The sequence below is a fragment of the Capsicum annuum genome, chromosome 1, assembly GCF_002878395.1.
Source record: "Capsicum annuum cultivar UCD-10X-F1 chromosome 1, UCD10Xv1.1, whole genome shotgun sequence".
Lineage (NCBI taxonomy): Eukaryota > Viridiplantae > Streptophyta > Magnoliopsida > Solanales > Solanaceae > Capsicum > Capsicum annuum.
In genome coordinates this window covers 222,302,363-222,374,451 of record NC_061111.1, presented here as the reverse complement: position 1 = coordinate 222,374,451, position 72,089 = coordinate 222,302,363, and the positions used below count along the sequence as shown (strand labels likewise).

The window sequence follows — 72,089 nt, the reverse complement described above, 5'->3', positions numbered from 1 at the left end:
CCATGGATTAGGTTTTGATATAATACTAGGTGTTTAACGGATTCAAAGAGTAGTACATCTTGAAATTCTGTTATTTTAACTAAAATCTAGTGGTTGCAAATATTAGGTTATGCCTTAGGTTTTATTTGCTTCTAACGGAGAAATAGACTAGAGGACGTGAATCATCAACAGGGACTCGGAAGCTACCAACCTTCTGTTTAATGATTAATGTCGTAACTAGATTAATCTACCTGAGATAACATCCTATTGGAAATAGATAAGTTATCTAAGTTCGAGATAATTAGATAATAAAAATTCTGGTGAGATCAAGAGATAAGTTAGATAGTATAATCGTTAGGGATATTCTGTTGTTCTACTCATTCCGAGAATCACTAGCATTACCTAGTATCTTTCAATTTTTGAAACCCTTGGTGAACATAGCTATGGTTTCCCATTTATCTTGATTACAAACACTGAAGTATTAAAAGTGATATTTAACACACCGTGAACTTAAACCCCCATCTTTTGGAAACAATAAACTACTAGTAAAATCTTTCGTAAACAAATCAAAGTTCACACCCTATTCCCTGTGGGATTCGACCCTAACCTAGTTTGGTTATATATTGACAATGATCGCTTACACCCATTCAAGAGTGTAATTTGAGTGTTATCAGGAAGTGTGTTACCATACACGTAAAACTTAAATTACCTGGACAAGGAATTGTGTCTCCTAAGGGCATAGGATAATGAGTTTTCACCATGATTGTGATTACTAAACATGTGTAGCAATATTGCCTCTTGTATTTGCAAAAGTGCAGAATTGCATCTTTCTGATATCTAAGCTTTAAAGCATTTAATTTGAAGTCATCGTTCATCTCTGTTTCATTTAATGAAAACTTATGAGTTTTAAAAACACGGTGATTGATTTGTGGCATTTGGAAATTGAGGTAGCCATTCTTGCACCTGTGATGCTCAGCTATATTGTAAATTATTGATAAGTATTTGTTGACTTGTCGTACTTCTGACCCCGAATTCTACCTACTGAAACTCTTAACTCAAATCATATTTCTCTTGCATGATGCCTCTGGGTTTAACTTCTAATACACCTTTAATCTTTCCATGAGTCCAAAAACTGTCAGGTCACAAGAATTCCTAAGTACCCTACTTTATTTTGAAATATGTTATCTTTGTGCGTCAGCCCTTTATTTTTCTTTGTATGATTGAAGGAGTTGGTAGCAAGTTTTGAAGTTCTTTCTCACTTGACTTGACGTGAATTTGACTCAAGAAATATGTAAAAGATGATAATGATTTTTCATTTGACAACAAAGATACAAAAATTAAAAATAATAAAAAGAAAAGGAAAAGACAATAGGCATCTTTTTTTCAAAACGACAAAAAGAAAAAAAAAATTGGATATGGTAGCCAATTGCAGCGATTATGACGTGCATTTTGAAATAAACAACCTAATCTACCCACACTAATCATTACAAGTTTTGCCCACTTAGTAAGTTTGAAATGGAGCCATTCTTTAACATGCTCCCTCTAGATCACAATCCTCCTTCGGCTAAAGGCATATCAATGGATTTTCACCAATGAGCCTATCTCATTTTCATTTTTTTCTCAACTCATCGTCGTCTTATGGTGCCCTTTATGGTTTTCACCAATAAGAGTCTCTCACCATTTTTGCTTGAAGGAAAACGATGCCCAAAGTATGAAAAATCATATACCCATAACATGTTTAGCCTTGACACTCTCAAAGATCAATCTGAAAGTCTTTCTTTAGTTGTAACTTGGCTTTTGGAAAAGGTTAGAAAGAAAGGTAGGCATGAGGCTCAAAAATATACGTGACATTAAGTGAAGCATATAGTTTTTGGAATCTACTTTTAAGGAAAATAATTTTTTTTCGTAGTTTTATCTCATACTGGGTAACTTGAATTTTCACTTGGTTGGACCGAACCCTAGAGTAGGGCTTCCTACGTATCTTGTCATTGCAAGAATCAGGTCAAACGTAGTTTAGACATATTATTCTTTTTCTTGATTTTTTTTTCTTCGACATTTCTCATTTTGAGATTTTTTTTCTGACTCCATTTCTCTTTCTTAACACTTTTTTTTTTAATTTTTTCAAACATTATTTTGATTTCAAAAGAGGGGTACTAAAGAAATAAAACTAAAGCTTAAAAGAGGTAACAAAGGATGACACAACATTTGTATAGCAGAATGAAATGCCTTCGTCATATCAATCCTTAAAAATGCAAGAACATAACATGCAATCTGAGAGTGGAATATGAAGATCGTATGCATCTTTTCAACATTGATCGTGACTAAGTACATGCACGTGTGTCACTTCTTTCGTGCTTGTAAAACATACACGCTTACTTGTATTGTACTTTCCTCATAATAGTCCTTTTTTAAGCTAATTTTCGTTTGCTTCTCCGGAAAGTGAAAACTATATATCCTTTGATTGATCTCATTCAAAATACTTGAGATGGTTCTTCTCATTAAGGATCAAGTCATTTTTATTCGCAAAGTAATTGTCTCAATATATTTAGGTGAGTTTGTAACTAGGTCCCAAAATACCTGATCACTTTACTTATTTTCTTATATGCTTTTTTATTTTAGTTTAAATTCTTGGCTCAATGTTTTAGGATTAGATTAGGTTTAAAGATCAGTCTGTGAATTTAACATGCATATCACATCACTAAAATCACCATAGAAAGAGCTCTCTAAAGAAAAGAAAGTCAATCAAACAATATATATTGAAAAATAAAAATAAAAATAAAAGGGACACATATTTGTTCACAAAAAGATAGAAGAGTTTGAACAGAATTGATAATAAAATAAGACAAGATAGATTCCGACTACAACCCTAAAATAATTAGGGTAGCAAGAAAAAAAATAGACTACCAAAACTCCTTCCTTATAGGGAGCGGAGTGACTTCCAAATTGTTGAACTTAATATTTTAGCCACTGATTTGCACAGCGGCTTTAATGGAGTCTCCACAATCTTGCTACATCATATGTTTTTTTCTCTTTTTGTCCCCAACCATTTTGAATTTATAACAGTCAAACTCTCTCCAAAGTAAGTCGACAGCAGTTTTTCTTTCCCCTACTCATCTTAATTGATTACAAAACCTTTTCAGATGATCCAAAAGATCACCATGACCCTCGTACATGTCGCACTTTGGTATTTTGGACTCTAGAGACAAGTGAACATTGTGAAACATGTACAAATCCTTTGAAGGAACTCTTTTTTTCTGTCCCAGTATTTGCATGTTTCTCATATTTTGCCTCAAATTTCTCACTTTCCAGGCTATTTCTTCTTATTCCTCATTTCTAACAGTCTTCACCAACTCATCTCAGATCTTATACCATTTTTTGTGGGTCATCTTACCTGTTCTTTGGACCTGGTATTGTATGGATAAGATGTCATCTTAACTATAAACCAACCACCTTAGTACTATTTTGACTTTAGAAATAAGGAATGTGTCTGGATTTCACACTTTCAAAACTTTTTTCTTTAAGAATATCACCGAACCCGCTAAAGGTTACCTACGTATCTCATCACAATAAGAAACAGGTGTGCGTAGTTCGTGAAACTGGAGATATTAAGAAACACACACTCTTTTTATTATTATTATTATTTTAAAATTTTAATAATGAGGATTTTTTTAACCACAAACCAACCACCAACTACTTTATCTTTTCTGTACCAACTTGAAAATGGGTGAGCATTGCATATTTAACATATTAAAAAGACATGTTGTATGTTATGCCTCTATATGTATTTCTCATCCTATCATGGAAGGCTTTGGTGTTTTATCCCGGCTTTTCTAGGTGCACTTCTCCTTATTTTATTTTTTTTGAAAAGTTTTAATTGAACCCTTTGGAGGGTTTCCTATGTATCATGCTAGGGCATGAATCATATCTTGGTGTAATTTGGGAAAAACTTAATAAAATATGTTTTTTTTAAGAAAATAAATAGAGTAAATGAAGTAAAACATATCTAATATATAGAGAAATAAATGGCCAACTTCATTATATTCAGTAATTTTTAAATACAAGTACGATAGAACAAATGACATGACTTCTAAAAGGAGACCTACTAACTGACATCTGAAAATTAAACTTAAGCAAACATGATTGACTAAAAGACATAAAATCTATAAAAGAAGTTCTAAGACTGAAACTAAAATACTGTAATAAAAGAAAATAAATATCCATCCCTACAACTAAACTCTAGTGTCTTAAAGTCTTCAACCAATTTCCACAACCTCAACATGCTCGATCAAGGAGATTTTGGCTTTATGTTGCCTCCCAAACCCAAGTATATGTTTTCCAACGAAGTGATGAGACGTTGGGCGAACATTGGTACTTGTGTCATAAATTGTTCATGATTCAACTTTTGGTAGTCCAACTCCATTTTGGCAGTATCCTATGCCACACGACGGACCTTCCCTCAAAGGGAACTCAAGGCCTAATCCCATCCTTAGCTTGCCGATTATGGGAATCAATCATCTATTTCACACGTTCCTCTCGAACGGAAGCTGCCTCTAGCTGTTCTTATAGGATTCCTCTTTCACGTATCCACTGAGATCTCTCTTGATTGAATTCTTCTTGCATCTTTTTTTTTTCAAATTACTGCAACTTTTGGCAGTGAGATATGGTAAGTTCTGCAATATATGACCCCCTAGTTTTGTCCAACTTGATTTTTTCTTGAAGTACAACCTCAATGTCTACCGACTTAGCTTTTTACTTAGCAAATTCCCTCTGTTGTTCTTCTATTCTTTCCCTAGCTTGTTCTAAATCTGCATTTAGCACCTGAATAGTGGACTAATAATCCCTTTTTACCTCCAACTATGCTTGCTTAACTCTCACCTCATTCTCTGCATCCTTATCTGTTTGTTGTTGAGTCAAGCCTGCCCTAGCATACTCCAATTCCACTCTCAAATATTGATTGATATCTTAATATTCTTGTATGGCCATCTCATTCCCTATCCTTATTATAGTCTCTTGATCTATAGGTCCCTTAACTAATATTTCTGGTCTGGCTAGTGGAGGTGGTTGTTTCTCAAACCATTCATAGTATCCTGGGTGTACTTCTCATTTCTCATATTCTATGACCATTATTTCAATCCCTATGAGCAATAACCATCCTAAATTTGTTGTGTCAATCCCTCTAGAAGGGGAATCTCTAGTCTGATCTCAAACACAAACTCTTTCATAGTTTCTATCATGGGAATTATTTGACGTCTGCTTAACTGACATAGAACCCACAACGGTACATATGGTTGAACACCTCTAATACCCATCAATGACAAAAAAGGTCGAATAACAAAACTACGTATGACCTACCTCCAAGGGAACCAAGGGAGATTCCAAGTGATCTTATCTGCCGTCAGTGAGCAAAAAAGCTTATCCCAATCACCAACTCCTTCTGGACACTTAAATTTCTCCATTCTTTCTTCATAATATTTGATGTGATTGAATCGTTCAGTAACAAATCTCGTCACCGTAGGATGCTGATAAAGATGCTCTACAATCCACATTTGTAGCAAGATGTTACATCATTAGAAAAAACCTTTTCCCTTTTGACAAACGGTTAGAGCACGATAAATGTCAGCCAAAATCATTGGTACCATAGTGTAATCCTCTCTATTAATCAATACATGTACCACTCTAGATAATGAATATTAATTTTTTTCTGTCATCGGGAAGACCACAGTTCCAAAAAAGGCTACCATAAATGCAAATTGTCTATGAACTTTCCAAGCCTCAAAACTCCCCTTGTTACAAAGTTGTTTATCGAACTCCTCAACCCCTCTTGTCTCTTGTATCTTTCAAACAAAAATTGTAAGGAGACCCAACCATGTTCAAGAGCTTACAAAATCTGTTTATCGAGATGATTCTTAGGGTTACGAATTTTTTCCAGTGCATATCCCCAAATCCAATATAAGCAGTTATTTTCTCTAAAGGTGGAGTCAACTCAAAATTTGAGAAGAGAAATACATTGTTCATCGAATTCCAGAAGGTCAGTAATGCAACAACCACCTCGGGTCTAGGGTTGATTGTCATGATGCTTGTCAAAAAAACCCAAAAACTTATATATCTTACCATAATCAAATGAATCCATATCGTTCCACCATGTCCAGAGCTGCTCAGGGGTACAGTCTACAACCTGTAATGGTACATTCCCATCTCTTTTCCCTTTTTGACACTTTCCACGAATTAGAGGAGACATGTTATACCTATTGATAGAAACACAAGTTAGACTCTTGGCAGAACTTAATTCACTAATTTTTAAACTTTTTAACTTGACTCGTGAGAGTTAATGCAATCATTAAATTGACTCAGATGCAAAACATGATTTTATTCAAAATAAGAAGTGAGAGAAATACAAACGTTAACATTTCTTTTAAGGGTGACACTTATCTAAACCAAACTCTATTGGGAATTTTGCAACGACAGACTCCTATACAATTTCACTATGAGTTTGACAGAAAATACAACTAAGTACACTAGAAAAATAAAAATAAATAAAAATAATAATAACTTAGAAAGAAAGAAAGAAAAGAAAATAAAAATGATTATTTTGTATACGATGTTGTGCAAAACTCAGCCTCACAACCCCTAAAGGTTCAGGGCTATTAAAATATGTATTAAAATTAAATTTGATGGTAAAAAGAAAAAGGAAAAGAAGAAAGGGGAAAATAAGATAAAATAATAATACTAATGAAAATAGTCATGTTTTCATTTATTTTATTTTATTTTATTTTAAAAAATATCCTTCAATAAACTTGTGAATAATAATTTTTTAAAAGACAGGGTCGTATCCCACTAAGGATTTCTTACGTATCTCACTAAAGAGTGAGAATCAGATCCTCGTAGTTCATGAAGATCTTAAAAATTATATATATTTTTAATTTCTTTGAAAAATGATTCGTTAAATTTGAGGACAAAAATTCTCTTACGTTTCACCAAGTTGCCTAAAGCCGGTCAACAATTAAATGACCTTCCAAATAAATGTCAAAGAGCATGTAAGATGCACATGTTGTTCATTATAAAGAGGAACACCTGTCCTAGACAGACCCGGATCCTGTGCCGAGTCCCGCTAAGTCAAATGCATATGATGCAAATAAAACGAAACCTAATAGGGATAACCAAATTTTGAGTTTCAATTCTATTAAGTTTAGCCTAACAGGGATAGGTGTCTAGACTGTCTTAACCAAACAAACACTCGAGTCGAGGAGGAGCAACCTGTTCGGTAGCAGTGCTACTCCGACTTCGTTGTGGATCCAAACCCCGCCTAACCTATGCGACTAATAATCCTTCACCAAGTGCCTTGACACTCCGTCTATCTCAAAAAGAAGGTAGGATGCATACTCTACATTCCTTCTATCCTATTTTCAGATACTCGAAGGGGTTGGGCAAGAGAAGACAGTTTATAATGCAATTTGACAATATAAAAGTAATAAATAAGGAACAAGTAGCATATTAGCCAAACAAACACAATATCAAAATAATTAAAGAAATTAAAGTTAATATCAAAAGCTCAAATTCAGGTTAGTCCCCAGTAAAGTCGCCAGAGATGTCACACCCTTTTTCGTCTAATGGTCGGAGTCGAAGAGTTTTTTCAATTTAAGTGACGATTTTGAATAAGGATTAATTTATTTACAAAGTCGGCACTTGAAATTGAGTTATGGTATTCAAAGTCACCTTACTGAATTTATAATCAAAAGGAATGACTCTTTATTGATTTGCAAAAATAGAAGATCGAGTAAGAAACTGTTGACCGAGGGGAAGGTGTGAGGCACCCCTCGAGTCCCGTGATTACAGCACGGTCACTTTCACTGACTTATCTTGACTTATACTATTTTGATAAATTATGATAATGCCTAAAATTGCTCATTTCTATTATACTAAAACTTTTTTATTATCTTATATTAAATAAATCGGTGAAATTTAATTTTAGAAAAATATTTGTCAATGTACATTATTGCATCCTTGAACTTCTCAAAAAGATTCGTATATCGTATTCTTAATTGAGACAAAAATTTTAAACGTGTCTAAAATTTGCCTAGCGTTAAAGGCGTTGGTTTGCCACTTATAAATTCGAGCCAATTTTATCTTATTCATTTTATCCTACTCTAATTAATAATAATAGAAAAAAAATTGGATCCATTAACTTCAAACCTAAGCCTAAAACATTTCGATAGTTTAATCAGAGACTCAAATGTCATAACCAAATAAATTTAGTACCATAATCAAATTATTAATAAATATGATCCCACACGTGACGACCAGTTAAACACCATACGTTCACTTAAGTGAGAAAAATAAAACAAGCACAAATACCTTAGCAATATTCTAAATAATCACACGTATTGATCAATACTTTAAATAACAAAATAGTTTATTTGGTTTGTATGCATAGCTAATTAAACTAAAATGCAATTTAACAAAACTATTTGGTCTGCTTTATGAGGAGGTTTGGAAACTACTTCGTTGGAAACAGAGAAAACAATTGAGTTTCATGTGATAGTAGTGGTTTTCCGATGAGATTTCACTGAAAAAATCAGGGACGAAGGGGTTTGATCAATTTTCTGACGACTATTCAACCGGAGTAATGTCGAATAACTAAAATTTGGCCAAATCTAGCCCCCATAGTGCGGCAATGGTGAGGAAGGGGAAGGAAGGGATTGTGGCGGCGTTGGTTAGCCAGAATTCGCAAATAAAATGGAGCAGCGGCGCGTGGTGGCTCCATTGAAAGCCCACCAACCATCAATTCTGGCGAGGCAATGGAAGAAAAAGGCAGCGAAGGGGAGAGGGTTGGTTTTTCGAAGGTATTTCAAAACTTTGGTGGCAAAATCCGATGAGATCTAGCCAATTCCGGCAAAAAATTCTCACCGAAGAAACTAAAATGTGGTCGTGGGTGCTGGATCTTGGCCGAACCTTGCCGATTTTCACTGTTCACACTAATTTTCCTCTCTATCTCATCTATTGTGTCTTTCTCAACTGTTTGCCCCTATCCCCCTTCACTGATTTTCTCCTCTTTTCATTACTGTTCTCCTCTCCCCTTTCAATATCAGTGTATGTGCGTCTGTATAATTAAAAAAATAAAGTATATGTTGTTGTGAATTTGTATGTGTCTGTGAAAAAAAATGAAGCACTGTGTAGTATTTTGTGCATATTTATATCATATTACGAGGAATGATTTTTAGTGAATGATTTTTAGTGTATGTTATTGTGTAAGCATTTTCATTCCGTTTTCGCCATTCACAAATGAAAAACTAGATGTTTTACTATGTACTATCAATTTTCTTTTCACGGTTAACAGTATGCATATTATAGTTATAGGATGATAGTCATCGATTTAAATAATCATAAAAATGAAAATAACATTGAAGCAACCACATATACTAAACAATTCATGAATTAGCCAAAACAATTTTATTGGTGATTCAATTCACAACAAAACTTATAAAAATACAGGATTGAATAAGAACTTGTGATGAAAATAAATCCAGAAAGCGTCAACTGAAACTTAAAACGAAAATATGAAACTCGATTCAACACCTTTTCTCTTCTTTGTTTTCTTCTCCCAAATTTCTAGGTGTTTTCTTTGTTTCTTCTTTTTGTTCTGTCTGTGTTTTCTTTCTCTATTTAATTTTTTTCTCTGATTTTCAATGTACGTCTCCTCTTTTTTTGGGGGGGGGAAGGGAGGGAAGGGGGGAGTTGGGGAGTTACCCCTTAAAAGGGGAATGTGGGAGGGAACTGAAAGTGGGATTCAGATAGAGGTGGAGGCAATTGATTCATTTAAGAAAATATTTATTTATTTTTTAAATTTTTTTTATTTTAAAAAATATATAAAACAAATAATAATAACAATAATAATAAAAGAATATTAATTAACTTTTATATTTAATAAAAATATAATGAAAGTTTATAAATAGCCTAAACTAATATAATTAAGACTAAACTAGTAACTTATTTATAAAATTTAAAAGGGAATATATTTTTAATTTTTTGTATTATTTTTAAAAAATAAAAATGCAAATAAAAATAAAAATATCATAAAATGTGAATTTATTTATTTATTTATTTATTTTCAAACAAAACTTATTAAAAAATGAAATAAGAGCTAAAATAAATATTGGACAAAATATAAATATATAATACCGAAAAATAGGTTAAAACTCAGGGAAGGTCAAAAATCATGTGTCTACAAACCATAATCATTTATAATAGATTAGACTATATTAGAGTCTTCTTCTAATCTATATTTCATTTTATTATTCCTTTTATGCATGAAAAAATTACCAGTTTTAATTTCATATTGTACAAAAATTATTAATTATAAAAATGTAAGTAAATAATACTTAGCCAATATCTTTATTTATATTTTCCAAGTAATACAGAATCATAAATTAAATAAATAGCCAGTATCTTTATTTATATTTTATATTAATATGAAATTATTATTTAAAATAAAATATAATAGATAAATCTAACAATGAAAAAATCATGGGCAGTGAATAGAAAAAATCATGGGCAATGAATAGAAAAAATGGAAAAATTATGGGTAACGAATTCCTTTTATTACTGTAATACCCGGAAGTTTCCTAACTAATTTTGTCTAAAGAATGTCTAGTATAATCTTCTAAATTGAATAATGTTTAATCCAAGAGGAATTTTTAAGATTTTCACTTTTTGTCTTGTGGGAAATTCAATAAGCTTTCCATCGATATAAGATTCGCCCAAATCCGATAACCGGGTAAAAAGTTATGACTATTTCAAATTTTCGTCGCAAAACAGTGCCATATTAGTCAGTGGCGCGCCGCGCCATAAGAGAAAATGGCAATTGTCAAATTCCAGTAGGGGTCCGCGATAGTGGCGCGTCGCGCCAAACTTTCATGTCGCAAATGAAGTGCAATGCAATGGCTCCGCGTCGTGCCATCCCTCAATTTACCAATCGTCAAATTCCAGTGACACGGCACGATAGCGCTGCATCGCACCTGGGGTCCAGCTCAGGAATTTTTCACTGAAATTAAAAGATGCATCCAAGGTTAATAGGGTCAATTTTCCACCCCTATTTAAGCCCTTTAACAGGAGATTCAGCTATTTGGAACCCAAAATATACTTGTTTCTCTCAATTTTCACTCAAGAACAAGCTAGGGTTTCAATTAGGGATTCAATTTCAAGAAAGTCTCTCCGTCAATCTTCGCTAAACCAAGAACTAAGGTATACATTGTGTTGATTTATGGATTCTTTTCATCCATAAAGCTCAAGAACCCTATTTTAAATTATGAATCATGGTATTTATGTTGTGGATTGATTGTAACCATGTTTATCTTGTAATATGATTCCCAAGTTGGAATATTTATGTTTTTTTCATGTAACTACATTAGCAAATGAGTGAAATACATAAATTAAGTTATTTATAATGTGTCAATTTGATGATTAAGCCTATGCCCTATGGGTGCATGCAAGGTGTTTGATAAAATGCCTAGGAAGATAGAAATTATGTACAATAGCTAAATTATTATCCAAAATAATTTTCATGTTATTCTTATGTATTGAAATTTGTTTGTTGGATTGCTCATGAGTTAGCCTTATGAAATTATGCTATGTACACATGCTATCTTATTCACGTACCAAGCTATGATAATCAAATGCCCATGAAATATCTCCAATTATTGTATTATGGATTGTTGATGATTGGTCATGCAGTCAAGAATGTCATGCCTTGTCAGTTTCCTTCCATCGAGTCCTGGGGTACTTCTACCCAAAAAATATATTTGTATGCCTAGAGTTAGTGACATGTTTCACGATATCTTCAATCAAGCCCTGATCTATACAACTCAATCAGTCATGTGACTCAGGAAATCTCAGTACTATTTCGTCAGTCAAAGGAATTCAGTTAATTTAGTCCAGTTTAGTCCAGTAATCCATGTTTAGTGTCTATTCAGATTGGAGTAGGAATTAGCACCGAGTGAACCCAAAGATGGGAACTCACTTGTTATATGAGGGTGTGATTATTAGAAGCAATCCTTACATTCCTAAACTATGTATCCAGCGTAGGTTGAGACATTATAGCCTGCTATATGAGGGTAGATGAGGTGGCTTAACCTGTTATATGAGGGTTCCTACTATTCTCACTAGAGTTACCTGTTATATGAGGGTTACTCACAAATTATCCTTCCCAGTGGCATGGTATTGACACCCTTCTAATTGGGGTTATAGATTAGACCCCAACTCAGCTGTAATGGCCTATTACGGGCATGTCGGTTAGATAACTACTTCCCACAGTTTCAGCATCAGTATCAGTAAAAAAACTCAAATACTTCTTCAGATTTTAGGACTATCAGATACAGTACGAAACTCATCTAGTTTCATCAGATTCAAGACTGTTAGATACATTCACTCATGTCATCAGTTATATCAGTTATCAGAACTCAGTCATTAGTCATGTTAGTTATCAGTAAATTCATGTTATCACGATCTTAGATATAGTTACTATGTATTCTTGCATGTAATCTCACGTTCATGATATCCAGCCAGTTAGTATAGTTCATGTATGTAAACCCTTTGGATTCAGCCTACCTTCTATGCATACCAGTACATTCAAAGTACTCACATATTTGCGCTATGGTGTTTTATACCATAGGTTTAGAAGCACGAGCTCCAGATCCTCAGTAGCATTTCAGTCTCATTAGTCAGAGTTAGCAGTGATTCCTCACCTTTCGAGGACATGATGATTACTTTATTATCTCATTAATTAATTTATTAGTTGGAGTTAGTTAGAGACATGTCCCATCCACTTCTTATTCATACAGTTCAGTCAATTAGAGGCTTTTTAGACTATCACGTTTTAGACAGTTTATTCCAGTTATTTTGGGTATTTCATACCCCATCCATATATTATGATTTATCAGATTTTATGTTACAGTTTTGAATCTTATGGCCTTTCAGTTCATGTTTTCTCATTATACAGTATATTATGTAGTATACAGGTATAAATATCGGTCATGAGTTAGCTTGTGGTCCTTTGGGGTCATGAGCACCGTGTGGTATTCTGAGTACCAGATTCAGGGTATTACAAACTTGGTATCAGAGCCTAAGGTTTAATAGTGTCCTAGGAGGTCTTAAAGTCGCATCTAGTAGAGTCTTATACATAGATGTGTTGCGCGCCACATTTAGGTATAGGAGGCTACGAGATGTTTTAGGAATAGTTTCCCTTCTTTCAGTATTCATGTCATTCCAGTGAGCATAGCTCAAGTCAATCTCTTAGTCTAATTCATTTCTCCCTTTCTTCTACAGAATATGCCTCCTAAAAGAAGAAATGGGAATCATTCAGCCCCTCAACCCGAAGATTTTTTGGGCGAACATGTTTCTCATACAGAGTTTAGAGTTGCATTCACTACTCTTGCTCAGTTGATACTGCTCAGAATGAATGACTAGCTATTGTTCCAGCCAACCCAGTGGCCAATTCAGCTGCATCCAGGATTCAGGACTTTATCCAAATGAATCCTCTATCCTTTATTGGGTCTAAGTTAGATGAGGACCCTTAGGAATTCATCGATCAAGTTCAGAAGGTTATAGACATTATGGGGGTTAATTCTTGTGAGAGTGCTAAGCTAGTTGTATACCAGTTGTAGGATGTTGCTCACACTTGGTACAAGTAGTGGAAGCCAGAAAGGCCAGATGAGGCAGGGCATATAGAGTGGGAGGAGTTTGTCACCACATTCTTAGATAGATTATTTCCCCAAGAGTTGACAGAGGCTAAGGTGTTAGAATTCAACAACCTCAGGTAGGTCAACATGATGGTGAAAGAGTATTCTCTTAAGTTTACTCAATTAGCCAGATATGGCCCTCATGTGGTTACAGATAGCAGGGCCAAGATGAGTAAGTTTGTTTCTGGGGTGAATGATAGTGTGGTCAATGAGTGTTGATCTGCGATGTTGAATAGTGACATGACTTTAGCCAGACTTATGACTCATGCTTAGCAGATAGAAGAGCAGAAGATTAAGATGGTGGAGAAGCAGAATAAGAGAGCAAAGACAGATAGTTTTAACTTTGCTCAACCCAAATCAAAAGGAGGTAATCGTTCTCAGTTTTGTCCTAAGTCATCAGTTCCAGCTCCTTCTTCAGCTAGTTCTCCAACTCCTAGATTCAGAGACGGTAGCATAGATAGAGCGCCAAGCTCTAAGTCTCAGGGAAGTATTAGCAATGCCCGCACCTATCTTTTTTGCCAGACTTATGGTAAGCACCATCAGGGTATTTGCAGAGCTGGCACTGATATTTGTTTCTGAGGTGGCAAGCCAGGACACCAAGTCAGAGACTTTCCTTAGCCAGGTCCTCAGGGTCAGCAGAATGACTAATGTTGATGTCATTCTCGGCATGGATTAGATTCATTCCTGCTATGCCACAATCAACTGCAGAAATAGAATAGTCCAGTTTCAGTTTTCGAATGAACCCATCCTAAATTGGAAGTGTAGTGTATCTGCTTTCAGAGGTCAGCTTATTTCCTACCTTTGGGCTAAGAGAATTATATCTAAAGGATATGTCTATCATCTTGTTCGAGTTAAGGACACTAGTTCTGAAACTCCTAGCCTTGAATCAGTCCCAATAGTAAATGAATATTCAAATATTTTTCTCAAAGATTTTCCAAGGATTTCTTTCAAAAGGGAAATATCGGCATTGATCGTCTTCCAAATACTCAGCCTATATCTATTCCGCTATATAAAATGGCACCAGTAGAACTCAAAGAACTGAAAGAACAGTTGAAGGATCTCTTAGATAAGGGATTCATCAAGCCCAGTATTTCCCTATGGGGTGCACCAGTCTTATTCGTGCGCAAGAAAGACGGTTCTCTTAGAATGTGCATTGATTACTGTTAGCTCAATAAAGTCATGGTCAAGAACAAGTATCCTCTTCCCAAAATTAATGATTTGTTTGACCAACTTAAGGGTGCTAGCAATTTCTCTAAGATAAAACTCAGACCAGGCTACCATCATCTCAGAGTTAGAGAATGTGACATTCTGAAGATAGCCTTTCATACTTGGTATGGTCATTTTGAATTCTTAGTCATGTCCTTTGGTCTTACCAATGCCCCAGCAGCTTTCATGGACTTGATGAACCGTGTGTTCAAGCAGTACTTAGACATGCTTGTCATAGTCTTCAGAGATGATATTCTGGTCAATTCCCGCAGTGAGCGTGATCATGCAGACCATCTCAAAATTGTACTTCAGACCCTCAGAGATCATCAGTTGTTCACCAAATTCAGTAAGTGCAAATTTTGGCTAAGGTCATTATCATTCCTTGGTCATATCATTTTTGGTGATGGCATTAGACTAGATCCTCAAAAGACTGAAGCAGTAAGAAACTAGTCCATACCCGTCTCTCCATCAGATATCAGGAGTTTTTTGGGTTTTGTTGGCTATTACAGACAGTTTGTTGAGGGATTTTCTTCTATTGCATTTTCTATGTCCAGATTGACTCAGAAAAAAGTAAAGTTTCAGTGGTCAAATCCTTGCAAGAAGAGTTTTCAGGAGTTGAAGACTCGACTCACCTCAGCCCCAGTCTTAGCTCTTCCAAATGGTTCAGATAGGTTCGTAGTGTATTGTGATGCAACTAGAGTAGGTTTAGGTTGTGTCCTCATGCAGCATGGTAAGGTGATAGCCTACGCATCCAGATATCTTAAACCCCATAAGAAGAATTATCATACTCATGATCTTGAGTTAGCATTCGTAGTCTTTGCCTTGAAAATTTAGAGGCATTATCTATGCGGTATTCATATAGATGTGTTCATAGATCATAAGAGCCTTCAGTATGTCTTTTCTCAGAAAGATCTCAATCTTCGTCAGAGAAAGTGGTTAGAGATCTTGAAAGATTACGACATGAGTGTCCTTTATCATTCAAGCAAGGACAACGTAGTGGCCGACGCTCTCAGTAGACTGTCTATGGGTAGTATTGCTCATGTTGAGGACAGTAAGTAGAAGTTAGCTCAGGAACTCTATCAGCTTACCACACTAGGTGTTCACTTAGCCGATACAGAGGAGGTTGATGTATAGATTCAGAGTAGTTCAGAATCATCTCTAGTTTCTGAGGTAAAAGAAAAGCAATATAGAGATCCCAGTCTAGTCAAGTTGAAAGAGTCAGTCAAGGATCAGAAAGTAGAGGTTTTCTCCCAAGGGGGAGATGGTGTATTGCACTATCAGGGGCACCTGTGTGTTCCAGGTGTAGATGATTTGAGGTAGTGAATTATTGCAGAAGAGCATGGTGCGCGCTACTCTATTCATCCAGGGGCCATAAATATGTACCGTGACTTGTGAGAAATCTATTGATGGAGTAGGATGAAGAGAGATATTGTAGAGTTTGTGGCTAAGTGCTCTACATGTCAGCAAGTTAAGATAGAGCATCAAAAGCCTAGTAGGTCTATACAGGAGTTCAGTATTCCTACTTGGAAGTGGGAAGAAGTGAACATGGACTTTGTGATGGGTTTGCCTCGAACTCATCATCAGCATGATTCAGTTTGGGTCATTGTAGATAGGATGACCAAATCAACTTATTTTCTTCTAGTCCATACCTCTTATTTAGCCGAGGATTACGCTAAAATCTACATCAGAAAGTTGGTCAGATTGCACAGTGTTCTGTTATTTATTGTCTCATACAGAGGTACCTAGTTTACCTCTCATTTCTAGAAAGCATTCCAAAAGGTTCTTGGTACCCAAGTTCATCTCAGTACACCCTTCCATCCTCAGACAGATAGTCAAGCAGAAAGGACCATTTGGACTCTAGAAGATATTCTACGAGCATGTGTAATTGATTTCAAGGGTAGTTAGGATGACCACTTGCCTTTGATTGAGTTTACATACAACTATAACTATTATTCCAGTATTAAGATGGCTCTGTTCGAAGCTCTCTATGGTAGGAGATGCAGATCTCCAGTCAGTTAGTTTGAAGTTAGTGAGGCCTCATTCATAGGGCCTGACTTAGTATTCGATGCTTTAGAAAAAGACCAGTTGATCAGAGAAAGACTCCGGGCTACTCAGAGCTGATAGTAGTCTTATGCAGGTGTGCGTAGGAAGGATCTTAAGTTTGAGATTGGTGACTATGTCTATCTAAAGATCTCTCCCATGAAAGGAGTGAAGAGATTTGGCAAGAAGAAAAAGCTCACTCCTTGATATATCGGTCCTTTCAAAATCCTCAGTTGCTTTGGCAAGGTAGCTTATGAGCTCGAATTGCCTTCAGATCTAGCCTCAGTTCATCCAGTTCTCCATGTATCTTTGCTCAAGAAGTGTATAAGTGACCCAGCAGTTGTAGTCTCTATTCAGAGCATAGATGTTCAGAATAGCCTCTCTTATGAGGAGACTTCAGTCGAAATCCTAGACTATCGACTCATAGACCGAGGAACAAAAAAGTCCCTCTAGTCAAAGTTCTTTGGCGGAATCAACCTGTTGAGGGAGCTACTTGGGAAGCAGAAGCAGACATACGTACCAAGTATCCTCACTTCTTCTCTGCTAACTCAGATTTAGATCAAGGTAATAGTTCTCCTTAAGCTTTTTAGTTTTCATGTCCAGATTTTAGTAACAACTTGGTATCAATCTGATGTTTAGAATTTTATTATAAACTTGGTCCTAAGTACCATTGCATATTCATTCATATATTTATGCATCAGATTAGTCATGTGTTCATGCATCAGATATGCATTCTCCTAGTGAGAAACTTAGTTATCAGAAATCACAGTCATGTGTTCATGAGACAGTTAAGTCATGAAATCATGCATCAGATATGCATACTCAATATAGATCTCAGAAATGTCAGTCATGTTTCAGTGTTCATGTTCAGTATATACTTTGGCTTATCTTTTCTCCCCTCTCAGTCAGTCTCATTCGAGGATGAATGTTCCCAAGGGGGAGATATTATAATACCTCGAAGTTTCCTAACTAATTTTGTCTCAAGAATGTCTAGTATTATATTCTAAATTGAATGGTGTTTATTTCATGAGGAATTTTTAAGATTTTCACTTTTTGTCATGTAGGAAATTCAACAAACTTTTCATCGATATAAGATTCGCCCAAATCCGATAACCAGGTAAAAAGTTATGACTATTTCAAGTTCCCATCGCAAAACAGCACCATATTAGTCAATGGCGCGCTGCGCCACAAGAGAAAATGTCAATTATCAAATTCAAGTAGGGGTACACAATAGTGGCGCGTCATGCCAAACTTCCATGTCGTAAATAAAGTGGCAACGCGATGGCTCCGCGTCGCGCCATCCCTCAATTTCCCAGTCGTCAAATTCCAGTGACGCAGCCCAATAGCATCGCGTCGCGCCGGGGCCCAGCTTAGGAAATTTTCACTAAAATTAAAAGACGCGTCCAGGGTTAAATAAGTTAATTTTCCACCCCTATTTAAGCCCTTTAACACGAGATTTAGCTATTTGGAACCCAAAATATACTAGTTTCTCTCAATTTTCTCTCAAGAACAAGCTAAGGTTTCAATTAGGGATTTAATTTCAAGAAAGTCTCTCCGTCAATCTTTGGTAAACCAAGAAATAAGGTATGCTTTGTGTTGACTTATGGATTCCTTTTATCCTTAAAGCTCAAGAACCCTATTTTAAATTATGAATCATGATATTTATGTTGTAGGTTGATTGTAACCATGTTTATCTTGTCATATGATACCCAAGTTGGAATATTAATGTGTTTTTCATGAAACTACATTAGAAAGTGAGTAAAATCCATAAATTAAGTTATTTATAATGTGTCAATTTGGTGGTTAAGCCTATGCCCTATAGGTGCATGCAAGGTGTTTGATAAAATACCTAGGACGATAGAAATTATGCACTATATCTAAATTGTGATCCAAAATAACTTCCATGTTATTCTTATGTATTGAAATTTGTTTGTTGGATTGCTCATGAGTTAGCCTTATGAAATTATGCTATGTATACATGCTATCTTATTCACATACCAAGCTATGATAATCAAATGCCTATGAAATATCTCCAATTATTGTATTATGAATTGTTGATGATTGGTCATGCATTCAAGAATGTCATGCCTTGTCAGTTTCCTTCCATCGAGTCCTGAAGGTACTTGTACCCAAAAAATATAGCCGTGTGCCTAGAGTCAGTGACATGTTTCACGATATCTTCAGTCCAGCCCTGATCTATACAACTCAGTCAGTCATGTGACTCAGGAAATCTTAGTAATCTCAGTACTATTCCGTCAATTAATGAAATTCAGTTAATTCAGTCCAGTTTAGTCCAGTTATCCATGTTCAATGTCTATTAAGATAGGAGTAGGAATTAGCACCGAGTGAACCCAAGGATGGGAACTCACCTATTATATGAGGGTGTGATTCTTTGAAGCAATCCTTGCGTTCTTGAACTATATAGCCAGCATAGGTTGAGATATCATAGCCTGCTATATGAGGGTAGATAGGGAGGCTTAACCTGTTATATGAGGGTTCCCACCGTTCTCACCATAGTTACCTATTATATGAGGGTTACTCACAGATTGTCCTTACCAGTGGCGCGGTATTGACACCCTTCTAATTGGGGTTACAGATTGGACCCCAACTCAGCCATAATGGCGTATTAGGGGCATGTCTGTTAGATAACTACTTCCCACAGTTTCAGTATCAGTATCAGTAAAAGAACTCAGATAGTTCTTCAAATTTTAGGACTGTCAGATACAGTCAACTCAAATACAGTACGAAACTCTGCTAGTTCCATCAGATTCAGGACTGTCAGATACAATCAGTCATGTCATCAGTTATATCAGTTATTAGAACTCAGTCATTAGTCATGTTAGTTATCAGTAAATTCATGTTATCACGATCTCAGATATAATTACTATGTATTCATGCATGTAATCTCACATTCATGATATCCAGCCAGTTAGTATAGTTTATGCATGTAAACCCTTTGCATTCAGCCTACCTTCCATGCATACCAGTACAGTCAAAATACTGACGCATTTGCGCTATAGTGTTTTATACCATAGGTTTAGAAGCACGAGCTCTAGCTCCTCAGTAGCATTCCAGTCTCAGCAGTCAGAGTTAGTAGTGAGTCCTCATCCTTTGAGGACATGATCATTACTTTATTATCTCATTAATTAATTTATTAGTTGGAGTTAGTTGGGGACATATCCCATCAACTCCTTATTCATACAGTTCAGTCAGTTAGAGGCTTTTCAGACTATCACGTTTCAGATAGTTTATTTCAGTTGTTTTGGGTATTTCATACCCCATCCATATATTATGATTTATCAGATTTTATGTTACAGTTTTGAACCTTATGGCCTTTCAGTTCATGTTTTAGGATTATACGGTATATTATGCAGTATATAGGTACAGATATTAGTCTTGGGTTAGCTTGTGGTCCTTCTGGTTCATGAGCACCGTGTGACATTCTGAGTACCAGATTCGGGGTGTTACAATTACTTAGAATAGTTTGCAATTTTTTCTGAATTTGAGTAAAAAAATACTAAAATTAAATATGAGATGAAATTATATTTCGATAGATGTGAAAGCGTAACTAATGTTAAACGAAGATATATTCTAAAAAATTAAATTATTTTGGAGTCTTCTTCTATTCTTTATATCATGTATTTTGTAATGCATAACCAAATTTATCTATTCGAATTTTTATATTTTTAGATAAGAGATAAGAAAACGCAACTAATCATACATGTAACATAAAAAAATAATTTAAAAATGTACACTGAGATTTGGGGGGAGGGGGGGGGGGGGGGGGGGTCTGCGCGTGTGTGGGTTGGGTGGGGTGTTGGGGATGGATATAGACATGGATGTTAGGGTAGGAGTGGGGTGTAGTTTTTTTTCTACATTTTATTGAGAAATAATATGATAATTGGATTTTTTTAAAGGTAATATGACTTAGCATGTCCGAACAAGGCATTTCAATATGAATGATTAAAAATAATATTTTAATATTATCCGCGTATCGCGTGTGTATGTATTGTAATTATTTCTAAAACAAACTTATTTTCTATTTGGTTAAGCAGCAAACTTGAATAATCGATAGCAATCACAAAAAAGAAAATCAATGTAGATTTATAGTTTATATTAATATGTAGAACCCCACCAAACTAATGAGTTCATAAAGAAGATAACAACACTAAGACAATAACTATAAAATATAAAAAAAATAATAGGGTGTGTATTTAGAATATAAAACCACTATTAATTATGATAATTAAGGATAAAAAAATAATTTTATTAAATTATCGGTATAATCGTTAACTAAATCATCAAATATAAAATTGAATTGATAGTCCAATAAAAAATTTCTAATATTGTTAAATCAATAATCCAATACTAATAAATTGATACTCCTTAAATTTCAAAATAAATGAATTGGTGAGCTATTTTTCAATATCCAAAATAAATGAATTATTCTCTTTTTAAGAGAGATGTTGAATTTTTTTTTCAATTTTACCCTTTCATTTAATGAGATTGTTAAGTACTTTATATTTTCTAAAAGAGTAATTTAACAATAATTAAAAGGTTAGTATTGAAAAATAACTTATAATTTATGTCCTAAATTTTTTTTCTAAGACCAATAATTTAATGGGAAAAGGCTCAAATATGCCACTGAACTATCAGAAATGGCTAATTTATACCATCAGTTAATAGTTGAGCTCATTCATGCCATCGCCGTTACAAAACCAGCTCATCCATGCCATTATTTTTTTACAATGATTTTTAAAATAACTTTGTCACGTGACCTTTTATTAGTGATCCACGTCATTAATTAAAATAAGCAAAAAGACTCAAATATGTCATTGAACTATCAGAAATGACTCATTTATGTCATCAGTTAAAAGTTTGGCTCATTCATGCCATCACCATTATAAAATTAACTCACTCATGCCATTACTTCTTAATGATGAGTTTTTAAAAAAAACTTTGCCACGTGGTCTTTTATTAGAAGTCCACGCCATTAATTAAAAGAAAATAATATTAATTTCAAAATATCTTAAATTAATTAGTATCGGGATTATTTATTCCAGCATTTATATCATAATGACGAGAGAATTTATCCCATATACATAGCGGGATGATTGGAATAGCAGACTTCTTTTAAGTCGTTATTTGAAAATGACTTTTCAACAATGTATGCTCCACTAATTCATAATGAGAAAAGTTATTCCATATGCATAGCGGGATAATTGTGATAACAGATTTCTTATAAGTCGTTATTTGGAAATAATTTTTTCAATAATGTATACCCCCTAATTCGTGATGGAAAAATGGAGAAGTTCTATTGGTACGCCTCTTTCTTTTTATTTCTTGCCCTAATCGTTCATTGGTTTATTTTCTTGCAACTTTGGAGTATATATTGAAGTCACTGAAATTAAAACTAATCAGTTACTGTATGATAGAATTTTTGAGGTTTTTGTTAAGCGTAACATGTATAATGATTTAAAATAAACTAGAAATAGCCAAAGAATATACATTAATCACTATATTTTTTATTAGAAAAATAGTTGCTGTAGGAAAAAAAATATTTTAATGGGTGTGGGTCGGGTTATGTTAAATGAATCGGTTGTTTTTAATGGGTCTAAGATATTTTAAAATTAATATTGATTTATTTTAATTAATGTTACAGACCTCCAATAAAAGGCCACATGACAAAACTTGTTTTGAAAACCCACCATTAAAAAGTAATGACATGGGTGGATTGATTTTATAACGATAATGACATGAATGAGCTGAACTTTTAACTAGTGACATAAATGAGCCATTTTTGAAAGTTTAATGGTATATTTGAGTCTTTTTCCTTATTTTAATTAATGACGTGAACCTTTAATAAAAAGTCACATGGCAAAGCTATTTTTGAAAACTACCGTTAAAAATTAATGATATGGATGAGCCAATTTTATAACAACAATGACATGAATGAACCAAACTTTTAACTAATTACTTAAATAAGCTATTTTTGATAGTTCAATGATATATTTAAACCTTTTTTCTAATTTAATTATTTTGAAATGTAGAAAATATCAGTTTTTTTATTCAATTTATGGGTAAATTCGGTTTCTCCACACCTCTACGTAACGATATGCAAGCAATTGTGTGGATGTGTTGTACTTGCTGAGAAAACCCAATTATGCTAGCACTTGCGTGGAAAGGAGACGGGCACAGGGCAAGTGGACCGGTCAAAAGATATCAACTTGGAATTACTGCAGAGTCTAAGCTGCTGTGGGCTCCTCTTTTATTTATTTATGTTAATGATCGAAAGGTGTGAGAAATTGGCTATCCATGATTTTAGGCAGGTTGGAGATAAACTGAAGAAATAGTAGGAGGACGTTTTTGTGTTTGAAGTTTTCTATTTGTGGTGCTGTGATTGTAGTATTATTTTGTGGCTAGCGATGCTATTTATTTTGCATATTATATTAGTTTATACGCCCTTACTTATCTTTTGTGTTTGTTATTACTATTAGTTTATTTTGCGTACCGTATTAATTTATATGTATTTATTTTTATATTTGCTATATTGTTATTGGTTCTAAGTGATGAATTTATTAAAAATAGTCTCTCTAGAGATAATGATATGGTATGCATATACTTTAGTCTTCCATAACTTCCCAGACTCCATTATATATAAAAATACATTGAGTACGTTGTTGTTGATTAGGAAGCTGGGGAACTTGGGTACCTATGCAAAACCCATCGTTCATCTGGCAAGACAGCTGTCAGTTATTCTCTTTATTTTTTTGGATGATGGTGGAGAATATAAAAAGGAAGAGGCAAAAGGACGACTTTGTCTTTCAAAGGTTAAGTGGAGTCAACACCGATCATTTGCATTATACTCAGCTTAGTATCAAATTAACTAATCCTGACTGAGGGAGGAAAAATGGCGAACGTAGCTGTGGAATTTCTGGTGGAGAACTTGATGCAGCTGCTGCGGGACAACGCAGAGCTGATTCTTGGGGTTAAGGAGGCTGCTGAGAGTCTACTTCAAGATCTTAATGATTTCAATGCTTTCCTTAAGCAAGCTGCCAAATGCCGCAACGAGAACGATGTTCTCAAAGAATTGGTCAAGAAGATTAGAACCGTTGTTAACTCTGCTGAAGATGCTATTGATAAGTTTGTTATTGAGGCTAAGCTTCACAAGGACAAGGGAGTAACCAGGGTATTAGACCTTCCCCATTATAAAAGAGTCAGGGAAGTAGCTGGCGAGATCAAAGCTATACGAAACAAAGTCAGAGAGATCCGCCAGAATAATGCCATTGGCCTTCAGGCCCTTCAAGATGAAGATCTATCTGCCAGAAGTGTCGAAGAAAGAAAGGTATCACATGAAATCTTATATGTTCACTGCCTCTCTTTACAATCGAACTCTAATTCCCTTGCTAACAACTTTTTTTGTGCATCACTACATGCATCACTCTTGATGAAGGACTAAACGTTCTACTTTTCTGTTCTATAGGATTAAGAATCTGAGCCAGTTTGGATGAGCTTATTTGTTTTGTTGGCTTATAAGCAAAAAGCCAAAAAGTTAGAAATTCTGACATTTAGCTTTTCACTTATTTGTGCCTTTTTTGGCTTAAATGCACTGAAGGGCTCTCTGCTTTCCGCCTCGTATGATACAAAACCTAACATTTTGGTTCCCTCTGTTTTTATGAAATTCACATATCTAATCTACATCTTTTCTATTTTGAAAGCCTCCGGTGGTAGAGGAAGATGATGTTGTTGGATTTGACGAGGAAGCGGATAACGTAATCAAACGTCTTCTTGGAGGATCAGATCGTCTAGAAGTTGTTCCAGTTGTTGGTATGCCTGGTCTTGGCAAAACAACGCTAGCAAATAAAATTTTCAAGCATCCTACAATCGGGTATGAATTTTTTACTCGTATTTGGGTTTATGTTTCTCAATCATACAGGAGAAGAGAATTATTTCTCAACATCATCAGCAAATTCACTCGAAATACCAAACAATATCATGTTTTGTGTGAGGAGGATTTGGCTGATGTAATACAAGAATTCTTGGGAAAGGGAGGAAAATACTTGATTGTGTTGGATGATGTATGGTCTGATGAAGCTTGGGAACGCATCAAGATAGCTTTCCCAAATAATAACAAATGCAATAGAATATTGTTGACCACTCGAGATACCAAAGTCGCTAAACAATGCACTCCCGTACCTCATGATTTAAAATTTCTGACCGAAGATGAAAGTTGGATTTTACTGGAGAAGAAAGTTTTTCACAAGGATAAATGTCCTCCTGAATTGGAGCTGTCTGGACAGAGCATAGCAAAAAAATGTAACGGACTACCCCTTGCGATTGTTGTTATTGCAGGAGCACTAATAGGGAAAGGCAAGACATCAAGAGAGTGGAAACAAGTGGATGAGAGTGTTGGTGAACACCTCATAAATAGAGACCAACCCGAGAATTGTAACAAATTGGTGCAAATGAGTTATGATCGTTTGCCTTACGACTTGAAAGCATGCTTTTTATATTGTGGTGCATTTCCTGGAGGCTTTCAAATCCCCGCTTGGAAGTTAATCCGTTTGTGGATTGCGGAAGGGTTCATACAGTATAAAGGCCACTTATCTCTTGAGTGTAAAGGAGAAGACAACTTGAATGATCTCGTTAACAGGAATCTAGTGATGGTAATGGAAAGAACGTCCGATGGTCAAATCAAAACATGTCGTCTCCATGACATGTTGCACGAGTTTTGCAGGCAAGAGGCTATGAAGGAAGAAAATCTTTTCCAAGAAATAAAGCTAGGATCTGAGCAATATTTTCCCGGAAAACGAGAACTATCCACCTACCGCCGCTTATGCATTCATTCCTCAGTTTTGGACTTTATCTCAACAAAACCCTCAGGTGAACATGTCAGGTCATTCTTATCTTTTTCTTCAAAAAAGGTTGAGATGCCATCTGCCGACATCCCAACCATACCAAAAGGCTTTCCGTTGTTAAGGGTTTTGGATGTAGAATCCATCAACTTCAGTCGTTTTTCCAAGGATTTTTACCAGTTATATCATTTGAGGTATGTTGCTTTCTCATCTGACTCTATCAAGATGCTTCCTAAACTCATGGGAGAACTTTGGAACATCCAAACCCTCATAATTAACACGCAGCAACGCACTCTTGATATTCAAGCAAACATATGGAATATGGAACGATTAAGGCATTTGCACACCAACTCTTCTGCTAGATTGCCTGTGCCTGTTGCTCCAAAAAGTAGTAGTGTTACTTTGGTAAATCAAAGTCTGCAAACTCTCTCCACAATTGCTCCCGAAAGCTGCACAGAAGAAGTGTTTGCAAGAACTCCGAACTTAAAAAAGTTGGGCATTCGTGGGAAAATAGCTGTGCTTCTTGATAATAAATCTGCTGCGTCGTTAAAAAATGTGAAGAGGTTAGAATACATTGAAAACTTGAAGCTGATGAATGATAGTAACCAAACAGGAAAGTTACGCCTTCCTCCTGCATATATATTTCCAACAAAGTTAAGGAAGCTGACTTTATTAGACACCTGGTTGGAGTGGAAAGATATGTCTATATTGGGGCAGTTGGAACACCTTGAAGTCCTGAAGCTGAAAGAAAATGGGTTTACGGGAGAGTGCTGGGAGTCTGCTGGAGGTTTTTGTTCCCTACTGGTGTTGTGGATTGAAAGGACAAACTTAGCTTCTTGGAAAGCATCAGCTGATGACTTTCCGAGACTTAAGCATCTTGTTCTCATCTGCTGTGATAAACTTAAGGAAATTCCCATTGGCCTGGCTGATATACGCAGCTTCCAAGTGATGGAGTTGCAAAATTCCACCAAAACAGCAGCAGTATCTGCACGGCAAATACAAGACAAAAAATACAAGCAAGCTCAAGAAGGAAATAAAAACATTGCGTTCAAGGTTTCCATATTTCCACCTGATCTCTGATTGCAACTGGATATGTAGCTTTCCTTGACTGGTAAGTTAAATCTTTCCGTGACCTTAATTAGATTGGTCAATATCTGGTTCATATTTTTGTAGAGATTTTTGCAACCCCCTACTCTGCTATCCCACTTTCCATATCCATACAGTATAAGTTGCATGGGAACAGGGATTTCTGTCCCTGCATTGCAATGCATTACACCAAATGTGGTCCTTGAAAACCAAATAGGGGGCAGATAAGTATATCCTCTACTTGACTAAGGATTCTAACAATTCACCTCGTTTCTTGTCTCAAATTGCAGTCTGATGATATTTAACTAAAATTGGGACATAATGTGGATGGTGATGCTCAGCTTTTTGCCATGGTACTTTATTTGGGTAATTGGGACTCATGGAAATCTATTCTTCAACAGTTCTCTATCTTCCATATGCTAAGATAGAAGAAGTGATAATTTTTATGACTTTCAAAGTAGTATTTTAGTCATCATCAGATCACGAGATTTCTATATCAAAACAGTCTGTAAAAAACAAAAACTGTAAAAAGCAGTTTACATAGTGCAGGTACAAGCTTATGCTACTTAGCGCTTCCTCTGGCAAGCTTTATCAATTAGCAATATGACACAGATGTTTAATAATTACCAAGTATTTTTTTCCCTTTTTGCTTTTATCTCATTTGGTGCTTAACCTGAGGGTTGCAATGAAGATGTACTAGATCACACCTTTCAATCTTGGCAGGGTTTCATATTTCTCTTGGTCACCTACTGCTACAATGTTCTTTTATTTAGAAAACGAAAGCTGATTATTTGTGATGGGTGCAGGTCCTCAATGAATCACACTGCACGAGGCTGGTACCTTGGATAAAGAAAGAACCTCTATAAAGTGTTCGCATAGTTCTTGAGTCGATCTGTCTTTCATGTGTCGTCTTCATGATTGAAATTGTAGTCGTAGCTTTGTGGCTGAAATTGTGTTCTTCATTTGCGGTATGTTAAGCCGTAAGAACAATGTGCTTTGTACTAACAATAAGAAATGATCTATTGTGTATCTTTGGCTTCAAAGCTCGTGAAAAGATGCATTTTTTTAGCAGGTATTAAGAAATTATATATACGGAGGTACTTCGCTTGGATATTGCTTTGTCTGGAAACTGGAGAAAGTATTATGAAAGACAACAGATGATACTTTCTCCTATAATCTCAAATGAAGTGCCATGTTTTATTTTGTTTCCGTTTTACTTCCAATCGAAGCGTATATTATGATGTAAATAAGGAAAAGATTAAAACAAACCCAACTGGCAAATGATGACATTCTGGGGAAATCAAAGGTAATCCACCAAATAAATTGTGAGGGACGTAGCTTCTTAATTAAAGAAACAAAACTGTGGCAGTCCCATCTGTTAATTAATTGAAGAGATATAGAAGAAAGAATGACGAAAGGGATGCCGCTGAAATTAGTAATTATGGCTACTGCTATAACATACAAGTTTGGATATTGGGTGAAACTGGAGATCCTTAAGAGTTAATTGCTAATGCTGCTGATTTGTTGTATCGGGAGGACAACAAAAGAAGCTCAAGTAAAAGAAATGCTGTAATTAAACTCTCATGGTTATGATCCTATTTTATAATGCAAGATCAGTAAATACCTTTTTCAAAGTGTATTATTGATGTGCTTGTTGCTCCTAAACTTGTGAAGATTAAGGGTTTGTATGTTACCAAAGAAAATGTTTTCCTAGGAATATTATATTGGAGGACAATTTCTTATTTATTTTCTAGTGTTTGATTGGTGAGAAGAAAATATTGCCCCAGGAGTATTTAGGTATCATTAAGGCAATACTAATGACACCAGACTCGACAAAGAGCTTAGACCCCAACTCTTGACATAGGATCCAGGACCCGACCCCAATGACCAACTTGGGACCCAACCATGAGTCTTGGCTAAGGAACCTATCCCAACTCCTAACCAGGGACCTTAGCCTGGCCTCAATTCAACCCCGAATTCTGACCCCAACTTTCGACCCCGACTCCCAACCCCTACTCCTGACCCGAGTCTCTACCCAGACACCCAACTCGGGCCCCCCCTCCCGACTTCCAACCCGAGACCCGACCCTAACTTTCGACACGAGACTTGGGACCTGACCTTGACTCTTGATCCGAGAACCTACCCCAACTCTTGATCAAGGACTCGACCTAAGACCCTACCTTGACACTTGATCCTGGGACCCGACCTCGACCCTAACATCTTACTCAAACATATGAACCCTACTTCCGACTCGGGACTCGACCTAAACTCCTGATACCTACTCTCGATTTGAGACTCGACCTCGAATTCCAACTCTAACTCTTGACCAGAGACCCGATCCCGACATTTGACTTAAGACTCGACCCCAACTCCTGATCCGAGATCTGACCCCGACCCTCGACCCAAAAACCGTCCCTAACTTCTGACTCTCAATCTATGACCCATAAGCCCTAAACTTGACACCTGACCTAGGATTTGAACCCGACTTCAACTCTCAATCTCGTCTTTTAAATCAAGTCCTAACTCAAAATTGACCTAGACTCTAACCCTTGGATTCGACCTTGATTTTTGATCCGATCTCGATGCCCTACCTCGACCCTTGACCCAAGGCCTGACCCATGACTTTTGACCTTGGACCTAATTCATGGTTTGGGTAGGAAGACGAGTCCTATGTTGAGGTCAAGATCAAATTCTGAGTTGGAGATTAGGAGTCGGGTTGTGATCAAATTCCTATTCCCATCTCGAGGTTGGATAACGAATTGGATTTGAGAGTTGTTCTCGAATCAAGTTTAGGATCTAGTCGAGTTTTCAGTCTGAGTCTAGTTCTGGATTATGGATTCATGTCGTATTTAGAAGTAGTTCTCGAGAAAAGGTTGAATCCCAAATCTTGTGTCTTGGTTTGGGGTTGAGAGTCGAATTTTGGGCTGGGAGCTTGGTGTCGGGATGGGAGTTGGGTCTCTAATCAAGGTCGAAAGTTAGTTCTTGAGTTGAGAATTGGGAATCAGGATCGAGAGTCGAATCTCACATTAGTGTCGAGAATCGATACCCGAGACTTTATGGGTTATGATGGAAAGCAGGGGCGCGAGGTTGAAAGAGAGCTTATGGAAAATATTTTTCTTACTTTTTGATTCATTTTCCTTAAGTTTGAGGAAATAAGTTCATTTTAAAAATAATTTTCAAAACATTTAAGCCAACAAAGCCTGAGAAAATTAGAAAACATTTATTGAACAAATAAAAATATAAAATTGGGCATTGTATTTATGAATACTTCTATACAACTATGGATTCTTTGAAGATCTAATTACGGTGAAATTTATTAGAGACAACTACAAAAACAAATTAATAATAAAAAGTTTATTGTTATCCATTTTTATTGTCTAACTAATTTTGGCCATCAAAAGGTTACCAATAGTATACAACATTTAAAACTAGGAACAATTTGTTTCCTTTTCTTTTTGATAGATTTTTTTTTTAAAAAAACAAGCTTATTGGTCCATTTTGTTAAAAATCAAATATTTACATGAAATCAAGTCTAGCGCAAGAAAATCCCAATACAAAAAAAATAAAAAAAAAGAAAGTGTAATGTCTGAAAAAATTAAAAAAAGCCAAAAACAAAAAGGGAAAGTGGAAAAATCTAGAAGGGAAAAAGGCGAAGAGGCGGATGTTGCATTCATCTATGGCCGCTGCTTTTTCATCATCTCCAGCAAAGTCTCCACATTTAGGTGCCAATATTCTCTTCTTCTATAAGTAGATCTTATGTATGAATCAGTGATGTATCGATTTGTCCAGATCTAAGCTTAAGATGAACTATCTTGGAGCTTTGGAGGGAATACACCTCAAGTCACCTAAATCTCTCACCAGGTGTTGTGTAATCATTTTTATTGAAACAAATTCCAAGCTCAAGGCCACATCTTAGCTTTAAACTAGGACAAATCTGATACTATACTTGATTGTAAGTTTCTTAGTATACAACTCTCATTTATTCCACTACAAAGGGCTGAACCTCATAAGAGATTAATACCACCTTCATAAAAGTTTAAACGAGCGTTTTCTACTAAATAGACCTATAAAAAGAATCAAAGGTGTTGGTCTTCTTCTCAATTCGATAGAAATCAAAGCTTACATCTGTGTACTGAAAAATTAACTTGCATATTGTGTTGAACCTCCCTTATAATTTGAAAATTCTGAACTTAGGAGTATTGTTTATTATATCTATTATTGTTTTCAGCTTGTTCCTGCATTCTTCATGTTCTCAATTTAGGTGTTTGTTGCTTGTCCGGTAGCATGATGCTTTTTTCTTTCCTTTGCAATTTCATAAAAGTGCTAAAATTTTGTATACCTACAAACTAAAACACCAGTTAGCTAAAAAAATTTGCACCCTCTCTATATGTGTATTGAAATTGTATTTGTCCTTTTCCAACAAGTTCTTTAATTCTCATGATAATTACAACAATTCTCCAAGGGCTTTCTCATTCACCTTTAACCATTTTTACAAGGGCTAATGAATCAGATTCCAGCATCAGTGGTAGAAATTGATATGCCACACAAAATTCGCGCCTTTCTTTCATTGCCACATCTCAGCTAGTAAAGTTATGTTGCCACCTATTTTCTTACATGAGGCATACTGTATATCACCCTCTTCATTTATGAAACAAAAATTAATTGAACTTGGCCCATGATTACCCCTCTGTCACGATTCGATTTATGAGTCATGATGGAACTTACTTTATCCCGCCAATAGGTAAATTAAATCATAACTCGAAGCTACACACAATGAGTTAACTTGGTGGAAAATGCCCAGTCATAGGCAAAAGTAAACTACACACTTATAAACAAGAAAACAAGTTCTAGATAGATAAAACAATCAATACAAGATACTACCCCCACTTAGTAGAGCTAGACAAGAGCATCTAATGCTAATACAACTCAACCATTTAGAATATTCAACAACATTTGTCTTGATAACAAAAGATTGAATACCTAAGGATATAAGAAAATAGGTGACTCTGACTCCAAGAGCTCATCGTATCTCCGGATAATCAATACAACACGATCAATGATCAACGGCGACAGCTAGTACTCGAATCTGCACCAAAAAAGTACAGAAGCATAGTATGAGTACCAAAACAACGGGTATTCAGTAGGCATCATCAGCCGACTTAGCTAAATCATGATATAAGTATGATAAAATACAAGATAACATAAGTAAGTCAAGGTACATAAACAAACCTAAATCGTCTCTAATACTTCTGTACATAATAAAGTAATTTAATCGGAATAACAATATAACATAAGGCATCAACACATGCTAACATCGTTGCAATATAAGTAAATAAATTGGAATAATAATGCATCACACATGCAATCACAAACTACAAAATAGGCTCCCATCGCTAATTGGTGCAGAAAATAAATAACTCATTATAGACTTTCATATGCATGGAGAGTACACTCAAAGATAGGATAAGCAACCATTCATTTCTTACAAATACCCATTTCATTATTTAACCATCATCCCACAATTATCATCAATCGGTTAATTACCGACATTTAACAATGTACCCACATTTCATAATATTACCATCATTTAACAACCTTATCATTGATAATCACTAGTCACCATTCATTAGATAACCATCATTTATCAACTAACATCATTGATTATCTAATCATAATTTACCAACAAATCTTCGATTATCAACTAGTCATGACTAGTCACTTAAACAATATCCACCACTAATCCTTATTTATCACTAATCATCAACTATACCACCTCATAATCCTTTATCACTAACCAACAATTATCACTAATTCTCACAAGTCCACAAGTTATCATTTTTACCACTTCCGGGCTATATATGATATTTCTAATATCGACGCCATACCCAACTACATATAAGTATATGTAAATAATAGCCATACATAGGGCATAGCCAGACTCGAATCGGTATATGTACACATAGGCACATTAATATAATCATCCTTCGGCCTTGTCGGGTATCAAGCATCATCATAGACATCCTCCGTCCTTGTCAGGTATCAATATATCATCATAATGATCCTCCGACCTTACCGGATATCAATATATCATCATAATTATCCTCCAACCTTTTCGGGTATAATACATCATCATAAACATCCTCCGACTTTGCTAGGTATCAAATATATCATTATAATCATCCTCCGGTCTTGTTGGGTATTAATATATCATCATAATTATCCTTCAGCCATATTGAGTATCATTATAAATTTAATTATAACATCCAAACTCAAATTGGTAGCCACATCATCATAGTTGGAGGCAAAATCAATAGCATAAGTGATCATATAATCAAGCATCATGATTTTAAGTATAATTAATAGCATAACTTCCCATATAATCAATAAGCATGACTTCTAACATAATTTATGGCACAATTGCCAATTTCATCGATAGGGATGTTTTCTAGATGATCTAGCATAATTTCTTAGCATTATCATAACCATAAGCAATGTCATGAGCAAGGACTTACCAATAGTATATTCAATGACTTATCATTAGCATAAAGATAGTTTATCATTGGATCATTGATAGTTATCCAAGTATGATCTATAGCATATTCATAGATAAATCCATAGCATTTTCGTTAAGTTACCATGAGAATAACGATAACCATATTGCAACGTTGTGCTTCAGATTCAAAAATTATACCAAAACCCCATGTGTGTCCGACGTACGGAAATCACATTTTTGAAATCAACCCAACATAATATCAAGCTCAAGGAATCACTACCCTAAAAAATGGATGAAAATAAAGTTAAATAGGGGCTAAAATCAAGCTCTCAAGGTTTTGGGGATTTGAGAAAGAAATGAAGAAATTTCACCAAGAAAAGGGTGAATTCTTACCTCAAATCAAAAGATAATCGCAAAAATAAATGTTAATATAGCTTCCTAATCACCAACAAGCTTCAATTTTAATCCTTCACACTATTTAGGATTTTTAGCTCTCAAGGAAGTGATGAAGAATGGCTAAAATTGTGGAAAAAGGGTCCTTTTATACCCAGTCCAGGTACTCGGGAGTCGTTATCGCGACCTGAGGTTCTATGATCGTGGTACCTCTCCTATGTTACGCGAGTCACAATCGGGACCATCAATAACCAATCACGGCATATATACCCGCATGAATGAGTCGCAATCACGACAAATATTATGGCTATCACAGTGCACCAGAGTCTGGAATGGACTTCAATTGAGTGCTCGAGATTCATTTGGAATCTCGTATATGCAAATGAAGTGTGTTACCACACCAAATTCGACATTCCAAATGTGATGACACACTTGAATTTTCTATCCGAGGTCGTTTTGATGAAATGTGGATCCCACAACTATAATTCATTTTCTTAACTTTCTGACCAATAGGTCGAAATAAACTTGGGTGCCTCAGGACCCAAACCAAAGGTCTACCTAACCTAAAATCGATAGTTTAGAGATGCTAACACAATCAAAATTTGCATACAAGATCATTTTACTACATTTTTTGCCCAATGTCTAGTTGGAACCAAGGAAGACTTCTAAACTGAGATTTGGTTCTAAAAACCAAACGGACTGCCTAGTGACTGAACTGTCAGTCTCAACAAGTCATAAATGCCTTGGAGAAGCTATAAAAAAGTTTTAATGAAGAAAATAAGCAAAAATATGAAAAATTACCTAAAGGGTAAATACACCCTTGGTGTGCCATCTAAACTACGATTAAACCAAGCCTAATAAGGCCTTTTCCATATCACCCCAATATACCTCAACCGAGGCCTATAATTTTGTAGGCCAATTAGTTGGAACTAGTTTTAGCCAATGGTATCTGATAAGGGTCAAGTTATGAAGATTCAAATTAATCTCATGTATGACCCTATTCAAAGATATAAATCCACCATGATTAATTTTGTTTCTCCTTTTTCACAATTTCCAACATAGAAATTACCAGCCTAGGGACTGTATGCACAATAGAATTGAGTCTATTAGTTACTTCACTGCTCTATCATTTAGAAAATGTCAGATGACACTGATTAAAGGGCTCTTTTACACCTGCAGTAGTGCATAATACTCCCATATCCTGAAGGAAAAAACCACATGAGATAAATAAATGATGAACAATTTCTAAATGAGGTTCCACACAACACCTACATCTATATACCAAGTTAATTCCACATCCCTGAAGTATATCATCCATAGAAATCTTGAACTTTTGCAACCTCCATAAAATAAAACTATTGTTAAAAGGTAACCTTTTACTCCAAATCTTCTTTCAATTCTCTAAGCTACCATTTTTGTGCCTAACCAGTTTATATGCACTACCTACTATGAATTTTCCATTAGTAGTTGGCATCCACTAAGGGATATCCTAAGGTGATGCCTCCTTACAACTAGTTATATTTTCCACAGTGTGCTACACAATATTCTTTGGCATAACGTCTTTCATCTTCTATACATTCCATCCATCCTCTGTCATAAAAGACTCAATGTCTTCAACATATTCATCAGTCAAACATATAGGATTCATAACCTAATACGAAGCCCCCGATCTTGTCCAATTGTCAAACCATATATTTGAAGAGCCAACAGTTGGTTTTCACTATATTTCTTGGTCAATTGTATCTCTAGCCTCCAGCATCATTTTTCAAACTTGAGAACCACTTTTCCACTGCACTATAGTTGGAGTAAGTTTTTTTATAATACTTATTCTACATATAGTCAGTCCAAAGAGATACCGTGATTCTAAAAATCTACCATAGATTGAAAAACATAGTTATGAGATGTCAAATAAATCTTTGAATCCTACCCCTCCTTCTTATTTGGGGAAACACATATTGTTCCAAGACACACAGTGCTTACTCTTACTTTTTTTTTTGTTACTCCATAAAAATCTATGAAACATTTTATGAAGTTCATAAAAGATAAACTTAGGCGGCACCACGACATATAAAAGATAAAGTAGAATATTTGCAATACACTATTAATCATGATTGCCTTCCCACCAAAAGATAAGAGCTTACCTTTCTAATTTTGAAGTTTTCCCTTCACCTTCTTGATCAAATCATTATAGTAATCTTGTATCTTCCTTACATGAGTAATTTGTGACAACCAAAATACTAAAAAGGAAATTTCCCTTGATTAAAACTAGAAATACCTTTAGCTTTAGTCATTAAAGTACCTACCAACTTTTTATATATACAAAAAGAGTTCTTGTTTCCATTTATCATCTACCCTGGAATCTTTTGATAATCTTTAAGCACCCCCATTACAAAATCTAAGAATGATTTATTTACAGAGTTAAAGATCATTATATCATCTGGATAAGCTAGATGATTTAGGTTTCTATTCCATTTTGGCAACCCATAACCTTTATATAACCCCTCTTCAAAGAGTGTATTTAAAATTCTTTACAAAACCTTTGCAGTAAGGTAAATATAGTAAGTGACAGGGTGTTACCCTATTTCAAACCTCTTGTTGAATGAAAGAACCCATATGTTTGTTCATTGATAATAGTTAAGTACCAATTATTTGCCACCAACCTCCATATTAAGTCTATAATGATCTCAGAGAAGCCCATTTTCCTCATTACTTTAGTCATGTATAACCATAAGACCTTCTCATAAGCCTTTGGCATATCCAACTTCATTAGCACATTAGATGGTTTACCTCTCAATATGATGTCTGCATCAATCTTCTGAGTTAGTAGGACATTTTTTATAATACTCCTTTGCTTGACAAAACTTGATTGGCTACAAAATATCAATCTAGGCATAAACTTTTTTGACCTATCATGCAATGCTCTATAGATCACCTTGTTTATGAAATTACTGAGACTAATAGGTTTGAAATCTATAAAGTTGTCTACTTACTCCTTTAGAATCAAAACCAAATTTATGTGGGTAATACACTTTGGAAGGGTGTCACCTACAAAAATCTTTCACCATATTAAAAACATCCAATCCCACTATTTTCCTATAATGTTGATAGAAAATACCTCAGAACACATATGGCCCAAATGCACTACAACCTTTTAAGCTGAAAACTGCATTCTTGACTTCTTCTCTTGTAGGGACTACACTCAACATTTCCTTATCCTTTTCAGAAATAATTTCTGGAACATGGTTTAGTACTTTTTCTATCTTTGTATCCTTATCACTCAAAATAACATCTTTATTTTTTGTGAATCTTCTATTGGTTGGATGTCATTCTATATTTTTTTTCTATTTCTCCATCCAACTTTTTGGTAATTCCATTGATGTTCTTGTAACTGTTGTGTTGTTGTATTAGGTATCTCCACTTTTTGTCTCACTTCTCAATACAAACTCTACGTTTATTCTCCTCATGCCCTTAATAACTTGTAAATTTTGTAGTTGGTACGCTCTGTGTCATATTTAATCTTTGTTTTAACACTACTGGTTTCTTTGGTTTCCTTATTCTCTATCTCCATCATTACCTTGGTGTCTTTCAACCAATAAGTCTAATTATAGTTTAACTCTAGCATAACTTGGTCTTGTTTTATTAATAATTGCTAAATCTAGATACAAGGGTTTTCCAACAGTAGATGCTAGTGCAAAAAAGGATTCTTTAACATAGAAGGTCAGTAAGAGGTGTAGAAAAGATATCCAGGTTAACACTTGTGTGGTTTCCTCCTTAAACGTAAAGTTAGCATTATAAAGGAGAGGACACATTTGAATAATTTCCATCTTTTGTTGTGATGGAATAAGCACTTTTAGACACCATGTTAGGAAATCTTTCACTTATTCCAATCTTATAAGTACATGCCTATTATGTATGAAACCTATTTTCTATTCACCATTGATGCCACATTATTTTAGTATGTATTTCTTTAATTCTACTAGATCTGTCCATTCGTAGAAGAATTTACTGACGACTTCATATTGCAAGTCCGCAAATTTTAGTATGTATTCCTTTAATTCTACTAGATCTGTCCATTCATAGGAGAATTTACTGACGACTTCATATTGCAAGTCAGCAATAACATTCTACGGTTAACTTATGGATCTGTCCACTTTAGAACTAAAACCTCATCAGCGAAATCAACTTTCTTGATGGGGATAGGTGCAATATCAAATTTCTTTGTGACTGCTTTAACTTTTGTTATAGGATTGTGTAACACCCCGGGTCTGTACCCTGGATGCCACATGGTGCTTACGACCCCGAAGAACCACAAGCTAACCCATGATTGGTACCTGCTGTGAACACTGTATAATAATACTGCAATAATGCGGAAATTAGGCTGAAATGCCATAAGGTTCATATTCTGAATACTGATGAATATAAAAACTGAATAATAACATCTGAAAAACTAAATATTGTCTGAACTAGTCTAGTCTGAAAAACCTCTAACTGAACTGTCTAGAAGTGGAGTTGATGGGACAAGCCCCCAATTAACTCTGACTACTGAAATACTGAAGCAAATGAAAATATTGAAATGAAAACATATCCTTGATAAAAGAGGACTCACTACTGAATCTACTTCTGCTATCTAAATCTGTCTATGCACGGTCAGGAACCTGAGCATCCGAACCTATGACATGAGACATCATAGCACAAAGAGAAAGTATACGTCAGTACGTGGAATGTACTAGTATGCTAGATAAGGTAAGGCTGAATGCAGGGGTTAAAATGTATGAATGGTAACTGACTGAATGATATAGACTAACTAAATAAGAATACATGGATAACTAAAACTACTGTAAAATACTAAGTGTGCAATGCAATACTGTGCATATACATGTATACTATATCTGAGCTTTTACTGAAACTGAGTACTGATTTTTGATACTGATTAACTGATATCTGAGATTATTGATAAATAAATTACTGATACTGATTGACTGTATCTGACAGTCCTGGTTCTGTAGAACTGAACTGAGTTCTATACTGCGACTGAAACTAAAACTGTGAGAGGTAATTATCTAATCAACATGCCTAAAATAAGATAACTGGGGTCCAACCTGTAACCCAAGTAGAAAGGGTGTCAGTACCATGCCACAGGTAAGGACAAACTGAAGAGTCACCCTCATCTGGCAGGTGCCCTGAATGAGAATGGTGGTACCCTCAACTGGCAGGTAAAACACCTTATCAACCCTCAACTGGCAGGTTGATATCTCAACCTATACTGGATACGTAGTTCTAGAATAGAAGGACTGCTTCTAAGGATTACACCCTCTATTGGCAGGTAAGTCCCCATCTTTGGGTTCACTCGCTGCTGAATGCTGCTCCCAACTGAAGACACTGATTATTATACTAAACTGAACTGGAATGATACTAAGTTTTACTGAGCTCTATAACTGACTGAGTACTACTGTTCGTGACATTACTGAGATTATTCTGTAGCTCTAGGTAAATAACTAGATTTTCGGGTGTTGAATACCCCAAGACTCGATAGCATGGAAAGTAAAGCATGACATGATCTTGAGAAGCATAACAATAGATACTTGTAAAAAATACATCCACCTAGGCATTTTTTCCAACACTTGGGATACATGAACTTGTACATGAATGGGACCACATGATGACATGTCATGATTCCACTCTTCACATGAGCATTTTATCAAACACTTAGGGAACATGATTATTTCACATAACATTATTAAACACATGAACATCATGGATACAATAATTAATTGTAAATTCAAGGGTTTAACATGTAAATCATATTATTCATCATACATACTATTTTAATTTCATGAAACTTATAATTAATGACGAATTGAAAACCCAAATAATATCATAAAAATGAATACAATCCAATTTAAGCATGTAAATCATGAATCAATAAGCTTGTAGTTCTAAAAAGGTATTCTTGGACTCTATGGGAGAAAAGAACCCATAGATGAACACCTAACATACCGGAGAAGATTAATTCTTGAAGGTTCTTGAAGGAGTTCTTGAGAATTGTTCTTGATTTCTTAAAGCTAGGGTTTTGTATTTGAGAGAAAGCTCTTGATTTTGGGGAAACTTTAATAAAATAAACACTAATTAGGTTATTTAGGGCATAAATCTCGTGTTTAGGCTGATTAGGGATTTTGAGAATTGACCAAATGGTCCCTAAAATAAAATTATGAAAATTGAAAATCTCATTTCTTCACTCCGGTGCGACGTGGTAAAATTACGCTGGCTCACTGGAAAATGGACAACTAGAAAATGGACTGATGGCATGACGCGGTGCCTCACTGAATGCAAATTTGGTCCTTGGCGTGAAGCGATGAAATCGCAAAGCTTCACTGGAAAATGACAATTTTGAAAATGGCCCTTGGCGCAACATGCCGTTATCGCAATGGACCACTGGAAACTGAAAATTACCATTTGCACTTACTGCGACGCGGAGATACACACTTTCGCCCACTGTTTTATTAAAAATGCTATAACTTCTCACTCGAGTTATATCGTTAAAAAATTGACTGAATTTCCTACATAATGGCTGGTCTTAAACTTAAAAATTCTGAGCATTTTGAAAAATTTATATAGAATTACTAGTGTACTGAGAGCTAAACTAAGCTAGAGAAATATGGGGTATTACAATATCTCCCCCATGGGAACATTCGTCCTCAAATGAGATTGATTAAGCAGAGAAATACTGATAGATTGAGTTTACAAACTAAACATGCACAACTGAAGCATGATTATATGACTGAAACTACTGATAAAATGAATTTTCATACTGAATATGCATACTGCAGCATGAGTACATGGCTGAACTGATTCATGAATGCATGATTGCCATGAAGATGATATTCATGGTACTGATACTAAGTTTGTAACTATAACTGAACATGGAACTGAGTGAATCTAAGGAAGACTGTTACCTTAAGTTGAGTCTGAGTTCACAGAGAAGAGGTGAGAATACTAGGTCTGCATATCGATTTCTGCATCCCAAGTATCTCCCTCAACATACTGATTTCGCTAAAGAACTTTGACCCAGGGAAATTCCTTGTTCCTCAGTCTGCAAATCTGACGATCAAGGATTTGGACTGGAACCTCTTCAAAAGAGAGATCATTCTAATTATATAGTCCTCTAAGGGGGCTATGAATGCTGGGTTACCAATGTATTTCTTTAGCAAGGAGACGTGAAATACTAGGTGTACTGAAGCTAGATCTGAAGGCAACTCAAGCTCGTAAGCTACCTTTTTGAAATGACTGAGAATTTTGTAAGGACCGACATATCGGGGACTGAGTTTCCCCTTCTTGCCGAACCTCTTCACTCCCTTCATGGGAGAGATTTTCAAGTACACAAAATCTCCAATCTCAAACTCAAGATCTTTTTTCACATCTGCATACGATTTCGATCGGCTATGGGCTGCCCTAAGCAATTGAACCTTATCTAAGACATCAATACTAAATTAGGCCCTACAACTGCGGCCTCACCTACCTCGAACCAAAGAATTAGAGATCTATATCTCCTACCATAAAGAGCCTCATACGGATCCATCTGAATACTGGAATGCTAACTAATATTATATACTAATTCGATCAAAAGGTAAGTGGTTATCCCAACTACGTTTAAAATCAACAACGCAGGCTCTTAACATATCTTCTAGAGTCTGAATGGTCCTTTCTTCTTGACCGTCTGTTTGAGGGTGAAAAGTTGTACTGAGGTAAGCTTGGGTACCAAGACCCTTTTGAAATGCTTTCCAGAAGTAAGAGGTAAACTGGGTACCTCTATCTAAGTTAATGGATATTGGGACTTCGTGTAACTTGACCAACTCTCTGATATAGAGTTTGGCGTAGTCCTCGGCTGAGTAGGAAGTGTGAACTTCTAAGAAATAAGTGGATTTGGTCATCCAGTCTACGATAACCTAAATCAAATTATGTTGACGATGAGTACGAGGCAAACCCATCACAAAGTCTATGTTCACTTCTTCCCATTTCCATGTGGGAATACTGAACTCCTGTATGGACCCGTTAGGCTTCTGGTGCTCAATCTTAACCTGCTGATACAAAAAGTACTTAGCTACAAACTCTGCGATATCCTTTTTCATCTCATTTCACCAATAGATCTCTCTCAAATCATGGTACATCTTAGTGGATCTTGGATGAATCAAGTAATGCGCACCATGCACTTTTGCAAGAATTCGTTGCCTCAAGTCATCTATGCCTGACACATATAGCCGACCCTGGAAACGCAACACACCATCTCCTCCTTGGGAGGAAACCTCTACTTTCTGATCTCTGACTGACTATTTCATCTTAACTAGACTGGGATCTCTGTCCTGCCTTTCATTCACTTCAAAAACCAGAGATGATTCTGAACTATTCTGAACCTACACACTACCCTCTGCGGAATTGACTAAGCAGACACCTAGTTGGGAAAGCTGATAAACTTCCTAAACTAACTTCTTCTTGCCATTCTCAACATGAGCAACACTACCTATAGAAAACCTACTGAGAGCATCTTCCACTAAATTAGCCTTGACCGGATGATACAGAACATTCCTATCATAATCTTTCAATAAGTCTAACCACTTTCTTTGACGCAAATTTAAATCTTTTTGAGAGAACACATACTGTAAGCTTTTATGATCTGTGAACACATCAACATGCACCCCATACAAATAATGCCTCCAAATCTTTAAGGCAAACACTACAGCTGCTAACTCAAGATCATGAACAGGGTAATTCTTCTCATGGGGTTTAATCTATCTAGAGGCATAGGCTATGACCTTACCCCTCTAAATGAGGACACAACCCAAACCTACTCTGGATGCATTATAGTACATGACAAACCCATCTGAACCATCTGGTAATGCTAGAACTAGGGCTGAGGTGAGTCGAATCTTCAAATTCTGAAAACTCTTCTTGCAAGAATCTGACCACAGAAACTTGACTTTCTTTCGAGTCAATCTGGACATGAGGGATGCAATAGATGAAAATCCTTCAATAAAATAACGGTAATAGCCAGCCAAACTCAAAAAACTTCTGATATCTGATAAAGAAATGGGTCTAGGCCAGTTTCTCACTACTTTGGTCTTTTGAAGATCAACTCTAATTCCATTACTAGAAAAAATATGACCAAGGAATGCCATTAACCTTAGCCAAAATTTGTACTTACTAAATTTGGCGAACAGCTTATGGGATATGAGAGTCTGAAGTATGATTCTGAGGCGATCTGCATGATCATTCTCGCTATGAGAATAGACAAGAATGTCATTGATGAAGACTATAACGAACATGTCCAAGTACTACTTGAACACACAATTCATTAAGTCCATGAAAGCTACTGGGGCATTAGTGACACCAAAGGACATGAATAGAAACTCGAAGTGACCATACTAGGTTCGAAAAGCTATTTTTAGAATGTCATATTCTTTGACTCTGAGCTTATGATATCCTGATCTGAGGTCTATCTTATAAAAGTAACTGGCACCCTGAAGTTGGTAAAAAAAAGTCATCAATTCTAGGAAGTGGGTATTTATTCTTGATTGTGACTTTGTTCAACTGACGGTAGTCTATACACATTCTGAGAGAACCGTCTTTCTTCCGCATGAATAAGACTGGTGTACCCCGTGGGAAAATGTTGGGTCTGATGAACCCCTTGTCTAAAATGTTCTTTAATTGTTCTTTTAACTCTCAAAGTTCATCTGGTTCCATTCTGTATGGTGGAATAGATATGGGATAAGTGTCTGGAAGAAGGTCTATTTCGAAGTCAATTTCCCATACGGGAGGAACTCCGGGAAACACATCTGAGAATTCATTTACTACTGGAACTGACTCAAGACTAGGAGTCTCTGAACTAGATTCTTTGACTCGCACAAGATGATAGACACATCCCTTGGATATCATTTTCTCACTCTAAGATATGAAATCAACTGACCCTTAAGCGCTGTGGTACTACCACCCATTCAAGGACTGGTTCATTTGAAAATTGAAAATGAACAATTCTGTTTCTACATTCAACTGAGGCATAGCATAAATAGAGCCAATCCATGTCGATAATGACATCGATATCCATCATCTCTAACTTTACTAAGTCGGTTGAAGTGACTTTCTGAGATATCATAACCGAATAGTTCCTGTATACCCATCGGGCTATGATAGACTAACCCACTAGGGTAGAGACTAAGAAAGGTTTTGTTAAGATTTCTAGTTTGATCTTAAAGTTGACTGCTATATAAGGAGTTACAAAAGACAGAGAAGCTCTTGGATATAATAAGGCATAAACATGTAAACAAAAAACCTATAATGTACCAGTGACCACATCAGGAGAATTTTCCTGATCTTGTCGGGACTGGAGTGCATAAAGCCTGTTTGGGTGATGCCCACTAGTGGCATTAGAAGCAGCAACCTACTGATTCGGGTGACCGGACTAAGCTGGGGTACGATTGTGCTGACTCTGAGAACCTGACTTGGGATAATCTCTGATTCTATGGCCTGGCTTGGCATATTCAAAACATACATCACTGCCAACTCTGCAGACACCCTGATTGTTTCTACCATATTTCTAACAAAGATGATTCATTTGATCATTGCTGACACTACCTTGAGATTTAGAGCCCGGCATCATATCTTTGTTACCATTTATGAACTTAGGGATTGAGCGGGGAGATGATTGTATTGACTCTAAGAACCTGACTTAGGACAATCTCTAATTCTATGGCCTGGCTTGCCACATTCAAAACATACATCACTGCCAACCCTACAGACACCCTTATGGTTTCTGTCACATTTCTAACAAAGAGGATTCGTTTGAGCACTGCTGACACTACCCTGAGATTTAGAGCCCGGTGCCTTATCTTTGTTACCATTTCTGAACTTAGGGACTGGAGCACTGGAAGGACGGAGCTAGAACTAAAGACTTTGGATGGAACTAGGAATGATTACCGTTTTCTGACTTAGGCTAAGTAAAATTAAAGCTACCTGTTCTAGCCATTTTATTCTCCGTCTCTCTCTCCTTATTCTTATCATCTTCGATCGGATGAGCATGGACCATGAGCCTGAATATATACATCTCCTTAATCAACATTGCAGTTCCGCACTCCTTAACCACACTCTCTAATACCCCAGACACGAACTTGCTCATTCTGGACCTATTTTCTGCTACTTTATGGGAAGAATACCTGGATAACTGAGAAAACTTGAGGGAATACTCTTTCACACTTATGTTGCCTTGCTTGAGATTGATGAACTCTAACACCTTGGATTCTTTCATCTCTAAGGGAAAAATCTATCTAGAAAAGTAGTAGCAAACTCTTCCCACTCTTGGGATCTGCATCTGTGCCCCTGTCTACCCTCCACTACTTAAACCACGTAAGCAGACTTCGTCATCCTATCTATAATGGCCCAAATCAAATCAAATTGGTTTTGAGACCGAGGAAGACCGGTAACAAAGATCACTCCCATTTCTATCCGGGAAAATCAATTTTTTATTAAAACCTACTAGGTCTCATGTGCTTAACCTTAACGTGTTGACAAACCATGCATTTGACCATGAAATAAACTACATTCCTTTTCATATCGTTCCACCAATAGATCTCCTTGAGATCATGATACATCTTTGTCGATCCGAGATATACAATATAACACAAATTATGCACCTAAGCCAAAACTCTTTGTCGTAACCCATCGACATCAGGGACACACAACCTCCCTTGATACCATAAAGTACCATCACCACTGATCTCAAACACCTTCACCTTTTTCCTACCAACATCACTCTTGATTTTTACCAAGACAGGGTCTAACACTTGGTTCTCCTTATCTCTACCCCAAGAGATGATCAAACTACTTCTTACACCATTGCACCACCATTCGCGAAGTCCAAGAGGCGATCACCAAGATTATCTAAGCGATGGACATCCTTCACCAATTCTCGCTTTCCTTTCTCCAAATGAGCCAAACTCCCCATGGTCAACCTGCTAAGAGCATCAACAACCACGTTAGCTTACCTGGGTGGTAGTGAAGACTCATATCATAGTCCTTGAGAAGCTTAAGCCATCTCCTCTGCTTGAGATTAAGCTTTTTCTGAGTGAGTACATACTATATACTCTTATGATTAGAAAAGATGTTCACGTGAACACCATACAGATAATGCCACCATATTTTCAAAACAAACACAACTGCCAATAGCTCTAAATAATGAGTAGGATTGTTCTTCTCATGCACCTTCAACTACCTAGAAGCATTGGCAATTACATTCCCATGCTACATCAAAACACAACCAAGACCTGCCTGAGATACATCACAATAAAACACAAACCCATCATTACCTTCCGTCAAAGTCAGAATTGGAGCCAAAGTGAGCTTATCTTTTAACCTATCAAAACTCCCTTCACAAGTATCTGACCAAGAAAACTTGACCTTCTTCTGAGTCAACTTAGTCAAAGGAGCAGTTATAGTTGAGAAACTTTCCATAAATCGTTTATATTACCCTGCCAAGCCAAGAATCTCCAGATGTCAGTTGGAGTCGTGGGTATAGGCTACCTCTTATCCATAATAACCTTTTACGGATTAACTATAATCCCCTCGCTAAAAATAATATGACCATAGAAAGTCACAGCGTTCAACCAAACCTCATATTTAGATAGCTTGGCATACAACTGTTGTTCCTTTAAGGTCTGCAACACTACACGAAGGTGATTAGTATGATCCACCTCTCTTCGAATAAACCAGAATGTCATCAATAAATACAATGACAAAAAGATCCAAATATTATCGAAAAAATCTATTCATTAGATCCATAAATGTCGTCGGGGCATTAGTCAATCCAAATGACATCACCAAGAATTCAAAATACTCATACTGAGTATGAAAAGACATCTTAGGGATATCCACCTCCCTAATCTTAAGCTGATGATACCCAGATAGAAGATCTATCTTAGAAAAGAACTTGGCACCATGAAATCGATCAAACAAATCATCAATCCTTGGAAGAGGCTATTTGTTCTTGACTGTTACCTTATTTAACTGCCTATAGTTGATGCACATCCAAAGGGAACCATCTTTCTTGCACACGAACAACACCAGTGCACCCAATGAAGATACACTAAGATGAATAAACCCTTTATATAGAAGATCCTTAAGTTACACCTTGAGTTACCTCAACTCAGTCGGAGTCATTCTATACGGAGGAATAGAAATTGGATGAGTGTCTAAAATCAAATAATACAAAACTCTATTTCCTTATCCGGAGGAACACCAAGAAGATTATTCGAAAAGACCACGAGAAACTCATTAACCATCAAAACTGGCTATAAAGAAGGGGCCTTCCAAGTAAGAATATTTGAACCGAACTAAATGATAGAGACGACCATTAGAGATCAATCTCCGAGTTGTAAGATAAGAAATAAACCTTCCCCCTAGGAGCTATGGAACCACTCTCCCATTCTATAACCGATTCACCAGGGAACCTAAAGATAACCTTATGGGTCCTACAATCAAAGGATACGTAATAAGAATATAACCAATCCATCCCCAGAATAACATCAAAATCCACCATATCCAGCTCAAACAGATCCACCAAGGTCTACTTGCTACCAATAGCTACCACACCTCATATAGACTCTCTTAGCAATAACTGAGTCACCTACCGGGGTAGAAATAGAAAAATAATCTAAAATAATCTCAGGATTAAAATCAATACAGATAGCCAGATATGGGGTTACATAAGAGAGAGTAGACCCTAGATCAAGCAAATAATATACGTCATGAGAAAAGAGTTGTAACGTACCAGTAATGACATCAGGTGATGTCTTAGATTCCTGTCGAGATGCAAGAGTATACAACTTATTCTAGCCAACACTAGAACCAAGAGCAGTAACGGATGCAGATGCAACACCACCAGGTGTAGAAGCAGAAGATGAAGCCACAAGAACCTTGTTTACTCCTGTAGCAACCTTATTAGCCAAACAATTCCTAAGAAGATGGCGTAGCTAGCCGTATTTAAAGCACTTATCCCTCCCCTTGTCACAATATCCTAGGTGAGGACGAGGACAAAATTGATACTGAGGGCAGGAAGAAATTGAATGACTATGCTCGCCTGAGATTGGGCACCCTGTGCTCGAAAATTATCACCACCTTACAGAAGCCTATCACCCGACTGTATCAAGTAAGGGGAATTACCAAAACTCCTTCACTTCTTTTTCTGCCATTTGCCGCCATCCCGACAACCTTGTGACTGAGCACCTCCCTGATTAGAAAACTTACTTTTTTCTTCCTGCCTATCTCCAAACTCTGCCTGTCTGTTTTCTTATCATCCACTTGCTGCATATGAACAACCAACCTCAAAATATCCATATCTTTAATCAGCAAAGCAGTCTTGCTTTCCAGGATTAAATCCTGATTCAACCTAAAAATGAACTTCCTCATTCTCGTCCTCATGTCAGACACCAAATCAGGAGTTGTAACATCTCGAAAGTACACCCTGGGCGCTATATGATGCTTACAGTCTTGAGGGACCACAAGATAACCCATGAGCTGGTATCTGCTGTGATCACTAAGTTAAAATTAATATCAAGAGATAATATGCGGAATATAACTGAGGAATGCCATAAGGTTTTGAGTCATAAATCTGATAAAGTCTATAAGATAAAATTGATAATACTGATAAGATGTCTAAAAATATCAACTGAAATTTGAGAACCAACTAAAACTCTGATATATCCAAAAGCCTCTAAACTAACTGTATAAGAGTTGATGGGACAGGCTCCAACTAACTCCATCTAACTACTAAACTAAAAACATAAAAATAAAAATAGCCTGTCCTCAAAATATGAGGACTCACCACTGCTACGGCTGATAATCTAAAAGGTATAAGTGTGATCTGGGAACTGACCATCCAAACCTATGATATGATACATTATAGCGCAAGAAAAGAGTATGCGATTAGTACTTTGAATGTACGAGTATGCTAAATGAGGTAGACTGATATGTACAATTTCATGTGCATGAATAATAACTAACTGAATAAATAACATGAAATATTGAATAGAATGTATGAAATCTGTAAGTACTGAAGATGCATGAAATCTATAAATACTAAGAATATGTGACCAATAATAAACATATGCTGAATATAATCTGTAAACTAAAATACTAAAATCTGATAAGTGAATAATTGATATCTGTATGCTATGGTCATGCAACTGAAACAAAATTATTAACCTGATTTCTGGACTGAGACTATGGGAGTTATTATCTAACCGACATGCCCCAACGAGCAATTTAGGGTCCAACCTGTGATGCCAGTTGGAAGGGTGTCAGTACAGTACCACGGGTACTAATACTGGCTGTATTGATCCTCTAAAAGTTGTCTCGATGGAGTAAGGGTTACCCTCAACTGGCAGGTACCCGTATGAGATCAAACCTCAATTGGCAGGTTAACATCTCAACCTATGCTGGCTACGTAGTTCTAGAATATAGGGACTGCTACTAAAGGTCACACCCTCAAATGGCAGGTAAGCCCCCATCTCTGGGTTCACTCAGTGCTAAATCTTACTCCCAGCTGAGCTGACTCGGAAGACTAAAATGTTCTAAGTTTAACTGATTATGATAACTGACTGAACTAATAATGCTCATAACATCTTCTGAAGCTAATCTCAAGGTACTGAGACAAAGTAAACAGCTATGATTTCGGGTATTTATAACCCCAGGACTCAATAGCAGTAATAGTAAAATAATACTACAACTTGGGGGACATAATATGAAAGCATCATTCATAATTCATTCTTGTAGCTATTTCATCAAACACTTGATATTCGCTATTTAAGCTAAGCATGGGAGTAGTTTAAAGCTTATAGGAATGGCATGATTGCAACATCAATATCACTAATTATGATTTAAATCAGCGAATAACACTATTTGAACATATGGGTTCAATAACAGCAATAATTTCATGTAAACAGGGTATAGAATTTCAATTCATGGGAATTCATGGTTAAAATCATAATTAAAAATCAAAATTTCTTGTAAAGATCACAACTTTGAATTTAAAATTTGATATTTGGACTCTATGGGTAAAAAGGACCTATGAATGAACACTTAACATATTAGGGTTGATGAATTCATGAGAATTGATGATGATACTTGATTTTTGATCTTGAACATTGAAGAGAAGGATTTTTGTTCTTGAAAGAGAGCTAATTTAATTTGGGTAAATTGTGAAAATAATGAGCAATTAGTGCTCTTTGAGACTTAAATCCCGTGTTTGGATTGAATGGGGTAAGGGAAAAGGACTTAAATGTACTTGCAAATTAAAAATGCAAAACTGAACTCAAAATCCCAATTTTGCTACCCGGCGTAATGCGGTGCAATCTCTTCGGGCCACTGGAAAACTGACCACTGTGAACTAGAACTTGTCGCAACGCATCGTCGTCGTGGTGCCTCTCAAGAAAAAGATGAACGCTAAATAGCACATCAGCGCAATGCGATGCTTATCGCGATGGCACACTGGAAAATGACAAAAGTGAATTTGGCCATCACCATGATGCGACCTTATCACATTGGGCTACTGTTTCACACTAAAAATGCATTAACGTCTCACTCGAGTGTCAAATTTGGGTGAAATTGTAATCTTGGAAAGCTAATTCAATTTCCTATCATTTGGTGGGTCTTGAACTGGAAAATTCTTAATAAAGAAAAAGATATGCGCATTTGAAGTTGCTTAAAGCAACATTCTTATCAAAAATTCAATCGGTAAGAAATCTTTTGATTCGTCTAATAGAGGAGAGTTATTTGAGACCTTAATATACATCAAACTAACTCATAAAACTATCAAAGAACCATAATTTACTATGTATAATCTTGAAACATGACTCTAGCATTGGTTTGGATTTTTGGGGTACTACAGGAGCATGCCTTGACAATTGATTGAACTTCAAGGCATATTCCTTGATAGTCATTCTCCCCTGCTTGAGATTCAAAAACTTCCCCATCTTTGCTTCCCTCAGCTCTTGAGGAAAGAAATGATCCAAGAGGGCATTAGAAAAGGCCTCCCATAAAACTGACTCCTCTATATGACTATCCCACTTTTCATACCACTGTATGCAACATCTTTGAGATGATAAGCTGTAAAGTTCACACCTTCCATATTAGTAACCTATATTACCTGAAATATCTTTTCTATTTCATTTAAGAAAGCCTGAGGATCTTTCTCTACTTTTACGCCAGTGAAAGTAGGAGGACTCATCTTAATAAACTGGACAACCTTTATGGCCTCAGTAAACAACCTATCAGATGCATTCCGTTTAGCCTGAGCAGCAACTAACTGAGCAATAACATATATAGACTTATGAAACTCTGCATTATTTACCTCGCCCTGAGGAGGACTAGTAGCAACCGATGAAACTCTAGAACCATCAAAGATAGGACACATGGAGCAAAGATGAACTCCAGACGTAGGACATACCTCATCAACATTGTCCTCAGATGGAAAGAAGAGTTTTCTTGTGTTATAGATCTATAAGGCATGATCTGAAAGATGAATAAACAAGGATTAGAGAAGATTCCAAGACTTCAGACTCCCAGCTTGAAAGTAGAATACCAAGAAAGTGAAATATTCCTAAATGCTTTGTAGCCTCTTTCTTATGAGTGTGGCGCGCTACACACCCCTAAAAGAAACTCTATTATACATAGCTTTGTGGACTTCCTAGTTGACCATGAGCCTAAAGCTCTGATACCAAGTTGACACGACCCGAACCAAGGCCCTATCGTAATGGGTATCCCAACTACAACTAAGACTGAAGACTGCCCCCTGTTGCCCTACGTAACCAACCTGCGCATACCTTGAATTGGCTGAATTCCAAATATTTTACAAGATAGTGTTATTTTCCAAGTCAAGACTTTGGGATAGGGTCACGACTATGACTAACCCAATCGAGTCCAATCGTCCATATCAATCTTCTAACCATACCAAACCAAAACCAAAATCAAGGGCCATAAACCTAGCCATAATCAAAGAAGTACCAAAATGTAATATAACTAACCCAAAATAAAATATGATGGAATAGTGAGAAATTATGTCCAATGATTTCATCCTGAATACCAATGACAAAAGAGTAATAAAATTTGGTTGGGACATGCCCCCAACCATAGCAAAAACCAATATAAAAAATATAGTCAAAGTGTGTAGAAATATCCATAACATGAAATAATGCCTTCTAGAAAGATGGAAGCTCACCACTTTAATTCAAATACTGATACCGACATCTGAATGCTAAAAATGAGGAATGAAATGGCCAATTCTTGCATAGTGTGGGTACACAGCCGCCTGAAGACGGGTTAGCAAGTGATCACTAGCATGAAGTTAAGATAAGGATAAAATAATCCCATTTATAAAAGTCAAGTAAAACCATCAATAATGCTTACACCCATACATATACACATATAACCATGCTAGGAAAGAAAATTAGTTTTAGCATGTACTTTAAAAAACTTTACCTGGGCTGTGTAGCTTTGCCATCCTAAACCACCCACGGGCTATATGGGTTCAGCTCCCCCTGCTGAAAGGGTCTCAGTGTGTGAAACTGCACGATCGAAGAAGATAACTAGGGATGACTAGTACATCCCCTAATATAGAGTGTGACATCATGCACACAGTCATTAAAACCAAATCTCACATAGGCAAATAAGAGTTTCTAGTTTTGGTCCCCTCGGGACCTCCACCTTCTACGGCTTTGCTACACCTTCCCCTTTAAGCCCAATTAAAACCATTTCCAACCAACCAAAACATTATCCATTTATTAACCAAGGCGATTAGTAGTGGTGTCGTCATACCAACTATAACATACAAGTACTGTTCATAGCCAACCATATATAGATTAAGGGATTCCTACGTACCATTCCATTTACCATATTAAACTACTTGGGGGATTCCCTTATACCCCACAAGCATTACCATTTAGTCGTTAACCTTTCAAAGACCTTTAAACCATTTGAGTTCCTTTACCAATTTAAAATAAGGGAGATTTTCATTAAAAATACATTAATGCAATGAAAACATTCACATAAGCATTTTGTTAAATACCTTGGGGGCATAACATAACCTAAACCAATTCCAATTACCATTAAAACTTTACCATGCAACCAATTATCTAAAACCACCATTAATGCATATAAAATCATAATTAAAGCATGATAAAACCATAACTAATCATTTATGAACAAATCCCTCAAATGACAATTGAAAACCAAAATCACGCAATAGTGAAACCATGAAAACCGTTCATAAAAACCATGCCTTTAGTTGGAAATGACAATGAGGGAAGAGAACATGCCTGAATTGACAGAGTAGATGGAGAGAAATCACCAACAATATCCCAAAATTATCCCTCTAGTTAAAACCTTAGCTTCCTTTGCCCAAAAACTCTTGAGTGAATTATAGAGTGTTTAAGAAGAGTTTCTAAGTGTTAATGAATAGAATAAAAAGGTAAATAACCTCCTAAATAGGTTCGAAGTCATGGGGTCTTATTAGGTTATATGGGGAAATGTCCAAAATACCCCCGCTTAAGTTGCACAAAAATCCCGTCACAGGGGTATGTCTTCCCCTCACTGGTCGTACCCTCCAAAACGAGTGGTACCTACCACTCGTATCCTAAGCCTCAACTCTTGCACCCAATACTATCCAGTGTGCGACTCATCCAAACCAAGTCGTCCACAACATACAATCCATACCCTCAACCCTTACCCCTGGTAGAATAGACCCAAGGAAGATTTAGACACTGTCTACCATACGAGTCTCTGGTACGATTCATACCTTGACTTATGGCTCATGTTGATCTACTCGTACTTACACCGAACTTAAGTTACAAAGTCTAAGGTTAAGAGAAGGAAAAACCCAACCAAAACGATCCGTATCCAACTATACGACTCATTCCACTAAGTTGTATCCATTTCAGTAGCTAAAATCCATTCCACCAACTAATACAGATCAGCATACAACTAGACCATACCATCGATACCCCAAAATATGACTCATACCCATGAGTCATATTGAATCCGGAGAACAAAATTCCAAGAAATTTTCTAAGGTCAAAACCCAGGGTGTTTCAGGTCTGCAACACAATACAGAGGTGGTTGGTATGATCCACATCACTTTTTTAGTATACCAAAATATCATCTATAAACACCATCACAAATAAGTCCCAAAACGGATGAAATACTCGATTCATGAGATCCACAAATACTGCCAGGGCATTAGTCAATCCAAAAGACATGACTCGATTGAAAGGCATTATTAAGGATATCCCCCTCTCTAAGCTTTAGCTGATGATAACCCGATCAAAGATCAATCTTAGAGAAATACGTAGCACCCTAAATTTGGTCAAGCAATTCATTAATCCTAGGAATAGGGTACTTATTTTTCACCGCCGCCTTATTCAACTAGCGATAATCAATACACATTCACAGAGAACATTCCTTCTTACGCATGAAAAGAATGGTGGCACCCCACGGAGATACACTAGGGAAGATAAAACCCTTTTCAAGATAATCCTCAACTACTCTTTAAGTTCCTTCAACTCAGGCGAAGCTATTCTATAAGGGGGATAGATATAGGACGAGTGTCCAAAAGAAGATCGATCCCAAACTAAATTTCTCTATCGGGAGGGATACCCAAAATATCATTAGGGAAAGCCTTAAGGAATTCACTAACCATGAGAATGGATTGTAACGAAGGACCCTCCGAGTTAAAATCTTTAATCCGGACCAAATTAAAGAGACACCCCTTGGAAATCAATTTTTGAGATCTAAGATATGATATAAATCTTCCCTTAGGCACTAGGGAACTCCCTCTCTACTCTATAACTGACTCATTAGGGAATTTAAAAATGACCATATGGGTCTGACATTATAAAGAGGCACAACACAAATATAACCAATCCATTATCAAGATGACATCAATATCTATCATGTCTAATTTAATCAAATTCCACCAAAGTTTTCCTACCACCAACAAATACCACACAACCCTTATAAAATCTTCTGGTAACCATAGAATTACCCATCGAGGTGGAAATAAAAAAGGGGTCTAAAATCCACTTGGGACCAAAACCAAGATACACAACCACAAATAGAGTCACATAAGAAAGGGTGGACCCCGAGTCAAGTAAATAGTGCATATCATGAGAAAAGAGTTTTAATATACCAGTAAGGACATCATGAGTTACCTCAAAATCCTGATGGGTAATAAGAGCATACAGGTAATTCTGGCTAGTGTCGGTACTAGAAGTGGCACCCTTCGGTGCAGGAGCTGATGACATAGAAATAGGAACCTTGTTGGCCCCAAAATCAATTCTAGAAGGATAATTCGTCTGGATATGACCAATCTGACCACAACTAAAACACCTATACCTCCCCTTCTCACACTGACCATGGTGCAACTGACCATAGAATCTACAAAAGTATAGGATAGAGCTGACTAGGCCCTATTGGCCTGAATTTAGGAACCTTGTGCCCTAAATCCATAACCACTCTAAAAATGATGATCTCTAAAAGGCTTCGGATAAGGTATACCAGCTGTTAAAAAAGAATTATAGTTGCCCCACTTTTTTTGAGACCATTTCTTACCATCCCTACTGCTCTGCTACTGACCTCTACCCTGATTTGAATATTAAAACTTCTTACTCTATCTCTTCCCTATTTTTGCTTGATTCTTCTTTTTGTCCCCTACCTGTTGCATAAATACCACAATTCTAGAGATTTCTATGTTATTTTTTAACAAGGAAGCCTTACTCTCCAAAATTAACTCATGGGATAACCCAGAAGAAAATTTCCTCATTCTATCTCTCATGCTAGATAGTAGCTTAGGACGATATCACAATAACTGGTGAAACTTTAAGTCATATTCTTTCACCGTCATCCTACCTTGCTTCAAGTTCACAAACTATTCAACTTTTACTTCCCTTAACTCCTGAGAAAAGAAGCAATTAAGAAAGGCACTAGAGAGTCATCCCACAAAGCAAACTCAACATCTTCACCCCTAAGTTGCCCCCACTCTTTATACCACTGGTATGCTATATCGTTCAACTAATAGGCAATAACTTTTACACCCTTTAAATCAGTAGCATGCATAACCTAAAAGATCTTCTCTATCTCATCTATAAACCTTTGAGGATCCTCCTTAACCTTAGTAATAATGAAAGTTGGATGGCTCAACCTCATAAACTATTCAACTCTAGTCGCCTCAGATGAACTCCTAGTAATACCAGTAGAACCCATCTAACGTGACTGAGATGTCACCATCTAGGTCAACAGATAAATAGATTGGTGAAACTCAGTATTAGTAATATCTCCCTTGGGTGACTAAGTATGAGTGTCACCAACTAGATACTGATCAATGGGGACAAGAAAAATTCAATGGGGACAATTAGAACAAATGACCCTTGATCGAGTCTGTACCCCATAAGTTTGGCGAGATTCGCCCATGTTGTCCTCAGGAAGGATAGATGAGTTTCTATGAGTTTCAGATCATTTGGGAAACATGATTTGAAAGGCAAATAAATGAGAGTTAGAAAAATACAAGAACTTAGAATCTATAGCCTGAAAATAAGACAACAGGAAAGGGAAATATTTCTAAATGCCTCAAAGTTTCTCCTTTATAAGTGTGGCACACTTAACATCCATAAAAAGACTACTTGACATGGATTTGTGGACACCCAATTGACCATGAACCTACACTCTGATACCAACTTTGTCACAACCCAAACTAGGGCTTGGTCGTGATAGGTATCTAAAGTCTGCCAAGAATTAGAGACCACCCTCCTCGCCTAGTCAACCAGAATATAAACTAATATGACACCAGAATTCCAAACATAAAATAAGGTAGAGAAGTATGACTTAAAAGAAGTATAAGAGTTCAACAACCAATCCAAGTCCATAGTTATCCACAAAGTCTCAAGAAAATCGAATACTAATAAGGTGTCGGGATATGCCTCGACCATAGCCAAAAAAAGTCTGAAACAAAGTCTAAGACATAAGAATCCAAAACATAAAATAAAGTCTTTCGAGAGATGGAAGATCACCATTACAAGTCACCTCACGGACTATCCACAAATAGCTTATCACTACACAGGTAAGGTAAAAGAATTTTTGGCACCTGCATCGCGTGGGGATACAACATCTGGAGACGGTTAGCAGTTGGAGCACTAGCATGTAACTCAAGGATAAAAAATAAAATAATTCCATGAGACATAGCACAAAACTCATTAAAATAAGTGCATAATGTCATATGCAATACATACATATATATCACATGCCCAGAAAAGGAACACGACTTAGTTGAAATATTAAATTTTATATGATTTGACTATTTTATCCCTCTATGTGGTTGCTTCATGGTATTTTTGATGTTTGGGGATGATTGGCATGATTTCTAATGTATTTTGATGTGATTTATGTGGAATTATGATTTTTGGGGCTTGAAAGGCCTTATAGTTGACTTCGATCAACATTTAATGATTCATGTGTTGGATGAAAAAATAGACTATGCCAGTAGTTATGAAACATCAATTTTAGGTTTATAACATGGCTGGTGTGATTTTACGACTTTTAAATCTCATTTTGACCCTTATTTTGAAAAGTAGTAAAGTTGGGTTTCAGGGGTCTACTTTGTGAAAACATCATTTTTATGAAAATTTGATATTGTCATTAAGTAAAGAGCATCAAATTTGATATGGTAGCATAGTTTGTTTGTTTTCTAAGAATTTCAAATGAATCTCGAGAGGCCTGCAGAGACTTAGATTGAAGTCTCCAGCTGATGCACCTCAACTGGTGTAGTCACAAAAGCACCACTTGGCCACTTTAGTGTCCAACACTAAATTTCCACTTGGCCACTTAGTGGGTAAGGGAGATTTAGCAGAGGGTGCTAAAATGACCCTTGACCGCTTTAGCGGACTAACTGCTTTAGGTGGTACAGCTAAATCGGTACTTGACCGCTTTAGCAGTGACTGCTAAAGCAAAAACTGGACCTCTTTAGTGGAACCTGGGAGCTTGGGAATAAATAATTCTTTTGTCATTTTTTCACCATTTTTTAAGACTTGGAGCTTGGGGTGCTTGGGGTTTCATATTTTTGAGAAAAAAGTAGCGCTTTAGCAGCTGGTGTTAAAAAGAAACTTGGTCGCTTTAACGGCCAACTTCCAGTGGGTATGGGCGCTTTAGCAGAGGGTGCTAAAGCGGTCCTTCTCTGTTTTAGTAGACTGGATGCTTTAGGAGGGTACAGATAAAGCGGTACTTGATCGCTTTAGCTATGACCGCTTAAGCGGCAATTAGACCACTTTAGAGGCACCTGTGACCCTAGATATAAATAATTCCTCTCTCATTTTCTTCACCATTTTTTTGAGACTTGGAGCTTAGGGTTTCATATTGTGAGGAATTTTTTCCATTTCTAAGCTTGGGTAAACTCCAATTCCTATTTCAATTTTTTTCTTTGATTTTCAACTTACAAAGTTTGTTAAAAACTTGGATATAAAGGTGAAATTTGGGGATTTTGTCTCAGTAGGCCTAAAATGTAATTTATTTGAATTAAACATTAATTTAAACCCTTTTTCACTTGGATTTTCTTCTGTGAATTCCTTTAATCATGGAAAATATATCTTTGGATGAATATCTCGATTTTACCCTTCATTTTTCAAAGCTCCATTTTGAGGGTTCGTTTTGACCCTGGCTCAAAAATAGGCAATATGGGTATTTTTGGGTTTCTTTTGATGCATAGATTCTATATTTCTATATTTTAGTTGATTTTAGATCAATTCGTGAGAGAGAAGGACTCTCAATTAAAGGTTTTTGGATCGATTTTCAGCATTCAAGGTTGGTTAAGTCTTTACTTTCTTTGGACTGGGTTGGGTAGTTAATAATAATGTAAAAGCATGCTATGGTATGGGTTTGTATCATGGAAAATGTGTTATGTGATTTATGTGCCTGGATGGGGGCCTATGTGGATAATATTTTGTGATCTTGAGACATTATTTGAAACATATGACTGTGTGGGGTCTTATATGATGTTATAGCTTGATATTGATATTTATGACATTATCTTTCATGTTTTAACTTGATGAGTTTTGAATTATAACGGTTCTTGGATGGTTGGTTAAAACATTGAGTGGATTTTTTGCTCACTTAGTTGGTATATGGATTGGATATTCGATAATCTCCTCTTGGTTGATAGTGACCATTACATTCTTATATCATATTTATTCATGAAACATTAGTACCACTGTGGAAATAATGGAAATACTGGAAACCCTGAGTTTTGTTTTTTGATTGAAAATATGACATCTCTAAAACCTTCTACCGAGGTATGTGCCAGAGAGGAGATATGGATATTCATAATAGATATTGGCTCTATATGGGTTGACGAACCCTCCATGGGTCCTATGCCAGGAAGCTTTAGCTCCGTAGGTGTATACGGAGGTTATGCGATGACCTCATGCATTATCATCATACGAAGGTTTTTCACCGACCACGTGCATCATCATCATCATCATTATCATCTTCTTCATTTCACTTCATATATTATGTTTATGATGTGATTGTATTTCAGTCGTTGACTTGATATCTACCATTTGTTCTATCTTCCTATACTTGTATTTGATATGTGTGTATATTTATTCTTGTTTCTCTATATATATTTGTTATATACTTTTATATTAGAACTGTTAGTTGAGAGGGTGTGGGCTACCGTTTGGAATATTTTCTGATTGCGGGTAATATGCCTATAGTTTATGTGTATATGCTTTATTTTCTACTTTATTCAGTTGGTCTATGATACCTACTAAGTACAAGTTGATCATACTCATCCTCACTGCACCCTATTGGTGTAGATCCAGGTACGAGTGCGCCACAGGGCTAGTTGATTCAGTTGATACTCGAAGCCCATTAGAGGTAGTAGTTGATCTATACATCCGGGGTTGACTTCTACCTTTTCTTTTCTAGACTATGTCTTACTTGTATTCAGAGACAGAGTTTTGCTCCTGTTAGATATCTTATGTATGGCTTGACCTCGTGTTGTACTAGTTAGTTCTTACATTATGACGCTATGTTATATGTGTACACACACACACTCACACACACACACATATATACTAGTTTAACCGCACGTGCCTCACACGTGTAACATTTCATTATTTAAAAGTAAACAATTTTATCTATTGCGGAGATTTTTAAAGAAGTGTAAGAGTTTAAATCACTTTTCAAAGATTTATTCACACTTTAATATAATAATGTAAATATAAACATATATTTTAGTGTAAGCACATATATATTTGTAACGACTTGAGACTACCTCCTAGTCGTTACATGATGCTTACGACCCTGAAAGACCATAAGCTAACCCATGAATGATATCTGCTGTGAGCACTGAACAATATACTGGAATAAATGTGGAATAAAAGGGATTAAATACCATAAGGTTCAAAACATCTAAAATACTGATAATGAATGATAACATCTAAATCTGAAACACTGTCTGAAAATCTAGTCTGAAAAGCCTCTAACTGAATCTGTCTGAAACTGGAGTTGATGGGATAATCCCCCCAACTAACTCCATCTACTGATCTATTACATCTACTGAAATACTAAAATAAAAGCAAATCCTCGCTAGATAAGGACTCATTACTGGATCTGCTACTGCTGGCTGAATCTGGCTAAACGCGGTCAGGAACCTGAGCGTCTGAACCTATGATATGAAATATCATAGAGCAAGAAACGGGTATGCGATCAGTACGTGGGAATGTACTGGTATGCTAAATAAGGTAAGGCTGAATGAATGAGTTTATATGCATGAACAATAACTATCTGAATGACATGAAAGAGCTGGATTAACATACATGGAGGATCTATAACTACTGAGCATATTGTGCTTACTGTAACTGTGTATACTGGAACTGAATCTAATAACTGATAACTGATAACAGAATATACTGATAATCTGAGATCACTAATAATCTGAATTACTGATGACTGAGTGACTGTATCTAAAAGTCCTGATTCTGTAGAACTAAACTGAGTTCTATTCTAAAGACTAAGATTGAAACTGAAACTGTGGAAGGTAATCATCTAACCGACATGCCCCAATCTAAACTAATAGGGGTCTAATCTATAACCCCAATTGGAAAGGTGTCAGTACCGTGCCACGGGTAAAGACAACTGTTGTGAGTTAACCTTAACTAGTAGGAAGATATTTTATCAACCTTTAACTGGCAGGAAAACTTATGAGAGATGTGTCAACCCTTCTCTAGTAGGAAGTCATCTTAACCTACGCTGGCTACATAGTTCTGTAACTCAGGGATTGCTACTAAGGGTCAAACCCTATACTAACAAGAATGCCCCATCTCCTGGTTCGCTCGGTGCTGAATTCTACTCCCAACTAAAAGACACTAAACTGAGTATACTGGACAGGACTGGGACTGAGTTTTCCTAAGTTCTGTAACTGACTGAGTTCTACTGAGTTCTGAAATAGACTGAGAGCACTACTGATCATGACACGACTGATACTATTCTATAACTGACACTGGCTCTAGATAAACAGCTAAATTATCAGGAATTAAATACCCCCAGGACCCGATAGCATGAACAGTAAAGCAAAGCATAATCTTGAATAATATAACAATCTTCAGTTGGTCATAATTCATTCATAGAGGCATTTCATCAAAAACTTGTAATGCATTAACTTGTACATGGATGGGATCACATAATAACATGTCATGCCTTTACTAGTCAATTCACATAAGCATTTTATCAAACACTTGTAGGGCATTAGCTTGTTCATATACTAACATATCATGATTTCATCACTTTATTCCCATGGACATTCTATCAAACACTTGGGGAGCACAACTTCATGCACAGAGTCATGGATAATATATAAACATGGAAATTACAATGCCCAAATGTGCTACTTCATGGATTCAACATGTAATTCTCATAATTTCCCCCTAAATACTATTCTATTTTCATGAATCTTATCACAATCATGGATTGAAAACAAAATCAACATCATAGATGTATTAATCACTTTATAAATTCAAGAATTTATCAAGATAATCACATATTTGCTATACATGCTGTTTAATTTCATGAAATCTATCATTAATCATGGATTAAATCTCAAATAACATCATGAACATGAATTCAATCTAATTCAAACATGAAAATCATAAATCATAGGTCATGTATTTTGAAAAAAAACTTCTTGGGCTCCATGGAAGGTAAGGATCCATGGATGAATATCTAACATATTTTGGAAGATTCTTTATTAAAAGTTCTTGGAGGAAATCCTTAGGCTTGTTCTTGATTTCTTGAACTAGAGTTTAGCCCTTTTTGAGAGAAAGTGAGAAAATAATAAGATAATGGCATATTTAGGATTTAAATTTCGTGTTTAGACTGACTAGGGCCGTGGAAAAATACCAACTTACCCCTGGAAGGATTTAAGGATCATCACTAAAAATCCTGATTTTAGGCCCTAATGCGACGCGCCACTATCACATCAGGCCACTAGAAAATGACACTGAAAAATTGCTTTGTGGCGTGACGCGGTAGAATTGCGTTGCCACTTTATTTGCAAACTGGAAGTGCACCACGCCGCGGTGTAATCGCGTTGGTACACTGGAAATTGACATTTGTGAATTGGGTCTATGGCGTGACACACCAATATCGTGGAGCAACACTGAAAACTGACAATAGCTATTTTGGCTAGCTCCCCAACGCACTGATGCCTCAGGTGGTACACTGTCTTACTAAATTGACTATAACTCTTCGCCTGAGTGTCGGATTTGGGCGAATTTTATATTGATGGAAAGCTTATTTAATTTCCTACACAATGGAAAGTCGAAATCTTGAAAATTACATAGGAATAAAATGTTATTCATTTTTGAAGCTAGTTCTTGACATTCTAGGAGCGAATTTAAGCTAGGAAAAAGTACAGGGTGTTACAATATTTTGCATCATCGCTTTTGCATTTGTCATGCAACACCTTTTTCCCTTGTTGTGACACATCAATTTGAACCATATTTGTAGTATAATTATTTTTCTATATCTTTTCTTGTTTTAAAGTCAAATCTTTAAAAAATCATTGATTACATTCTTATTACGTACTTAAATTTTTTAAAAATTCAGTACTTCTTAAATTTTTCTTATTCTAATGATTTTATATTTATTTATAGATTTTTTAAATCTTCTTAAAATCAAATTTAGTTGATTTAGAATTCTTAAATTAATGAAAAAATTATTAGTTGTTGTTAATTCTGATGATTGTACCATAAATATATTTAATTATTTTTCAACACTTAAATATTAGAAAAAATTAGTGAAAAGATGATTTTGTTTGAAGAGTAGACTTTTAATGAAGGAAAAAAGGTTCAAACAACATTTATAAGACCCTTTACACTTTTAATATATTATAGATATATGACTCGGCTCTCTTCTAGGGGTCTCGCCTTGGTCTTGGTACTATTTTTTCTCATTTATATCAATTTGAGTGATGAGCTTACTTGTCAAGGCTTGCAACGATACGTGCCATCATGACCCTTGAACTTTGTGTCATAACATCTAATATGTTGTCCGATATGATCTCTAAGATATGATCTCTAAGCGGGAGGACTACTCGAACAAGAATCTACACCACAAGAGTAAAAAACTGTAGGAGTGAGTATAGTCCACTTGTATTCAATGAGCATCATCGGTTGATCAAGCTTAAGCAGACAACTATAATAAGAAAAATTACTATTAAAGTGAATACACCTACGCATATAAAAGTAAAAGTAGTTCAGTATCATAAATGATACACAACTTATCCCAATCACAATAGTTGTTTCATAATATAATGCAATGTAATACAATGTGATAGAACATTCATATTGCCTTTCCCTCTGAAAAAATTGAACTTTAAATAAAATTTTTTGATTCAACCATCTCTTTGTCTACTTGAATCGGATATTTGTAATACCAACTAAGATTTATAATACTAACCTTTTGAGTTGGATGTTTCAGGATAGGACTCATGTGGAATTTGCAATTCATATATCATCAAGATCCAAATCAAGAGAATTTACCGACACATCCCTCAGTCAAGTAATTTTGCAATCTCATATTTCTTACCGACACATTCATCAGTTAAGGTTTAAGATGATATTTTATTTTCTTTCAAAAATCAGAGTTGTTCCCAATAGTACCGATGAAATAAATCATGATATGAATGAGTATACATGTGCATGACAAATTTTAATTTTTGAAGATTCATAATGCATGGGAACAACCCAGTAATACAATATGAAAGCCAATTCTCTCAATCACAGTGTATTAGAATACAATCCCCTCACACTAGCAACACGATAATAATAAAACCCAGCTACATAAGATAAGCCCTACACAAGTATCACAAAATATCGTTCAATTCAAATATGATAACACTCAACATGTAATCCATTCCATAGTATGTTTTAAATATTAAGTCCCCATCCAAGCTAAGTTTGAAAAAAAATTAATCATAACCTACCTTGAAACCAAATCACAAGCCCGGACACTCTACAATAAGCCTTCCTCTTTTGAGCAGCCTTAGAATTCTCTCCATCCATCAAAATTAGTTTCTACATGTAAATACAAGTCCAACTTTACTAATATTGATATACTTTTGTCCCTGATCTAAAAAGTCAACTCAAAAATTAACCTCGGGAACTCAAGGGCAAAGCTAAAACGTTAATATAAAATAAATTTACTCATAACTCAGGGTGCTCAAATCTAAAATTTTATCAAATATGCGTCAAATTCATGTTAAAAATAATCAAAATTCCATTATTTAACTTTACCAGAGAAATTCTAAAATTTTGAGTTAAAAAATCATGATATAAAGGTAATTTCATAACATAATCAGTGGGGAATGATAGACATATGATATAAAATCTTGCCCAACAAAAAACCATCGAATTCCCCCCTTGTAAATCTCCAAAATCAAGTTTTAAAGCTCAAAGATTGAGTTATGAACTTAAATGGCCTAAAGAGATATTTATACTGTCGAGAATTTGTTCATCGCAATTGTGAGTCCTGATCGGTGTCAACCATGTTTGGCTTGGGCCAACCACATTAGTGATGGCCTGATCGTGATCATAGAGGCCTAACTCTAATCCAACCCTAACCCCAATAAGATCCTTCATCGTGTTCATAACTAACCCTCTTACGAATTGAGATGTTGGAAAAGTTTCTTCTCCACAATTGCAACAAGTAGATTGCAAATGTTTTTCCTTTATAATTGCAACAAGTAGATTGCACTTATGATTAAGGTGCATGGCACCAGATGACAGCAACAATAGCTACAACACCCAAGTCAAAAATCCCTCAATGGTCTCATCAATATGAGTTTGAAACCCCATAAAAATAATATGACTATGCTAATAGGCTAATTTTGATATTTTGAACACAACAAAACCATCAAAATCACCAACTAAGTTTGTTATATTAAAATTTTTACCAAAGCTAACTCTAGGCAACATTTAACCAACTATTTATTTAAGGCTTAAAATCATACTGAAATCTTTAGGACTCAAACTAACCATGCTACTAACCAAATTTTGAAATTACAGATCTCATGAAACTGATGGAATTTTTAAATGACACTTGAATCATCGAATATTGACCAAAGTCAACTATCAACTTAAAAATCTTCTAAAACTAAAAACTTGCATAAAAATTAACTGAACTCCTCAAAGACCATGTCACTCACTTCCGCAACTCACAAATACCATGAAGCAACTGTAATATGGGGGTAAAATGGTCTAAGTAATTTAAAAAATCCAAAGAATACCATGAGAATTGTCACAATTGGCTTCTAATGGGAGTAAGAATACAAATAAGTCAAAAATATTCTTTATTATATAAGTAAACAGGGGAGGGACGAACACTACAATAGATAAAAGTATTGTGTGCCAAAAAGTGTGTACTTATAGGGGTATTTTGGAAATTAAAAATATTATTATTTTTAATAGAATTGCGAAAGGCACGTGTGTACTACAATTAGCTTTAGCAAACCACATATAAAGTGTACTCTACCTATTTCTCCGGAAGACTATTAGGTCTCAAATCTCTTTCTCTAGTATATCTCCCCCTTTTTTGACCTTCTAATTCCTATGTTGGCTTTCTATTTTGGCAAACTATCGTTGCATGTTGAAAGTTTTTGTTCTTCTCTTTTTGCTGCTTAATTTTTCACTGTTGGATCTCCTTTCGGCTTTCATTTACAAATTCTGTCTATGTTACTAATCCTCTATGCAAACAATCGTTGCATGTTGGTTACCCAAAATGATCTGCACTTGTGGATTGCACCTTCGAAACTCGGGACAGTTTTGATGAGAGTTGGCTGGTTTTTTCCTGATTTTGCTTTATTATTATTGATACTCACCATTTGGTGTATTTTATATTTGTTAGTAATTTCTTTCTTGAATTTAAAGTACAGGTTACTAAATTTACTTGATTTGCGCATGCATTATGTCTCTTTGATTAGTTTTGTCTTTGTTATTAACTAATTGGTGCATAATCATGTCCCAAAAAATGAAATAGGTGGCAATAAGTGAAGGTTTTTTATCGACCTGCAATACGGGTGTACAATCTGAATGCAATACGAGTCAATAGGGGCAAAGAAATATCATCATTGATCAAGTTTAAGGTACAAAACAATACCTATTGTACATTGTTTATTTCAAGTTGTGTATAGGTTTGCAGTTAATTATATGAGGGTCTATGTATTAAATTTTCTCTCGAGTGAAACAAATGTATCTACATCTTCTAATTTGTAACTCTCTAATTTCTATTTTTTCCTCTCCTCTCAGTTTCAACTATTTAAGTTGATAATGGTGTTTCATTATGTTCTTTTTTGGGTACAGGTTGCCTGACTTTTGAAGGTGTTTCAAATCACCTCTCATTTATGTGATTTATTATGGAATAGCAAAGGTTTATTGAACTTATGATCTAAAATAAGTATATGAGTAATAAATGTTTGTGTCTGTATATCAATTTACTAAAGGTAAAATAGACATTTTAAATTTAAATTGTTACTAAAAAATAAAAATATATCATCTTTTTTGGGACTAACTAAAATGAAAAGAACAAAAACGCATCTGAATGGGACAGACGGAGTAGCTACTAAATTAAGTCATTCTTTTTTGTCATTATGAGTCATAAATTGGGACAAAGGGAGTAGCTACTAATCTGGGGCTACGTCCAACTCATATGATTTTGAATCTATTTTGTCTCATTGAACGTTCCTGAGTAGTATCTATAATGGTGTTCTATTTTTTCTGCTTCATATCGATATTTAAGTATTCCTCCGTAACTATATTCACTAGCATCTGCTTCTACTATATATATAAATTTTCTATTTTCATCTAGAAATTGTAATTTTTAATTGTAATTTTTAATTTTTTCTGCAGTGGTTTAGGTCAAATTCCTATTCATGTGTATTTATTTTGATGTTCTGTAAGTGCTTTTTTATGAGAATATTAACTTTAATTCTGCAAGTGCTAAGCTCCAAAATTAATATTAATGTGACTTTTGCACTTCTTCCAGGTTGAATGTGGATGTAGGTGCTATTGGATTAGGGGGACAATATAAGACAAAGCTTCTATAAAATGAGGGTATGAAAGGCGAATATAGACAAAAAGCTCTTATCCTCTCGTTTAAACTTTTTGTTAAATTTGAGTAGATATTATAAATTTATGGAGTTTTCATTTTCTCTATTGATCAATTTATTCTTTCATTTTGTTTTTGCTTAAAATTGGCATATTTGAAGCTAAAGCTACATTTTAATTAGTCCAAAATTAAATAGAATACTTACTTGCCTTTAAAGTTGCTACAAGTGTTTAATTGGGGGGGTTAGATTTCATGGATGATAATGCTTCATAGTGAAAAATTGATCTCAGAATATATTTTTTAATTTACAGATATTATTCAACTCTAAAATTATTTCACAGATCCATACTTGGCTATTTTTAGCTCCAAAATCCAACTTTTGCTTATAGATCATGTTTTACTACACATACCCATAAAACATCATATCTTCGAGAAATCACCAAAGAACTATTCAAATATGCAGTTAAATACCGACACATCATGAATTTGGAGAGAAATGGAGTTTGCCCTAAATTTAATGACTCGTATAGCTCACTAAATTAATGTGCTCTATGGCTTCATAGACTTGACAACTACTAAGGCTTGGTCAGTTCATATAGGAAATATAGTGCACTAATTTTATACCGACCCAAAACTTAAGTCAGATGACACCTACCCCACCCCTCATCATAGATAAGCCAATTAAATGGTATACAACAAGATACACAATAAATACAAGAAAATAAAAAAGAAAAACTATTCTTAATATGAATATCTCAAGCAACTAATCCCAAATTTAGAGTTTAAAAGTACAAGTGTCATGAATCAAAATCTGAAGGTCGTGGTTGCACCTACCTCACCCAATCATGGTAGGTAAGCCTAAATTAGAAATCTAATAAAATGAACAATAGTCCAGTGAGATATTCCACACAGTAGTAATACAACAATAATAAGGATCTAACGATAAAGCAGATACAATGGTAAACCAAATCCAGACAAAACCATCCTAAGACTCAGCTATCATAAGTATACAAATGCGACATCTAAAGTCCAACTATCAAGTACATAAAACAACCATATTTGAGAAGATAACATAGATAGGAAATAAAAGGATAGAGGAAGTCATGGTGGTCTCTGAAGTAAGAAGCTTACAACAACTCTGATGTAACGACTTGATTTTTGGTGATTTATGTGAAACATTAAATTTTTAATGTTTTGATCATTTTACTCCTTCCCGTGGTTGCTTCATGGTATTTATAGGATGTGGGAACAATTGACATGATTCCCAATGCATTTTGATGCGAATTATGATTTTTGGTGGCTTAAAAGGCCTTAAAGTTGACTTTGGTCAACAATTATTAATCTGTACGCCAGATGGAAAAAAGAACTATGCCAGTAGATCCAAAATGCCGATTTTAGGTTGGTAACATTGTTGGTTTGGTTTGAAGGCTTTTAAATCTTATTTTGTCCCTCAGTTTAGAAAGTTGTGAAATTGGATTTTGAGGGTCAACTTTTTGAAAACGTCATTTAGTTCAAAAATCTGATATTACCATTGAGTTTGAAGTATCGAATTTTATAGAATAGCATAGTTCATTTGCATTCCCAGGATTTTGAATAAATCTTGAGGGGCCTGCAGAGACTTAAAATTCTCCAATTCTACAGCAAGTGCGCCTCAACAGGTGCAACCACAAAATCGCTAGTTTGGTTGCTTTAGCAGTTGGCGCTAAAGCTCTACTTAGCTGCTTTAGCAGCTAGTTGTCAGTGGATAAGGGCGCTTTACCAGCCCTTGTTTGCTTAGTAGACTGGCTGCTTTAGCAGTGACCGCTAAAGCGGCAACGGGATCGCTTTAGCGACACCTTAGATCCTGGGTATGAACTGCTAAAGCGGCAACGGGACACCTTAGATCCTGGGTATGAACTGCTAAAGCGGCAACGGGATCGCTTTAACGACACCTTAGATCCTGGGTATGAATAATTTTTTTCTTGTTATCTTCACCATTTTTTTAGACTTGGAGCTTGGGGTTTCAAATATTTGAGCATTTTCTTTTATTTCTAAGCTTGGGTAAGCTCCAAATCTCTATTTCAATTACTTTTCTTTGATTTTCAATATTAAACTTTGTTGAAAACTTGGATCCAAAGGTGAAATTTGGAGATTTTGGCTCGAAAAGCGTAAAATACTATTTCTATAAATTAAACCTCAATTTCAACCTGTTTTCACTTGGATTTTCTTTTATGAGTTTATTGAATCATGAAAAATATATTTTTGAACTAAAATTCTACATTTAACGTTCTTTTTCAAAAAATCCATTTCTTGGAGCTGTTTTGATCCCAACTCAAATATAGGTAATATCAGTATCGTTGCCTTCTTTTTTACGCATAGATTTCATTTTTGAATGTTTTGGTTGATTTTGGGTTGGTTCGTAAGATAGAGACTCTCGATTGAAGGTTTTTGAACTGTTTTTTTGCATTTGGGGTAGGTAATGGCTTAAATTTCTTTAGATTGGGTTGGGTACTCAAGAATAATGTAAAAAGATGTTATAAGTATGGGGTTGTATCATGAAAAATATGTTAGGTAATTTATGTGCTTATGTGGGGGCCTATGTGGATAATATTTGGTGATCTTGAGACATTATCTGCTATATATGACCGTGTGAGGTGTTATATGATGTTGTATCCTGGTATTAATATATGTATGTTTGTTTTTACTCTTTATGGTTGGAAAATCCTAGATTTTGGGATTTATGTGGTATCTATGAAATTATCTTGCATGTTTCACTTAATGGTTTTTGGATTATATCGTATCATGGATGATTGGTTGAAATATTGGTGGATTTTTGGCTCACTTGGTTGGCATATGGATTGGATATTAGATAATCTCCTCTTGGTTGGTTGTGAGAATTGCATCCTCATATCATATTCATTAATGAAATATTGGTACCACTAAGGAAATATTGGAAATTCTAGAAACACTACCTTTTTTTTCTGACTAAAGATCTAACATCTTTAAAACCCTCTACCGAGGTACGTGTCGGAGAGGAGATATAGATTTTGGTATTGGAAATTGGTTGTGTATGAATTAAGAACCCCTTATGGGTCCTATGTTGGGAAGCTTTAGCTCAGTAGGTGTTTACAAAGCTTGTGTGATGACCTCGTGCATTATCATCATTATCATCATCGTCGTCATCTTCATTGCACTTTATATATTATGATTATGTTAAGATTGTATTTTGGTCTTTGACTTGATATGTACCATTTGTTCTATCTTCCTATACTTATATTAGATGTATGTGTATATTTGTTCTTCTTTTCTCTACATGTGTTTATTATATGCTTGTATATTAGAATTATTAGCGGAGACAATGTAGGATACCATTTGGGACATGTTCTTATTAGAGGCAACGTGCCTATAGTTTGTATTTATATGTTTTACTTTTTACTTTACTCAACCATCCTATGATACCTACTGAGTATAAGTGGACCGTACTTATCCCTACTGAGCCTTTTCAGTATGATGCAGGTACAAGTGGGCTGCACAGATAGTTGATTCATGTGATACTCAAAACCCATTTAGGGTAGCGGTTGTTCTATGCATCCAGAGTTGACTTCTATCTTTTCTTATCTAGACTATGTCTTACTTATATTTAGATATAGAGTTTTGCTCCTGTTGAATATCTTATGTATGGTTTAACCTCGAGTTATACTAGTTAATTTTTACACTATGACACCAAGTTTTGGGATTTGGTTGGTATCTTTATTATATTTCCGCTTTTACTATATATATATGTGGCTTGGCTTCATTCTAGGGGTCTTTCCTTGGTCTTGGTATTATTTTGTTTCTCATTTATATTAGTTTGGGTGATAGGCTTTCTTAATAAGGCTTGTTGTGAAACATTCCATCATGATCCTTGATTTTTGGGTCATGATAAATTAGTATCAAAGTTCCCAGGTTTTCATTGGTCTCAGTAGTGTAAGGATGGGGTGTCTAATAAAGTCTTATAGATTAGTACATAGATGTCCGTATCTATCTTCGACAGGCTGTAAGATATATTTAGAAAACTTTCCTTATTTCATCATATATCCTATATATCTTTCATACCTTGTGTTCTATGTTATATTTCACTCTTTTCTACATAGATGTTAAGGACTAGATCTAGTGAGGCTAGAGATTTAAGTCCTTTATCTAAGAAGAAATCCATATCTAGAGAGTGAGTTTCTAGTTATAGTTAGGCTCTACGTAGAGGAAAGGCACGAGTATCTTCCCTGTCCAAAGATAGAGCTATGGGGCTCTCCCTTGAGCCTCAAGATGAGATTATTAGGGATATGGGTCCAACTTTAGTTCCACCGATTTCTTCCACCCCAGTTTTTGAGGGGTTACTGGTTTGCTTGCTGAACCAATTGGAGGGTGCTCCTTTGATTGCACCTAGTGTTCCTCTAGCTCCAAGTGTTGTACCCCTATTTGTTCTAGAATATACTTATAGAGTTTCTCTAGTTTCAAGTATGGACCCTCCTATTGTATCGACATCTGCTTATGGTACTCCACAGACTCCGAGTGTAGTTCCTCCTTCAGGGCCTGTATTTGAGTATGGTGTTTTAAGATCTGGAGTTTAACCTTCTTCTATTATGCTTTCTTAGATGTGTTCTCAGCCAG

The 72,089-nt window shown here is 35.7% G+C and overlaps 2 protein-coding genes across 20 annotated transcripts; both read left to right on the top strand.

Moving 5' to 3' along the window:
• The first annotated feature begins 23,654 nt into the window (after positions 1-23,654).
• On the top strand, positions 23,655-28,007 carry LOC107847552 (putative late blight resistance protein homolog R1A-3). Of its 4 annotated transcripts, none has more exons than XM_047409095.1 (3): positions 23,655-24,300; positions 24,674-26,921; positions 27,187-27,742. In XM_047409095.1, exons 1-2 carry the CDS (start codon positions 23,866-23,868, stop codon positions 26,888-26,890), a joined length of 2,652 nt encoding a protein of 883 aa, XP_047265051.1. In that variant the 5' UTR covers positions 23,655-23,865; the 3' UTR covers positions 26,891-26,921; positions 27,187-27,742. The 4 variants fall into 4 exon arrangements, 2 of the variants coding, with proteins under 2 accessions (XP_047265051.1, XP_047265049.1); XR_007053423.1 differs by having other exon boundaries at positions 23,656-24,300; positions 24,674-27,249; positions 27,703-28,007; XR_007053422.1 differs by having other exon boundaries at positions 23,656-24,300; positions 24,674-27,262; positions 27,703-28,007.
• A 2,277-nt stretch (positions 28,008-30,284) lies between these two features.
• Positions 30,285-67,590, top strand: LOC107847515. Of its 16 annotated transcripts, none has more exons than XR_007053401.1 (7): positions 30,402-30,618; positions 30,686-30,848; positions 59,675-59,735; positions 63,840-63,920; positions 66,396-66,501; positions 67,265-67,310; positions 67,401-67,590. XR_007053401.1 is itself a non-coding variant. In XM_016691812.2 (6 exons), the coding sequence occupies exons 1-5, from the start codon at positions 30,479-30,481 to the stop codon at positions 66,465-66,467; spliced, it is 420 nt and encodes a 139-aa protein (XP_016547298.1). In that variant the 5' UTR covers positions 30,405-30,478; the 3' UTR covers positions 66,468-66,501; positions 67,401-67,590. The 16 variants fall into 16 exon arrangements, 4 of the variants coding, with proteins under 4 accessions (XP_047265021.1, XP_047265023.1, XP_016547298.1 ...); XR_007053397.1 differs by having other exon boundaries at positions 30,410-30,618; positions 30,686-30,757; XR_001667542.2 differs by lacking the exon at positions 67,265-67,310 and having other exon boundaries at positions 30,302-30,618; positions 30,686-30,757; positions 63,840-63,961.
• The last annotated feature ends 4,499 nt before the right edge of the window (positions 67,591-72,089 follow it).

Bases quoted from the DNA above. Each gene is read 5' to 3' on its own strand.
- LOC107847552 (XM_047409095.1), top strand. From the start codon at position 23,866: ATGGCGAACGTAGCTGTGGAATTTCTGGTGGAGAACTTGATGCAGCTG. The intron at 24,301-24,673 runs GTATCACATGAA...CTATTTTGAAAG, and splicing joins GAAGTGTCGAAGAAAGAAAG to CCTCCGGTGGTAGAGGAAGA.
- LOC107847515 (XM_016691802.2), top strand. From the start codon at position 30,479: ATGTCTGAAAAAATTAAAAAAAGCCAAAAACAAAAAGGGAAAGTGGAA. The intron at 30,758-59,674 runs GTGTTGTGTAAT...CTATTGGTGTAG, and splicing joins TCACCTAAATCTCTCACCAG to ATCCAGGTACGAGTGCGCCA. The intron at 63,921-66,395 runs GTAATTTTGCAA...AAAATGAAATAG, and splicing joins CCGACACATCCCTCAGTCAA to GTGGCAATAAGTGAAGGTTT.